The 52,548-nt window shown below is 49.1% G+C and overlaps 3 protein-coding genes across 3 annotated transcripts in view; 1 reads left to right on the forward strand and 2 right to left on the reverse strand.

Annotated features, from left to right (window-relative positions):
* Nucleotides 1–718: 718 nt before the first annotated feature.
* Nucleotides 719–23,119, forward strand: LOC131216016 (uncharacterized). The gene is made up of 6 exons (XM_058210413.1): nt 719–1,061; nt 13,932–14,113; nt 14,199–14,271; nt 15,113–16,321; nt 16,390–16,573; nt 22,902–23,119. Exons 1-5 carry the CDS (start codon nt 980–982, stop codon nt 16,554–16,556), a joined length of 1,713 nt encoding a protein of 570 aa, XP_058066396.1. The 5' UTR covers nt 719–979; the 3' UTR covers nt 16,557–16,573; nt 22,902–23,119.
* A 20,291-nt stretch (nt 23,120–43,410) lies between these two features.
* On the reverse strand, nt 43,411–44,423 carry LOC131216017 (uncharacterized). The gene is made up of 2 exons (XM_058210414.1): nt 44,046–44,423; nt 43,411–43,965 (listed from the first exon to the last, which is right to left on the reverse strand). Exons 1-2 carry the CDS (start codon nt 44,421–44,423, stop codon nt 43,411–43,413), a joined length of 933 nt encoding a protein of 310 aa, XP_058066397.1.
* Nucleotides 44,424–52,100: 7,677 nt separating this feature from the next.
* LOC131216018 (uncharacterized) overlaps nt 52,101–52,548 on the reverse strand; it is a 2,655-nt gene continuing 2,207 nt past the window's right edge. Inside the window, exon 5 of the mRNA XM_058210415.1 lies at nt 52,101–52,105. Coding sequence (XP_058066398.1) covers nt 52,101–52,105 — 5 coding nt within the window. The remainder of the gene's footprint in view (nt 52,106–52,548) is intronic.

Below are 52,548 nucleotides of genomic sequence, written 5' to 3' on the forward strand. Positions count from 1 at the left end.
CGTTCGGTTGGCATTTAATTGTGGAACTGTAAAAGGTTGGTCAATGGACGGGTGACTTAATTAAAAGTCTATCGAAGCGCAGTTCGATAGGACAACCAGGGCGGAAACCGAGTGAGCCTGATGTCCTTTATCGGTGGGTTTTCGGTAACAGGATGAGAAAATATTTACATTCAATTCCACTAGTGAATTGCTGGGTGGTCAACACTGGAATCGTTTTGCATGTCGTGTGTCAAATTTTCATTTTGAAAATGGCTTTTTTTCTCAAACTCTCGAATGTACCGTTCACTCAAAGAAACGAATCAAATTAATTCCAATTGTGTGCCGTCGCCGAGTCTTGCGTATGGCCGAGTCAAGTACAAAATTTTCATATTTCTAACGTTCGTTTTTCCCTTTTCCAGCATCTCGTCCGATGGTTCGGCGGTAACCGGTAGCTCCTGCTCGGTCACGTCGTTTACATCCGGCCCTGCCAGCCTGAAGCCAGCGTGAAGTGCAGTTTTGTGCAGCCGAACGAACGCGCAAAGTGCAGTGAAGTGCAATGTAAAGTAGAGCGCTGCAGAGAGCGAACGACGTGGCCGTCGTCCTGCGTGGCCCCGTGCGCTGTGCCATGCGGCAGTAATGAAGTGCGGCGGCAGTGATGACGAAACGAGCAGTTGACATGCAGCAAGTGCACCGAAGCGCAAGAAGGCGGTTCCAATCGTGTCGCCGGTCGGTTTGAAATTGTCGGAAATTCAATTTCCCTGGCCCCCCGGGACTCGGCTGGTGACAAGTTGGTGGCGTGCGATCGCTCGTGAAAAAAAGAAGCTATTCAAAGAAAGCGGCCGGATAAGCCGCTTCACACCTTCGCGGAACGCCTCACGAGGGGTGTCAAAAATTGGAAACTCTTTCCAGAGAAGGTGTCAGAAACAAATCGTGTCAGATCGGATCGATAAGGCACTGACGGGACCGATCGGGATTTGTGTGTGGAGTTTGTGAATTTAAAATGCATCCAAGAAAATTCATAATGTCTCAGGTGGTGGCGGCCACCGTAACTCTCCTCCTAGCCGTTCGGTCAACGGTTTGTGGTAAGTAGTGTCAGGGCGAAAAAATTAGCAATTAACAGCTGACAGCATTTTCTACGTCCATTTTTACGATGCCATGCCATTTGGTGTTAGCGACAGGCTAACACGCTTTGGTTTTCCTGTTGTTTTCGTAAGTTATATTTTTTAAGGTTGAAAAGTTTTCCGAAATGTTGAATTTTCCTTCGAAAGGGGTAGTGTTTTTAGTCCGACCTTCCGAAAAGGTTCGAGATGATGAAAAACCCTTCTGTTTGATCAGCTAATCAGAACTCACCGGAAAGGGGCCACAATGTCGAGTTGGGCTTAATGTGGCCTCTAGTGCTCGATCGAATGTCAAAAGCTTCGTTACGAAGCACCGGTAAACGAATCTGCCAAACGTCGCTCCGGTGGATCACGTACATACGCGCTTGCTATTTGGACCTTTCGCAACGTCGTCGAGCGGTCTTTGCATGTCAGGTACACGGAAACGAACCACTATCCAGTGCTGTTGGCCATCCCCAAATGCTGTTGCAATTTTATTGCGTTATTCGGTGCAATGGATGTTAGCTACGAGGCATCTGCTCGAGGTCGTAGGGGAGCGACTTCAAATAGCAGCATTCGCTGGAAATCAATGGATCGGAAGTCACATTTGAACTTTCATCTTGGTCCTGACGGGATCTTGTGAGGGCCTGTCTGTGTGTGGATTAAGCTTCAATGATCAAAGTGCATAGAGAGAGGATGGCTCAGCGGAAGATATTTTTACATCATCACCAGCGGCCAAGCGAAGCGCCCTGATGAAGGACAATTATGAAAACAGCTCAGCCCACGTGCCTGTAGACCCATTGCTAATGAGTCCCTTCGCTTCGCCGGCGGCCCCATCGTTCCCCTCGATGTGGCCTTTCACGGCCACAAATCTCGCGTTCGTCTGTGTGCTGCTCGTCGCTGAAGTGAAACGCTTCCCCTAATGAGACCGTCGGCAAGAGCAACGGAAGGAAATGAGCATTTAACTTGTACGTCCCTGTCCTCACCGAAAATTGTGACTGAATACCAGGACGCAAAAGGATAAGCGCAAACGTGGCCTATTATTCCGACGGACTTGCGAAGGAACACCAAGTGACATTAGAAACGGCCATCCACGGGCTTACGCGTTCGATTACGACGAGGACGACGAGTGCACTGGGCTGGACACGGCACGGCTCGGCTGCTGGCACAGCGAAATGAGACGTCCCGCTAATGAGAAGTGAAGTGCAAAAAGGCGGTCTGCTATCGGATGCCATTCGCAGGCGTCGGAATTGTCACATACCCTTCAGCGGGGCCTCGGGACAAAAGTGGGACCCACGCGAAGGACCGCAAAGATTATTTGCAGTTAGGAGGTTTATATTGTGGGCGCGCAATTGTGATGAGCTCTGATGATGATGAAGTTATGTTGGGGAAGTTGGAAAAATAAATAGCTTTATCAGCGCCGTCGGATCAACGGTTCGGTGGCAAAGCGGGTTGGGACTACCCACTGCAATTGTTCTTTTGATCGGGCCAAGTTCTGGTTGAACAATGTTTAAACATTCCATGGTAAAGAAAAATTCACGGCACATTGCTGGTGCATTGACTTGGAAGTGATGGCAAGCCGTAAGACAGAGACAGAGTTTTCCACAAATTACAGCCACCCACTTGCGTTTACTTGCGTTCCACGCTCTTCAAAGAATGCTAATCTTGCAGGATGTCTGCCCCGTGCCGCCACTGGGGACCGAATCCCCAGAATAATGTTGCCCTGCTGTTGCGGATGCTGTTGGTTTGTTTGAAGTTGAAAGCGGCGTCTTGAGCGATCCGCGGCATTAGCGTGCCGATAAATCGATCTGTGCGCTAAGCGCAGCTCAGCCCAAACAGCTCCGTTGGGCATCGGGTCTGGCTGGTCTTTGTCTATTGCTTTTAAAGCAGCCGGACCATGGTTGGCACGACGGTGTAATCGCACCTTCCCGGACCGCAGCACGGTAAGCTGGTGGGAAAAGTTTCAATTTCTAAAACTCACCGGAAGCCCCGCGAGGCGATAAAGCGGGCGATAAAATGGGCCAACTTTTTTGCGGAAAATCTCGATCCATTTTAGAACATGTTTCCAACACTCGGTGGCCCCTCGGGGGTTTCCCGGGCTAGTTTTGATTAACGGCACTTTTATTGCTTCGGGCTGCATCGCCCAGCCCGGGTTTATGTAAAGAGCGCCGATGCTTCACAAACTATTGTTTGTGGCGTGCGCGAACTGAAGCGGTTTTGTTATAGTCGGTGCTGCAAACTTTTCGTATAAATATTACACACAATTGTGCTTTGGCGTACGCGCGGTTTCCCGCAATCGTCCTTTCGCGAAAACACTTAACAACAACGATTAAGGGTGAATTTTAATATAAATCGTTCCACTTCCGGTACCTTAATCGCAATGGAAGCGATCCTCGGTTCAGTTTTAATTGAATAGTTTGCATTGCAACCGTTTCTTTCATTACTTTCAACTTTAAAATGCATCAACAATGGAATTGACTCAGACAGATGGGGCCGTTGCTAAACAAATTCCTGGCAGCACCCCTTTGCTGAAGCCACAATAAATTGATAGATTACGGGAACATGCATAGAAATGCAATTTTGTTGCAAACGACCCCCCCTTGCATCCCGGACAGACACTGGTTGCATCGTCTCAAGGATGGCATGGCATCAAATCATGTTATGCACTCGTAACTCGTCGTACCGAAAGTATGAATACAGGATGAGCCCGACCCGGCATCCGGCGCCGAGGAAAATCGATTGTTTTGCTTCACCAAACATCCCATTTCCTTTCTTGGCGATGCGAGCCATGTTCGGTCCGAGCGGGCCCCCCCCTGGGGTCATATGGAGTTGGAGTTGGCAGGAACTGCAGTGTGTCTATTCCGATAGCGTCATTGTGGGGCAGCAGCGCGGGGGAAATATCTTCAAAGTTCATGCAACGAGCTAGTTGTAACCAGTTGTTATCACTAGTGACACCACTAGTAGTGCCTGTAATGTAATTTTCGATGCCCGAGTCCAATTTCTTGAACCAACCGGGACACCGGCTGCACAATCCCTGCAACCGATTGCCGGAGCAAACGAGATTTTTCCAACCCCCCAAACGGTGCAACGACAGCTTGGGAGAGCAGATATGACAACCAACCTGGGGCACATGGTTCGCTCGGGAAACTCGGGAGACACTCGGGCCCTTACGGTATCAGCACGTGTCACGTGGCCGGGTTCAGCTCGTCACTAGTGGTCAGCCGTCGAGACAATCCGGCATCCGTTGCTAGCATAAAAGCCCCACAATCCTACGAGGCTTGGAATTCCGGACCCATTTTTTTATCGCGAGGCTTTGGAGAGTTTTGTGGAATTGTCGGTTTGGTGTCGAATCGAATTCCGAAAGGTGAAGCGAAATAATCTTTCGATTCACGTGTGTATGTGTGATTCATCCAACCCAATAAGGTGGATGCTCTTTCCTCGTCTGAGACACTGGTCGGCCACAGGCCCTGAGGGTCGGGAGTTGCGGTTTCGGGAGTCGCCCGAAGACTCGGCACAGGAAGGCGGAAATCGAATATCGATCGCTCGGCTCGTACCGTTCCGATTTTGTGCTTCATCGGTGCGTGTCAGGCGACGGATCGGTGTACGGATCGAGAAGTCGGGGGACTGGGCAAAAATCACGGCACGGCACAGACACGGATTGTAGGCTTCCGCTGGCTGGCGTCCAACGGCAGGTGACATAAAACGCGTGTAAGTTGTTGGACCGCTGGCTGGAACCGATGTGTTCTAAGGCACCCACCGCAGGATCGATTAACCTTCAAGCATTAGAAAACTAGCCGAACGTGACCGTTCAATTGGAGTCGGCAACCCCATATTCGAGTCCGAGTGGTTCTACCTTCCAGCCGATTTGGATCGGCTTGGAATTCCTAGAAACTCGCTACGCCTGTTGGAAGTAATTTTCTTCTCTCGCCACGGGGCACGCGAATCTTGTGATCGACGAGAGCAGCCCCTTCTGCTTTTGAGTAAATTGTTTCCGGGAATTCAACAGAATCGAAAAGTCGTGCTCCGCAGGTTGACTAAAGTGTTCAGGTTTATTAAGATTTAGGGGATGTACATAAATGAAGTCATACTTTCAGATTGGTCCACGATTGTGTATCTTTAGCATCTTTCTCTTTCTTATCATCTTGGGTTAGTTTCAGGGTCCCAAAAAGGTTGATCGTCTTCTTTAATTAAAATTATCAACTTTAGCCATCCGTAACAACATAGTAAAACGAAAACCAAGGCGAAGACCCGTTTAATTGGCAAACAAGTCAGTATTTCATGTGCTCCGTGTCAGGTTCTTAGGGGTGGAACGAGTGGGCTTATTTTTTCGTCTTGCTACCGTCTGGCCTATCCGTAAGCGTCCGCTAAACTTCACACGCGCGTAGTAGTCTAACTTTCGTGTTTCGCGTTTGCTTTATTATTTTAATGAGTCTCATTCCGTCCACTGCGGGCTATGGGCCATCGGGCGAAATTTTGGAAAGTTGTGTTGGATTATTCTTCCGTTTTTTTGCTTCCGTTTCCACAATCCAATGATAAAGTTCGCCGAAACCACCCGGAGGAAAGTGTAACGCGCGAGACGAGACTCAAGATTGGAGCAAAGCTGGCCAGAAGCCGATTCGCTTTATTCTCCTTTTGGCCAACGAAACTTTTCGACAGTTCATCTGCGCGGCAAGGGCCCCCGGCGGAGACCGGAGTCCGGATAAGAATGTTTTCTTCACAACCGATCGGAGTTGGCGATACCAGGCGATGGTCAGGCAAGGCAAGACACTGTGAAATGTGAAACAATGGCCGTATTTTTTCTCCTTGGAATTTTCCAGTTCCACACTATCGGAAGTAGACGATCATCGTTGGAGTTGCAGAGAGAAAGAGTCATTCGATCACGCCAGGAAGAGTTTTGCTAGCAAGAAAATTGATATCGTAAAAAAATTATGACCCCCATGAGGGAGAATTATGCAACAAAAAGAAAATAATTTGTTGCCCTAACACTCGAAGAGGCGGAAATATGGGTCGCCCTCGGTAGAAGAAATTGAAACCCGTTTTCATAAATATACAAACTTTCAAGTGCACTTCACTCGACCCAGCTAGGCGCGGTCAACATCTATGATCCTCTTGCTGAGGCGGACAAAAACTATGAAAAAAGCATAGGTCGGACGCCAAAATTTCCCAGTTCGGTTTCCAAGATCGTCACAAAAGTTTAATTGTATGTTACGGTATAGCACCGATGCTCTCATGCTTAGGCTCTGTAGTGCATGAGTTACGAAGCCAATCAAGCGATCAAGCGTACTGCGTACTTTTGAATAGTTTCCATATTTATTGATGACCCATAACGATCGTTTCCTTAGTCGTTTTAAGTCGTTCAAGTCGAAGAGGTTATACTTCCCCTTTTTTATGCTTATGAATGAGATTTTATGAGTATTTGCGATTGACAAAAAACAATCGCTTTCAATCAAGAGCGGCTTGGAACGGGCGTTTCTGCGTCGCGTGGTTCTTTGATCTCTACTTCTGATAATAGTGCATAAAGACTGAAAGTGTATTTACGGAGCATCTGAAGGTGCTTATTGAAACACGCCGTAACCATAGTCTATACTAATTGGTCTGCATAAACAGCAGAAAAGAATGTTCGTGAAGGTGTTCATCTTTTATGTTGACCGCAGGGTGCGCCATCATAACATGACCTATTTAAATGTTTAATAACTCTGCCATTTAGTCAATTTTGACAAATGAACAAAATTTATCTAGGGTAAAGAATGCCGTTTATTGATAATTCACGCAGCATACAATTTCAGGTCAAATGATTTCCTCCGTTAGACACACAAAAAGCGGACCGTTTTTGGGCATTTTACATTGTATTTGACAACATTTCGGATGCAATAGCAGCAATTTCCGCTGTGATGTTATCTTTTAGTTCTTCAATAGTTCTCGGTTTGCTGGCAAACTTAAACGTTCACTAGTCGTTGTTAACAAAGGACGACATTCAGGGGGAGTGGTTTAACGGTGGCCGTTCCTACAACTACTGAATTCATTCTTCAATACATTGCCTTGTCTTTATTTTTATAAGGTATTATTTATTTATTTATTTATTGATATAGTGGCTCGACGGGCAATAAAGCCTAACTGAGCTCCGTAACTAACATAGGACGCCGTATTATAATTTTTTGGTGAAGTTACGGCAAGGTGAAGCCTTGCCGTAGACGTCTTCGTCTAATGTTGGCCCCTTCGATTTTAAAGTATATTATTTCTCCCACGAAAACCGTGATGTTTATACACCATCCGACCACCACCAGCATCCAGACGCTGGTCAGATCATCGAGCACAAAAATCACTTCACGGAATGACTGTGGCTTATTAATTACAGCATCGTAATGGTTTACCAAATCAACGAAAAACTTCCATTTATGTGACCAAATACCGGAATCGTAATAGTAGCTGAATTGTCGATAAACCATGTCGAAAAATGGTGAATGCTTTAGGAATTGAATCGAGACAGCATAAGATACTATTGGTTCTTCTACGATGTACGATGATGTCATTCCTGGAACACCCGATGTTTTCCACCGTAGAGCTTCGCCTTCTGGCCAAACACTACAGTAGTCGAAATAAATCTGTTGACCTATCCTTTCATATTCCTCCAAAGTCTCGTCGTAGGTAAGAACATTATTAGCAAGGACACTGGGTACAGAATAATTTGATTGCTCCGTTGTGATTATCCGATAGTCTGCCGCTACTACTTCAGCAATTGTCTGAGGTTGTTTGTGATATGGCGATAGTGACATTAAAGAGATGATCTTCGTGAGGTAGGCTTCCGAGAGAAAGAACACAAGAACAGTGAGCGTCAGCATAACAGCACGGAAGGCAAAGGGCTGCTGGTATTCGGTGCCTCCACCACCGAAGAAAGTGATCGAAATCAGATCATAACGATAGATCTTCGGAAACAGGTATTGAATTATCTTACAGAATACAAAAATTGCACCTAATATACCCCAAATCCCGGATGAGAATGGTTTGAGCAGGTGACCTAAAACGTCACGATCGGGGCGTATCGGACATAGAAGAACGATACCCGCAATTTCACGTAAATAGAAAGTGTGCATAAAATTTTTCCGGAAAACACCCTGGTCCAACCAGCAATCTTCTCCCACTTTGTCACTATAAGTGTAATAAACCGTACCGTTCATGCGTTCTTTAAACAAGATTTCAATGAATGCGATAAGAGCGCTGAAATTGCCGGGTGGAACAAAGAAGGGAAAGGATGATTTCCCAGTCATACGAAATACGTAACCGTTGAGGTCTTGGAATTTGTTGGGAAAGAAGCGACTCACGGGACGATCATCTGAGCGGAAGAAGTACTCCTGGTGTGTGAACCGATTCTCTGTGTATACCACGAATGTACCATTCGCCGGAATCGTCCTGGCTATTGGAACGAGAACATAGTTCAGGATCCCATAGTGTTTGAGGAACCTCAGAATTGTTTTTCTTCGCTCAAAAATAGTCCTGCTCAGGAGGATGATGAATTTGGCCGGTTTTTTGTAGCACGGATGGTGGGCCAGATGTCTTTTGACGTACTGTCGAGGAAACTGTGAAGGGATCAATCTTCTTTAGCTCGGTTGACTCAATTGCAAATTCATTTCAGATTAATCATACCTCTTCTGGAGAGCCTGTTAGGTCCATTAGTACCACACTAGCGACCTTGGATGTGTTGACGTCGATGGAAAGATCCTTATGCACGAATGTTGTTGGGTACTTGGACATTACCGTAGACAGCAGAAATGGAGCCGTTTCCTCTAGAGTCGAGTTCTCTGTTGTGAAAACACATATCTCGGTGCCACCTACTTGAGTGCTGTTATCGAAACTGGCGATATCGTCCACCATCTCCACTAAATTGCAACAAGTTTGTTGAAAAATAGTTTGCAACAGTGAAATAAGGATCCATCTTGTCGATGACTTCATTTTCGAATCGACTCGAATGGCGCCTTCCACGTCCGACGATGTATTGCAGACTGAACATTGGAAGAAATAATAATTTGTACAAATGTGTGTTTCGTGCGATGCCGATCGCTTGCAAACGCTTTACAGAAAATGGCTTTGTTTTCATTCATTATTCCAGTGATGGCAGAGGAGTAATAATTGAATTAAATTAATGTTTAATGAATTTTAACATAGCCGTCGACATGGCTTGCAACACGCTAGCATTTGAAGGTCGTACATTAAATCGATCATCATTTATTAAATCATATGGCTGATGAAACTCGAAATTCGATAAAAAAAATATAAGTTCTTTAGTCGTTGTTAACAAAAGACCACATTATCGGGGAGTGGTTTAACGGTGGTCGTTCTTTCTTTCGAATTTCCGATATTAACTAAATCGATGTTTTATGCAACTATTAATAATTCTTCAATACCTTGCTTTGCCTTTACTTTTTATTGGGCATTATAATAATTTTTTGTTGAAGTAAATGCCACACGATACAAGGTTTTCGCCTAATTTTGGCCCCCTCGATTTTAAAATATATTGTTTCTCCCGCGAAAACCGCGATGCTTATACAACATCCGATCACCACCAGCAACCAGACGCTGGTCAGATCATCGAGCACAAAGATCACTTCACGGAACGGCTGTGACTTATTAATTACGGTATCGTAATAGTTGACCAAATCATCGAAACACTTCCATTTGTGGGACCAAATGCCGGAATCGTAATAGTAGCGGAATTGTCGATAAACCATTTCGAAAAAAGGTGAATGTTTGTGGCATTGAATCGATACAGAATAAGGTATTAGTGGTTCTTCTACGATGTACATGTCCATGGAATGCATGGTTTTCAAGTATCGAGCATCGCCTTCCGTCCAACTACTACAGTAAACGTGATAAATCCGTTGACCTATCCTTTCATATTCCTCCACAGTCTCGTTATAGGTAAGAATGTTTTTAGCAAGAACACGTGGTATAGGAAAATTTACTTTACGCATGGCGAGTATGCGATAGTCTGACGCTGCTACTTCAGCGATCGTGTGAGGTGGTTTGCGATGTGGTGATAGTGACATTAGAGAGATGATCTTCGTGAGGTAGGCTTCCGAGAGAAAGAACACAAGAACAGTGAGCGTCAGCATAACAGCACGGAAGGCGAAGGGCTGCTGGTATTCGGTACCTCCACCACCGAAGAAAGTGAGCGAGATCAGATCGAAACGATAGGTATTCGGAAACAGAAATTGAATTATCTTACAGAATACAAAAATTGCACCTAAAATACCCCAGATACCAGCTGCGAATGGTTTGAGCAGGTGACCCAAAACATCACGTTCGAGATTCACCGGACATAAAAGAAAGAAACCCGATATTTCACGTAAATAGAAAGTGTGCATGAAATGTTTCCGAAACTCGTTTTGGCGCAAATAGCAATCTGCTTTCAGTTTTTTCTGATACGTGTAATAAATGGTACCGTTCATGCGTTCTTTGAACATGATTTCAATGAATGCAACAAGAGCGCTGGAATTACCGGGTGGGTCAAAGTAAGGATGTGTTGTTGGTCCACCCATGCGAAATATGTAACCGTTGAGGTCTAGAAATTTGTTGGGAAAGAAGCGACCCACGGGACGATCATCTGAGCGGAAGAAGTACTCCTGGTGTGTGAACCGATTCTCTGTGTATACCACGAATGTACCATTCGCCGGAATCGTCCTGGCTATTGGAACGAGAACATAGTTCAGGATCCCATAGTGTTTGAGGAACCTCAGAATTGTTTTTCTTCGTTCGAAACTAGTCCTGCTCAGGAGGATAATGAATTTGGCCGGTTTTTTGTAGCACGGATGGTGGGCCAGATGTCTTTTGACGTACTGTCGAGGAAACTGTGAAGGGATCAATCGCCTTTAACTCGGTTGATTCAATGGCAAATTCAATGCAGTTTTTTCGTACCTCGTCTGGAAAGCCTGTTAGGTCCATTAGTACCACACTAGCGACCTTGGATGTGTTGACGTCGATGGAAAGATCCTTATTCACGAATGTTGTTGGATACTTGGACATTACCGTGGACAGCAGAAATGGCGCCATTTCCTCTAGAGTCGAGTTCTCTGTTGTGAAAACACATATCTCGGTTCCACCTACTTGAGTGCTGTTATCGAAACTGGCGATATCGTCCACCATCTCCACTAAATTGCAACGGTTCGGGTGGATTTTCGTGAGCAAAACAATTGCTAATATCCATCTTATAAATGGATGAATGTATATTTGAACTATCATTACGTCTGCAGTCTTCGACCGTTGGTTAAAGACTGAACTTCGACCGCATCCATCAGATCGTGACGAATCGTCCGTTATGCCTTTACAATTATGGCTTTTCATCATCCATCGCTTATACTCCTTACACGGCACGTTTGAATAATAGAATGTTCGGACAGATGCATTCAACAGAGGGCCTAATGTAATTTATTCCTTTGGTAATGTATTTTGTTCTTATCAGTCTGAGAAAATAATGGATTAAAAGTTCGTATGGTGGTACTTTCACTATTAATGTTTATATAGCAACAATAAGCAGCAACATTAAAAAATACACGTCATGGAGAACGGTGTGAAAATCAAATTTATTGATGTTTACAAATATGACTGTTTGACATTCAAATAGGTCCTGTCATGATAGCGCACCCTGCACTTAATGCATCAACAGCCGAATCAATTGTGACCGGTCCTTGAGAGAGCGAGTGAGAGAACAGATAGATGGTAGATTATCACCTCGGACGTGTTTACCGAAGTTTCCTAACTTTGTAGCCTCTCCTGAGGTGGCCCCGCTGAAAGTACCCCACGGCCCGGGGAGGACTCTGGAAACCTTTTAGACTGGAGCGCGAAAATGGAAACCTTCGCCAAGAGGAAATAGAAAGCGCAAGAACACAGAAGAAATTGCATTTGCCGGTACGTTGAAGACGAATCCGTTAGCTCCCCGTTTTCGTTCGTTTGTTGGGATGCAACTTCTGATCGCTGGCGGTGAATTCAATAGTTGGTGCAGATTTTAAAACACTTTTCAAGTGGTTTGCCAGTGGACCGGAGTGGAGTTGGATTGAAACGTTTCGATTGAAAGGATGGCGAGCTTGAACTTGAGCAATAAAAATTCGTAGAGACCGAAGCTCCATGCTACCATTCTAATTTATAATCCACTCTATTCCTGGGGAGCTTCGACCGCGATGCACATCAATGTTTACACAAAAAACGCGCACGAATCGCACTATTTTATGCATGTGCCAACGCCCGGGACGACCGGAAACTTTCCAATCTATCAGTTCCGGTGATCGAGAAAAACACACACAGCTGTGCCGTTGTGGCCGAGTGTGTCTCTCGAAGAACGGACATAAGAAACGGGAGAGATTGAGGCGGCGAGAGTTCTGTTTAAACTTTTCCCACGTCTTGGGCGACTTGGCCTAGCTTTTCCGGCGGCCGTATCTTATTCTGGTGCTAAATTTACTCTCATCCATTTCGGGGACCCAACCCCCTACCGAGGGACCAGCCCGTCCCGAAACGATCGACCAAAGCGGGGAAGTTTTTATCGCCCCATGTGCAAACAGTGTCCTATTATTCTTGGCCACCCGGGCTAAGGAGGGTTCCGTTTGGGTTTCTTCATCCTCCGGCCAGCCACCTTGGGAATAGGGCGTGAAGGTTTGGTCTCGAGCACCAGAAGAAATGTGTGTTTATGATATTAAAAGAAGAATGAAGACATTGCCGGGTTGCCGTCGCTGGTCCGGTCGTATGTGTGGTCCATTTGCGTAGGGAGCTTTTTGCCGAACCGAGCTACACAGTTGTACCGGAACACGGGAAATGCTTGTCGTTCTTGTTTCCGGGTCGTTTTCTTGAGACACACACGCGCATAGGGAAATCGTGCGCTTCAAGACACTCATTCTCCATCAGGGGACAAAAAGAAGCATGCCATAGAGAACTGCCCGTTCCCGTTCTTCATCGCCATCCTCATCGTGTTGTTGTGGTTGTGAGTTCATAAGTCCGGGGGGGTGGACCGCCTGAAGTGCAAGTTGGAGACACTTTTACGCTCTGTCGCTTTTTCGATGCACCGTCGTCGTTTTTCTTCGACGCCCAGAGTAAAGCTTGTAAGCAAACGGAGATGGTTCGTTTCCTTTGCGCTTGAATCCGTTCCTTCGAACCGGTGTGAAAGTTGAAAGCTTTGCCACCAGGAACAACCGTAGCCATAACACCGAAACGACCGAACGATGCGATCTATGGGAAAAGGGGGCCACCGACAGCAGTTATGAGTTTCAGGGATGGGCGTTTCCGCTCCCCTTCCCGGTGTCTGGTTCCAGGTTTTTCCCCGGGAGGTTTCATCTGCAAACAGGGGTCCATACATCTTCGGGAAATTGTTGTTTGAACCGAGCGTTTTTGTGTGCACCGAAAGTGAACGGAAAACTGCGCTGCGCGGTCGGTGCATTTTCTTTTGTAATGCCAAATTTCCTCACTTCGGTTGGGTGTGTTGGTTTTCTTTGTTGTTATCATATTTTGTTCCGTTTGTGGTTGACATACTTCCGGCCGGGTTTTCTCGGGTAGCAATAAGGATCGTCGAAAGACACTCGGAATAAATGGGCAGTTTATGGCCTTTTCCCACTTTTAATGTGATCCTTCTGTTCTGTCTATTTCAATGGAGTATTTTTTTTTCAACTTTGTTTTATTGCAATACGGGCACATCTACCGAGTGCGCTGGAAATGGAATGCAAATGGCGCCGTAAATTAGGGCGTAGTTGCAGCCAGCGAATGGCCAGTGCCAGTAATAAAATATGAATAACAATAAACCCCTCGGCGAGCTCTCGGCTCGGTGCTGACACTAAAGCAATGTTTTGCATTAATTCTGAGCCTTTATTTCGGTGCCAACAGTGCCAACGCACTCGATGGAGATGGAGCGCTTCCGGAACAGCATCGATTTGGACGCGGAGCAAACCGAGGCCCGGTACGATCAGGAGATGCTGTCCGACATAATGAAGGATAACGATCGTGGCGAGCTGCAGAAGGCGGAATCGTGCCTGGTGGACGACTACAAGTACGACCACGGCCAGAAGGTGAGCTAGCACTGCGGACCTGGGCGGAGTGGAGCACTGGGAGTGGGCTTTATGCATATGCGTTCGCTTTTCCCGCTTGTTCCAGATTCAAAGGCTCGATCCGTGCGAGATCTGCCTCTGCATCGACGGTGAGATATTCTGCTGGTGGAAACAGTGCGGTGAGTACTGCATAATACTCCTAGAAAGTAAGTGAAAAGCTTTTAATGACCGACAGCGGCAGCATCATTAAAAGTCATATCATTAAAACATGAAAATGGTTCATTCGCGCAACGTAACACATATCACGGACAGTAAAAACGGGACAGCACAGGACAGTGTTATACGACGGAACTGGCCCCGTTTCTAGAGATAGCTGCTGTGTCTGGTATCAGTGCAATTGACAATCGCGTATCTGTTCGGATAAATCAGTGCTGCAGCCGGCCAAAATCTGAAAATAAAACCACTGGCCGGAGCCCCCGTTGGGGGTTGGCTGTGTCTAATCAGTTGAACATTATTCATCCGGATGCCGGCCAATCCCTAGCTCGGGTGCTGACCCTGGCCATAACTGGATAGGTGCCGTCTTTCCGAGCCGAGTTCTCTCTCTGGGTGGGTGGCTCCGTAATTTATCGATCTGAAAAATTTCCCTTCCTAAATACGTAATGCAATTTACGGACGTTCCGAGTACGGATATCCGAAGCCTATCGGGAAAGCCGGCCCAGAGTGTCACTTAGGGTAATGCAATCTATCGACCTTCGTTAGGCCTTCGGAGGTGCCATCCGGGGCCGGCATGCTTTTTGGCACAGAGCCCACACCGGAACAGCGTCACATGGGCGGCTTTGTAAATTGATTGTCCATCGGATTGAAAAATGGCTTGCTGCTGGTTGCTACGTTGCACGTCGCAGGTTGCTAAGGGTGTTGCGAGTAGTAATAGGACTTTTTAGGCATTCTTTAACCGGTTGGCGTGTTGGTTGAAGTTCTTGTTTCAGATTTATAAATCAAATTTATCTCGGCTCTGTTTAGATGCTCAAACGAAAACCGGCCATGATGCCGACCAGGACGTGCCGGCTGATGGTCAACCCGTTGAGTCGTCGACAACGGCACCGTTCGTGTACAGGTCGAAAGGTTTCTCCAATACTTCACCGTCACCGGCGACGTTCGGCGAAGGAACCATGGACGGTACGACACGGGTAATTGCAACGGACACTCTAAGTAACGGCGTTACGACGGCCATCGGCAGTACCGTGGCCATATCGACTCCGGTACCAAATAGTGAAGATGGTGCCCTTCCGCTGGATACGTCAACCCGTCACGGTGAGGTGGTCGATGGAATTCCGAAAAGTATGCTCACCTTCCCTCAAACGCCTCCCATCATGATGTACCGTCCCGGCACCATCGGTTCAGCGAAGGAGGGAAAGGCCACCGAAGCGGGACGAAAGTTTAAGCCAGGCGCCCGTAAACCGAAAGGCAGAAAGCTGAAGGATCAAACCAAAGTACAGAAACTGTTCGCCGTGAACCGCAAACCGACGGTAGCCATTGCTAGTGATGCTCTGGCTCGGGGTTCGGACAGCGGAACTCTGCGAACTTCTTCGGACCGTTTCCGGGAGCGATCGGAATCGAGCTCTAAGGAGAACGATCCATCGGTAGTCAAACAGCCGGACAGTCCGATGGGTGCTTCCGAACTGCCCGAAGAATTCGGCGGGTACGGGTACGGGATGATACGGGAAACGGATCCACCTCGCGGGCACCCGGAAGTTGGCCACGGTCACGATCGAGATGTGCCGCAACACTACATCATAACGTCGTCGGGGCACGTGGAAATGTTCGACGATAGTGGCACGATCGGTGGGCCGGAAGTTGGAACCGAGCTACAGGAACCGGCCGGTCACGACCGGGATGTGCTCAGTTTCGATGGTCGCGTTTCGTCCGTGGTGCCGAAGGATGCTAGCGACGAGGACGAGGAAGATAGTGGGGCAGAGGACGGGGTGGTGGCACCGGCCATCATGCTGACGACCAACGTCACCCAGGGTGGTGGTTCAAGGAGCCCATCATCGACCGCCGCTCCGTCTTCCGTGATCGACATCATCAACTCGACGACGCTCGAGACGGACTATGGCGAGGGAACGAACCATTCGGAGCTAATCTATCCGGAAGTTTCCGGGGTCTACGTTCGAACGGTGGACTTCGGTAGCACCACGAGATCACCAACGGTCGAACATTGCGTAGTGATGGGTAAGTGATGGGAACTAGCGGACAAAAATCGGAGTAAGTCGGAGTAACGAAATGTGCTTCGATCGCAGGTGTGACGTATCCGGTCGGAGCGGTACTCAAGCAGGAAACGGGCAACTGCTTGCAGTGTGTGTGCGTGGCCGGACCCGAAAACGACCCCTCGCCGAGGGTGACTTGTACGCCGCTCAACTGTCCACCGTTGATACTGCCAGACATACTGGACGGAGCAGGTTTCTAGACGCCTCGTAGAATGGGGTAAGTACGGAAAAACTCTCTCTTTTGTAGTTGAATTTAAGCACAAGTTACTTTACGGGAAACAAAAGTCTTCATTCCGTTCCGTGGCTTTATTATTTTATGTTTTTAGTTGTTTCACTCCGTTCGAGACTTTATGATTTAGAGTTAAGAGTACTATATCGCTGTTTTCATTTAACAACGAGTGGTGTCTTGGCTGTCAATCCACACCACTTTGACGAACTTGACAATCCCCCTTAAATCGGTTCGATAAACTGAAATTAATTGCAACGATTGCATTTCTGTTCGCTGAGGTCGATTTCGTTGTCGAATGAACACCGTCAGCTAACGAACGAAGTACAGTTTCGAGGATTGCGACTCTTGGAATGTTGGAAAATTGGGAAAACTTTTCTCGCGTGTAATCCGCAGTAATTGGAGGCCGAGTTCGCTATCGTCCGATGAGTGGTACAAAAATTCGTCGAACCGCACGCCCCAAAACACACACCGCCATCGGGCGGGCGAATTTTTTACGACGGATTTCCAACACAAGTGCTTGTTTTATGTGCGTTTCGCTTCCGGGAGGCGAGGTGAGGCTTGTCAAATGATCAAAATGTAAATTTTCGCTGCCACTGCGCGGAACGTTTCGGACGAAATTGATCGCAATTTAGCACACACACATACCCACAGGAACCGACGAGGACGAGACAGCGACGGCAGGAAGCAGATTCGCGCCCAGGAGCGGGAGGAGACGCTGAGAAGATGGCAGCAGCAGTGGGACGACCACGCGGAGAGGCCCAACGCGAGTCGCTTTGCGCGATGGGCTCATCGTGTTGTACCAAAGGTGGAACCCTGGGTGGCTCGGAAGCATGGGGACGTGGGCTTTTACTTGGCGCAGGTTCTTTCTGGACACGGATTTTTCCGTGAGTACTTGTACGCCAAGAAGTTCGCGCTTTCCCCCGAGTGCACCTTCTGTGGCAGGGTTGAAACGCCGGAGCACGCCATCTTCGAATGCCCGCGGCATGACGACGTGCGCGTGAGGCTGCTGGCGCATGGCGGCGCTCACCCCATCACCGCGGACAATCTGCAGGAGCGGCTCCTCTCCAGCGACGAAGCGTGGACGGCGATCAGCGAGATGTGTGCAGACATCATTGGCACGCTGGAGCGCGAGTGGCGCGACGAGCGGGAGGCGGCGGCCACGAGTGCAACCGAGGAGGCGAGACTGGCGGGCATCCCATCTCCACCAGCAAGCACCGATGCAACAGCCGCAGCAGCTGCAGCGGCGCTAGCAGCAACAACAGCGGCGGCAGCAGAGTAGCGACAGTGCCGGAATCGGGCATACAAATAGTATACTGAGGGTCAACTGTGGTTGATCAAGGACCCGCCGTTCCCGAGGGCACTTCTCGCGAAACAATACCCGGGAACGGCAATTAGGGGTGGGTGGGGTGAGTAATTGTTTCCATCTAGTCAAATTTTTATGGAAATAAATGAACACCATTTGGAAAAAAAAAACCGACGAGGACGACGAAAGGCAATTACGAAGTGTGCCCAGCATGTGACATCCGGCCGCGAAATGCCACGAGGCGACATCGCGCAGGCCTCCTGTTGCCGATGATCACTCAAGGACGAAGCTTTCGTTTACTTTCTGCGACCCTTCACGACGATGGTGGTGGTGGTGGTGTCGTCTTCGTCGGCTCCCCCGGGGGCGGCGGCGGCTTGGTTTTGACAACTAAATCAATAAAATTTCAATTTTCTTTCGCCCGCACGCACGGAAAGTGGCACTTGTGGTAGGGTGCTGACCAGAAACAGATGTCACTGTCAGACCCGAGCCGAGGGTTCTGGAGAGGGTTTCTGTTTTGTGGGATTTCGGAGGCCCGTGACGCATTATTATCTGCCACCTGCCGAGAATGGTCAAAGGGACACCGAAGTCAAGTAGTCTTTCCTCGAAGCATAATCGGTTACCGCGGGTCGATTCTTTCGCCGATTTCGGTCTAGAAAAATGCCGTTCATGGGACTCGCCCCATAGTTCAGTAACGGATGTTACCGATTGAGCGCCATGTGTAAACTCGGCGAGTTTATTTGCATTGGTTTTATGTGCATTATGCGCGCGTGACTGATTTCAATAACGTGTACCATTTGCATAAACATAATTGCGTGGTGCGATTCGGATGCAGCTCCGTAGTGGCCGCCCCCCGGCGTATCTAAACTTCGCATAAATCGCCCATTCCGCCCGTCCATAATAGAAATTGCTGTTTTAACGCCAACAGAACTCGTTGAACCACGGCTGGCGTATGCATAATTCGTGTCGGGCGCGATCCGCTTTCATTGGCGGTGACGAGAATTAACACAGAAAAATGTAATTCCGCTCGAGCGGAAGAGACGCAACCCGGATGGCTGGAATGGCTCGCAAAGTTTCATCGCTTCCACCACACTCGGGTGTCCCGGCGGCGGCACTTGGGAAGCAACAATTGAATGATGGAATTATCCTCAAACGCGCCCGGAACGCGCACCGCTGGCACGGCAAATGGACGCTGTTCCGGTGCTGTCGGGAATGGCAATTGGATAATTGATGCAGAAACCCATTTAGCTGGCGCCTGTCGTCCATCTAATTGCATTGTCCATTTCATCTCGTGGTAGGTACCCATGGACCATGGACCCGCGTTGACGGAATGGCCCCCGGTTCGGAGGCCGAAACGGAAAGCGACACTCAAGATACGAGATTTATTGTGGAGAGAGAACTTCGGTAAACATTTTGGGAAAATAATTTAAAGTGCCGATCGTGCTGTCGGTTGACCACCGAAAATACCATCGCCGGAAACGATTTTCCCGACGCGACCCAACCCGTGCGTAATTACAGACCTGACGGGACAAATTATAAACCCGTGGTACGACAACGACACTTAATTCGATGAACGCGATTAACGGCACGACCCGCGGTAGCGGTTTAGTCGGCGCATGTTCCACGGAACGACGGTTTGACATCCGTCGATCGGGTCGACCATCGACCGACCATCGAGATGCAATTCTTTCCCAGCAAGGGAGGGGGCCCAGCATATTTGTGTATGGTAATTTCATTAAATCACGCCAGGATAATCCGGATCTACGAGCCCGGTTCCTGGGCGCGAGGACTTTGCGGTGCAGTTGACACGGCCAAAGGTGCGGTTCGTGCTACCCAAAGTTTCGTGTCAATTAAAATGTCGGCCGATGGGTGGCGTTTTTTTGTGTGTGGTGGCCATAGAAATCCGAACGTGGCAATGTCCTGGCCTAGAGGGAACTGCATCTGTCAGGTGTCCTTTTTGTGTCTCTCAATTAATCTCTCAATTACCATGTAAAACCACCGAACGACGATCGAAGAGCCGGCTCCGAATTGTGGTCCGAATCCGTGCAGCGTACGAAAAGGGTCCTCCCAGTACCGCGTGATTGATAATTAATGTCCTTCCTGATTTGGGGGATGTAACAGTACACGAATCGTGCCCACGGTTCCAGAGCTTATTGTTTAAAATAATTAAGCCGTCCGAAACGCGTTGATTAAAACTCGATACCACACCGGGTGCCGCCGGAACTGGTTGGAAAATGCTTGAAAATGGAAATCCATCCATGTCCCCGGCCCCGGGACGAACGATTTGGAGGCTCCGTTTTGTGCAATTTACGGACCATTTTGGCACCCGTAACCTTTCCAGCGAACGCCAGGGCTTGGAGAGTTTTTAAGAGCTATTAATTATCCATTTGAACCTCCGCTGAACCCGGACGCTGGCCTGCCATTCGCCCCGCCGGAAGTTCCGGATGGGAGGTTCATAAAATCGTTCAACAACCTTGATTGATAATTGTTGGCTTTTTGAACCCCCTGCCCTGGACGGGAGCGACCTCCACTTTGCGGTCATTCCCTGACCGACACTATCCGTTACTCTGGGCCACGGCGACGGGAATGTGTAAATTAAATTATTCTCTAACTATAAATAAGTTCATTAGCAAAACCGCACGGAGCGTTGGGCCCCGGCCGGAGCCGGAGGGGTTGGGATTTGCGAAATGGCCGAGCCGACCAGAGTGTTAACTATGTTTTGATTACAATGAGCAAACTATTGTTGCAGTATTTCGCGTAACTCGAAATGATTTAATTTAGAGAACGGGTTTGAAAACAAAGGCAAACGAAACGAAATAAAAGGAGAGCATATATTTATTGGAACTGCAATTTCTGTACACTTTATTCGCGTTCGGATATCCGTTTTTTTGCCTGTGGATATTGGACAGAGTTGTGAATGCGCTTTCCACATTTTTCATGCCCAAAGCGGAGCTAAAATAAGAGCTGCATTGTTGAGTGGATGCGGGTTCGAATGGCGGGCGGTCGAAAAACGAATTTAATTTTCATTTTCATACAAAAATGGAGACCCCCGAATCATAACAACGGAATTAATGCCCGTAATTGCTTCAACAGACGCCCGGCAGTGAGTTCTTCCTGGCTTTGCACAGGAAATAAATAAAAATGAATAATTACTACCAGCCATCGAACAATCATTTATACAATTCTCAATTCCAAGCGTTTTAAGTCTAATTTATGCGAAATGAAGAGATTGAAGCACAAAGTTCGGAGTCTGTTTGTCGTGCACCGTGCCACTTCACATGCGTTACGGTTTCGATACGTTGAGCCGCCTGTTGAATTGCGCCACGCAATCGAACAGCATGAACGAACCAGCATAAACTTGTGGATGCTTTCGGGCAGCGATGCCTAACTGGCATCGCGCGTCATTTTACGGGACCATCCGAAATCCGGGGGCCTATACGCACACGTGTGTGTTCGCGAGATTTGCGGTCCATCGGAACGGATCCCCAGCAGCTGCGGATCGCAATCTCCCCATCGCATTACATCAATTTCTGTCAAAACCAATAGCCGGAGCCGACGGATGCCGACCGAACGACGCCGACCGACCTGCATTCCGACAGCCGCAAAGAGTCCTTAGGAATTTTGGGGCTTTTCTCTCTCGCGCCCGATAATCTTCCGCATCAGCCGGCAGGTTGGATTGGAAATTGCGACGGATTGGCATCCGGAGAAAAACGCGAACCGGTCTCCTTATTCCCCCGGGGGGCCGCCGTCGTCGTCGTTGCCGGCGACGTTGCCGGCGAAGATACTGTGTAAATTGGAAAACCAAATTGTTTCGGAACATTCTGCTCAGCCTGTTTTCGAGGCACCTGGAGGGCCAGAAAATACCCGTGCTACTTTCTGCTTCTTCCGGCGGGTTTTCACCAGTTTTTGTCGCTCGAAAGGAATGCACAGAGTGGTGCCCGTTTTTCATGGGCCACCCCAAATGAGAAGGGTTTCTTGGGTGGCTCCGCAAGCAGAGAGCATGATAAATCCAACTGGCCCAATGCCTCACGGCGCCAGTAGGGTAATGGTCGGATAACGTCGAATATCGCGCCAGCGGAGCCGATGCTTCGAGGAGTACGTGGGTACTGATAAGATGGGTGCCGTCATTAGTGGATGTAAAATATCAGCACAATGAGTATCAGTTTCATCGGAATCGGGGTACTGGCGTATATTTTGCCCGAATTCGGCACACGATTCGCGATTTGATCTTTAAGACGCTTCGAGGAATATTGTTCCGGAGCGTTACTGGAAATGGCATTATGGAAATTTTCAGCCGCAGTATCGCTACGGGTAAAAAATTCCATAATGAACGAAAATACCACGGGTAAATGCGGTTCACTGCGATCGGTTTTGCTTTAAACTTTTTCGTCGTTTGATAGCTGATAATAATTACCAACAAGAAGTTAAGATAAGCAATGGCTGAAACCATTGCTCCCGTCCCGTCCACAGCATCCTAAGTTTATCTCGTTAAATTAAATCGGCCCTTTTGCCGTCGGTTTCAGTCGCGCCCGATCAGAGACGGTGATGTTGTTAAAAGTTTTACGCTTACCGCACTTTCGAGCCCTTTTGCACAATAATAACGAGGTGCAGTTTGGCCTGCCGTTCGAGCGCATCGTTTAATGGAGCTACAGGATAAATTACACACCGAAAAAGAAAGGAACGCAAGTTTGCTCGCGATACAGTTGCTAAGGCAACTTACTGGGGTGTCCTTAGTAACCGCAGTTACTACCATTACCGCTGGACTGAGCGAGTTTCCGATGATCAACTTTCCACATCATCGACAATCAACGGTTCGTGTCAATTAAGTAGAAAAGTAAAAATAAAATGAACAACCTCGGCATTCAGTTATGCTGCCACTCACCGGATTTTATCTTCATTTATTTTGCTACTTGCTTATCGTATTTCATTTGTATGATTTAACATTTCGATTTACATGACATAATAATTTACATAACGTACATTGCATCACCTCTACAAAGTTTATACATTTCCTAGGGTCAGCTGGCACATTGCGGCACAGATCCTTGACGCTATCCTTGGCGCACCTATACAGAAGCGCCGGTCTGGACGGCAGGAAGACAGCACACTCTCGAAACGAGCAAACCAAACCACTCACCAAAACTACTAGAAAATGTAAACAGGGGTAAATGATAAATAGTGGATCAACATATTTAGCGTAAAATGGCGAGATGGAACGAGTGAAACAATAAGCAGTAGCCCGACTAAATCGATACAAGAAGATCGATTAAAATTCAAACAGCAACAGAAATAATTGATTGATTCCGAGAATGAGCCGATTTAAAATCCCCGTAGCGTAGCTTATCTTAGACGAAGTATTACCTACAGTAGCAGTGTGATGTTATGTATAGGAGAATTTTTCCTCATTTCTGGGTGTGCTCAAATGGTCGATCTGCGACCAACAGTAGTAGAAGGTGACGCCCGCTCGTCAGCATAGCAAATAAGGACATGGATTACAGTAAGGTCCCTAACGCTCTCTTCTCATAGTTCTGAAACCTTTCCGGAGGGAGCCGGAAGCGATGAAGTGAACAATTTATGACACGGCCACAAGGGAAACCATCGCCATTGCGAATAGTTCACGCAGCTGCCGATTGTAAAACAATCAGAAAGGTTACTAGTTGTGCTCAACGATATGATATTGTTTCGGTGGCTCTTGAGACGAAAATGAACGAAGTTCAACTTGCGGACAGATTGTTGGCCCCTATCGTGCGCGAGTTTCAAAAGTAAGATTATCATTTTCCATTTTTGAATGAGAAGCTTTTTTCCACTGTTTAAACTACTTTACGACGTACGATGTATCTCATTGGTAGCGTACATCACAATTCCCACATAAAGAACACATTAGAACCCCAAACCATAGGCTCCGCCAATGACCAGCCCACGGAATTCTCGCCAAGCTAACCTCTGGTTTCCCAGACATCCACACATATCTGCACTTCGTATCAACAACAACGACACATGTTTAGCAACAAGGCACTGCCTAGAGCCCTTCTGCTTGCCGTTTACAAGTGAAGCGCTGGGTACTTTCTTGCTTTCGATTCTTCGGCGAGAACACCTCGGGAGGGCCCATCATATCAACACACCTGTACATGACCAGAAGACTTAAACACCTCTTGTAAATCGATCAGAAGACTAGAACTGCGAAGACCAACAGTGGAAAGAGAGTTTCGTTGTGGTTCATCTGTAGTTCGTCAGTTTTACTCTGCCCAGACACTGCTGAAGCTAATGTGAATTGCCTTGTGTTTCTGTAATTTATGTAACAAGACTCGCCGTTTCACGCCGTTCGCATATATACTAGGAACAGAGTATCACTGCAAAGTAACGTGCTGGTTTGGGGGCAACCCCGGGTCTGTATAACCTAACGCATACGCACAACCATATTACATACACCGACGACAATTGTTGGAAGGCCAAATGCTACATAATCGTCCTTCCACGACAACAGTGAAAACAGATCCGCAACACCGCATTCCTCCACAAGACAAATTCGATGTAACCTACTTATGTGTTTAAAACGATACCTTTTGTTCGAAAGCAGGTTAAATTGATCCATACCGAGATTCTAGCGAGACAACGGTATCAGATTGGCAAAAGATGCGATCGAATGCTGGATCGAACAGACGTTCAACATCGTTTGTTACTTGAGTCTCTTTTCTTGTAGGTCAGTTGTACTAAAGATGTGTGACGTTGTGGCAAGGCTCGCATAATCCTTGCCGGGTGTAGTTAGAAGGTAGGTCAGATGGAAACGAAAGCGCGCGGAGAAACCGAGAGATGTAGGCGGAAAGATAATGGCGAAAATATTTATCCAAATGTACCGGAAATGTAAACTCCATATAAACCGATGGTTACGATACACACATAGTGAAGCAACAAAACTGAAACAAATCAAATACAGTCTAGATGGTAGCGCTGATATCGATTGGTCCACCGCTCCGCCAGCATTCCGACGGTTAAGCAGGGAACGGCAACTGGACACATCGTGGAAGTGGACAAATGTTATGTTATTTACGAGAAATAAATCGAAGATTTCTGAGAAAAGTAAAGGTTATTTGGGTGCGCCTGTGTCTCTAGTTTTGTAGTTGTTCGGTAAGTAGAACGGTGCTACTTAATCCATTTTTTATCACATTTTATCGCCGCGGAACCAAACTGCATATCAGATTTCTGATCTATTGCCCCCATTTCCGTAATCATACGGCAATAAACTATTGGCGTCTAGATTTAGGTGCTGCTGGGATGCCGTTCGCGTCACGCAGCATAATTTATTTTGCACGTCCTGACTGGTAACGGCGACTCCGGAACTGAGCACGAAGTGCATACGGCTCGGTCGACTACCATTCCACCCGGCATTGCTCTAAGCGGTCCGTGCATAGTGGTTTGCATAAATTTTGCACTGACCAAGCATGGCGGCACTCTGGCCTCTGTCATTTGCATTAGCAAAGAACGCACAGCTTTAAATCGTTAGAAACGCCCATATCACTGGGTCAGGCTGGGTGTGCCGTTGTGGTTTCTTCATCCGCTGTTTGTGATGCAAATCACTTTCGGACATCGAAACCTAAATGTTAGTCATTACCGTTGTTGATAGAGAACCAGAGAGAGAGAGAGAGAGCCAGAAAAAGCTTTTTAAATATTTGATGAAGCCGTGTGCGCGAACCACATTCCAAAGCAATCCGGGGTGGCCGGACACTGAGAAATGTTTCTATCAGGTGAGGCTGATCGGCTACCGCCCGGTGCTCACCCTTAGATGATAACCCGAGGGGTTGTCACAGTGATCTGTAATTTCCCACCCCCGGGGCCGAGGGAATAGATTTTAATCGGAAAAATCTTAGCCCACAGCCACAGGGACCTGTAAAAATGATCGTAAGTAACAGAGAGTACATTTATGGAACATCGCACTGTTGAAATTCAGCCAACGTGCTACGCTGGCGTCGAAATCGGTCCTCCACTGTATCGGTTAGGGTAGGTATCATGAAATCATTAACCGCAGGTCCACGGCCCAAGGAAGTGACGGTGACTGGGCGAATGGACGAATGAATGAAAGATCACCGATTAGCCCCGTGGCTTTACGGTGGGCGATACGGAGGAAAGAAGGAATGACGATAGACGCGCGTGTGGAACAGAAAAGTGGGAAAAAGCGAACGTATAAACACGGACGGGCCAGAGAAGAATCCGTGCCAGCGAGACGGCCCCGTAAGGGCAGAAGGGACAGAAAGAGAGGCAGAAATTCGTAACATAAAACCTATCGTCTTGCAGGCTTTTAACATAAAACCAACCGGGAGCATCCGAAATGCGTTGGAATTAAGAGTGCAATCTCCCTAGCGCTCAGCTGAGGAGGTCATTGGTTGGATTACACAATTTTCAATTTTTTATAACTGATTTAATAGTTTTTTGTAGCAATTCGGGGATTGTTGTGAATTACTCAATGTTTGAAGAATATTGTTCACTCTGCCACCGATTGCTGCCATGGAAACACCCTGTGCCAGCGATGGTAGGTTAGTTTCGGTAAACGAAGGGAAAACCATCGATGCAAAACGGTGTGAAGCAGGACCAAAAGAGGGAGAGAGAGAGAGACCCCTCGAGTCGAGGGAGCAGAAGGCCGTCTTAAAGAATTCGAGCCATACGAAGCCGGGAGCAGGGAAAAGCGGTAAAACGGGGGGGCCCCCATGAGAACCGGAACGTGGGTTGAAGGTGTGTTGGTTGTGTTGCAAAAAGAAGCAGTAACCTGCGCGCCATTAAACGTACACAGAGGCACCGAGGATGCTGGTGAAAACTCGACCCTCACTTGAGCCTTCCGCCCGGATGTGTCACATGTGCGGTCGGTGATTAATAGAGGCTTTTCCATCCGGCTGGCAGTGTATTGGTGTGCGGAAAGCTTGTCCAGCACAGCTGTGCCACGACGCGGCGAGCGTTTGCGCCAGTGGTTGTGTTTGGTGAAGCGCTACCCAAAACCGGCCCGGCCCGGCAACGCTGCGCCCCGTGGCTCGATCGGGCGCGTTCGGCCGTCCGGACGATCAGTTGAATTCGGGAGTTCGGGAGCAACGGTTCGGGAGTGCTGCGGGTTCGGGGTGTCGAAAGAGTTAAGAAACTGTGCGCGCGCTACTTTGTGAGAATTGAAATGCATGGTGGAGTTGATAAGCGTTGAGCCGGTGAATTCTGTGATCACACGCGCGTGGATTTGCGTGTCCCGAGAGAACAGCTCGAGATCCCGATTGTGGTTTGTGCGGCCAAAGGGCAATGCCGCAGGCAACGTGATATCGTGATTCCATTGTGCTGTAAGTTTCATAGCCGCATGTGTCTATCTCGTCTAGTAGACTGTGCCTCTGTGCCAGACGTAGCCATTTTGGATTCGATTTTGGAATCGCAGCACGATTAATTGCGGGCTGCAAATTAATTAGAAACATGACGAGCAGAGAGATCAGCGTTCTGGGAAGAGTGAGTGCGAGAGTGATACGATGCGTGTGAGGTGAGAAGCGAGACCGAGAACGCAGCGCGCCCGTGAGTCTACCTGCCGGTCGCATTCACGCGCTTCATTTGGGTTCATTAGCAGCGCTGTCCGATTCATTCGCTCTAACCCTTTTGAAAGGGCCATCGTTCCCCTGTGTTTCTGTGAGTGTGGGTGTGAGTGTGTGTTTGTCGGTGGGTGGATTAATCCAATTAGTCCTCGAACCCGACACCCGCCTGGTCCGGGACACCCCCAGTGCACCAGCCTAGACTTCTCGTCGGCCCAGAAGCGGCACCCTTCTAGTGTTCGTGTCATATTTTTCCAATCCGGTGCTCCGTCTGGTCCGAAGGTCAGGCGGTGGCCGGCGTTTTCGTCTGACACATTTAAGCTCATTTGCGTTGGCCGAAAACAAATCCCAGCCGTGGCGAGCGAGAGCGAGAGAGAAACGGAAAATGACGAGCAGCATTGTTCGCTGAGCTGGAAGTCGTTGGGAAGATGTTCTAGTTCAGCTGCCGGACTTTGGATCCCAGAAAAGTATTTTAATTAGTCGTTTGCCGTCAACTTTGGTTCTTTTTAGATCGAACGCGGTCGCTGTTTAGCATGGAGGAACACTCCAAGAAAGCCGCTGGCTGTGTTTTTGACTAAAACAGGTACCCAAAGAGGACGGTCTTATAAATGTTGTGCGGTCCCCAAGAGAGATACGGACGAAACCCAAGGAATGCGGTCGGACGAAAGCGAGCCAGTCGGGCCCCCTCATAATTTCTCCCGGCTCGTGGCTAAAGCATGCACATATTTTTGCAATTCTAACCTTAATGTAATTCTGCTGCTGCTGTCGGGGAGCGCCTGATTGTGCGTCCCTTTTTTTGTGGTGCATATCGGACAAGATCACACGGCTTCTTCGTCGCCGCGCCGCGAGTATGGGGTCTATTTTTTCGACTCGACTCTAGCAAAATAGTCCTACCTACGCAATGCTGTTCTCCGGATCCCGACCGGGCCGAGTAGGGTTTCTGGAAAGGGAACGAAAATATGGACCCCATTAAAGCAGAGCCGAGAGATGGCCCTTCGGCGACATCTGCCAGAGTGTCAGCATCAAAGCAGGGACTTGTGTGCTGTTTCAACGGCTGCGCGAAGATCGTGGCGAAGAGTCACCGGTAATTTGATCGCTGTGATGATCTTGTGCAAACCGAATAACAGATCTACAGTGAGTCTCACCTCACCAATTGTGTCCATTACTCTTGACCGATTGGCGACGATTATTTGATGACAACGGTTTAGTCGTTATTGGATTAAAGTCGCTCCCCCGGGGGAGGGGCACAGCGCCCTGGGGCTTTTGGTTCGATGGCCATCGGATCGGCTCGGTCGGATCTCGCATTTCAGTAGACCCGTCCCGGCCAAATCCGGCCCTCACTGTGCGATCGGCGCGAAATAAATAAAGAGAAAAACGGCGTGGCATTAAAAGGAAAAACATACTTCCCATTCCGTGCGCAACGACGGCTTCACGACGACGGCGGCGGCACCCCAAAACCGGTATCGGAAGCGGCCGCAGTACATAAATAACCTTCCGCTCGACAACCCACCACGGGGGAGACCCCCGGCTGCGCTGAGCTGAGCCGCGCGCGCACAGGAATTGCGTGCGACAAATATTCCGCAACGGCATTCGTTGTGAGCAGCGGAGCCCCGGCCCCACAGTTCCGGAGGCCCGGAGGGGGCGACCAACGAAATCCTCGCCAACGTCTTTCTCTCGTTCCATCTCGTTCTCGCCGCAGTGGTTCGCGAATCGCCATCGGAGTATCGCCGTTCAATCGGCGCGCGCAAAGTTTCCCATGGGGGTTTAGGACGGCTCCCCAGCGTCCCGGCATGGGTTTAATCGGCGCTGCTTGAGAACTGCAGGCCACAGAGCTCCAGTGTTTAGTGCGCCGGTCCGGTTCTGCGTGTATTTGTAGTTCCCCGGCACAGGCCCAATGCCAAGTGGTGCCAAGAATGATGCTCGCGAAGCAAGTGGTCTAACGACGAGAGTGGGCTGCTGCCGGGTCCGGCGGTCGTTGGCCTGTCACTCACAAACACACACATACAAACACAGGAGGTGCTGTCTCTCTGCGATCGTGAAGCTGTGCGTAACACTTTTTTATTGTTTCACTCGATGCACAATTGCTCCGACTCGCCAAGGTTACCGGAAGTGCAACGGATTTTGGTTTCGCCGGAAGAGTGCAACGCAGAAGCCTCCAGCTGAGCTAAGGTGGAAAAGGTACGTACGGCCACAGTTGTTAAATCAATTTTCTTATCCTTTCTACGTCTATCGATCGATATCTTGTGCCTAGCCCCGTGTACCATGCTAATCGAAAATCGAATCGACGATTATAATTTGCGCTGTTCATGCCGTGCTCGTCGGGTAATTGGGGTCTAAAAATATTTCCACAACGCGGCGCGCACGGCACGGCACGGCACGGCGGTTGGACGCGCGTGCACGGGCCAAATCGATTATGTCACGTTAAAGATTCCCTAAAAGGGGTTGGTGGCCATGTTAGCGGTTGGTGTTTTGCCAGCTGGGCTTGCTGCCGTTCGAATGCAATTATCGTTGGCAAAATTATATTCACGATCGGTTGCTCCCTCCCGGGTTGCTCCAGTTGTTGCCAGGCAACCGCTTTGTCGTAACGCGGGAAGCCTTCTCAAGTCGCAGGTCGCGAGTCGCGAGTGCCGAGTGGTCGTCTCTCTGGTTTTTGCCGCTGCTTGTGATAGGATTTATTTCTTTCGATCCCACCACGGCGCGGCCAGCGAGGGAAACTAATTACACAACCGCGCATCGGCTCGACTTGGGACAGTAATCAGTGTTGCTGCCATTTTTTCTTCTCTTCTGTTCTCTTAAATATGACATTCACGATTTTCTCGAAGGCTTAGCTCTCGCCGGGCGCCGATCCCTTTGCTCGACCACACGGGGCTGGGGGCACCCCGGCAGCGGCATGGGTGCATAAGGCACGACGACGGCGGCGGTGTGGTACGGCCTCTGCAGCGGCGGCCTACACGCGCCCGCTCGGGTGCATTAGCCGAGCTTTTAGCTGCGAGAGCAGACACAGCATATGGGGTCGAGTGCATCTTTGAGGCACCCCGGCGGGACCTGATGAAGAAAAATGGGCTCGCTAAATGCTATTAGCTATGTGCCGGGCTCGGCCGCCGTCGAGTGGAGGCTTAAAGCGCGGCACCGCAGACAGCCGCCCAGGGGGATTTTATTTTTATTCGTTGGCTGAAAATTGATCGAGCTTTAGCGAATGTTGGGTCCCCGTCGGCGTCTGTCTGGTCCGGGCGTGTTGGCCAAGGCCGAATGAGTAGGTCCACTTTTTAGTATGAAAATTTAATTCCTTTTTTTAGCCGTGGAAAGGTTTTCAAATAAGGCCGTACCGCATCTGGCACTGTCTCGCTCACGAGTTCGTCCTCACTGTGGCTGTTTTACTTTTAACCGTTTTTGCGCATGAAGCTTCGACTCCTGAACCATTCATAAATCGTATTAATGCGCTTGAGACGTATACGTACGATGACCAGCGGACAGACCGAGAGCTTCGGATCGGATCGGATCGGCGGTAGCTCCCTTTTATGTTTTCCCGGTGGTGAAGTGGTTGTTAAAAGATTTACTTCATTTTTCTTCATCATCCGCCGTCAGCTTACGGTCGGCAGCAGCAGAAGCACCCCCCGAGTGCCTGAAGTGGCCGAGAGGACGGACGAAACTCGCTGGTTGCACCTCCTCCAGGAATGGAATTAAGAAGCTGAACGAGAAACGGCCAGAAGAGTGTACATGGCATCCACCTTCCCGGTGTGTTTGTTTGATTGTAGATCGATCGGTCGGCTGGTGCAGTTGCTCCCGATGGCTGTCCTATAGTTTGATAATATTTCACTTAACAAATGTCGATCGTAGAGCAGTTTTGCACTGCTTCTTAAATCAATTGTTTCCAATAAATATGCATTTGGTCGGCCATTCTCACACTGATGTGTTGAATCGATAACTCGAATCGGGTTTCACTCGAAAACGGAATCGCCCGTAACTTTCTTAACCCCAAGCCAAAGGTACGACTTGCCGATCGAGAAGTGGTGAAGAATCAATTTTATAACCCCCCCGAAGGCTACGGAGCCAGTAGCTATTAAGTCGAAGCCGGCGGAAGCATATCGAAATAGCATATCACCACACGAAGCGCACGATCCGGGATCGATCGATCGATCCGCGGGAACAAGAAGCGAAGCGTCATCGTCGCGTCGGAAAGCATTGGCCCCGGGGAAATTATTTCACCCCGATCGTCGCCGATCCTTTTCAGCATCTCCGTCGAGTCAGCCTTATGTCGTTCTGTAAGAAGTGGGCCGGCAAAGAAGAAACCAACGAACCAACCAACGAAGGCAGGTGTGTACTTCCGTTCAGCGGTGGAGCACGAAAGTAGCCACGGATGTTGCAGATAATAACCGAAAGCCGACGACGCCCTACTTTATCACGCCGCGCTACGGGTTAGCCTGGGGGCAGCTTGGTTTCTCGCTGCAAATCGCTCGGGTTTCGGGCCCTTTTTCTCACTTATCTCGTTCGTGGTTCCGTGTTTCTTTTTTTGTTAGATGAATTAATATACTTAAAAAGAAATACTTGAGGGGAGACAAGCTTTTTGCAGTACTTATGAACACGAAACTCTTTCTCCTGTGCGGTTTGTTTTGCATTCGTTCAAAAACCCGTTTTGCGAGCGAGGCAATTCTTTCTGGCCGTTCGGACCACCGAAGACGAGACGGGGTTGCTATAAAACTTTCGTTTTTATGGATTGTTTACTTTAATCGACGCGTGTAATTATCTTCCTCTGACGACTGACCTCAGAACATCTCGGGCTATCGACGGTTGCGGTTGCTCGGAACCCCTCGCATATGGTGCAGCCAACAATACCACAAGCATGGCTGCACCGGGCCGATTAATGGCCAAAGGGGATCCGTCATAAAACCGCACGGCTCGGAATGATCGAGATGATGGAATTCAATCTTCCATCCGTGGGCCACCACGGTCGTCTGATCCACGCAAACCTGTGGTCAGCTGAATGCCGAGTCGATGTGGATGAGCACCTGAATCAAGTCATCTCGAGAAAAGAGGTGGTTTTGAACGTTTAATGTTGATGTGCAACATCGCCAACACTCGTCACTGATAGAGCGTGCTCTAAGAAAAAAGTCTGTTAAGCGTCTCGAAACGGTAAACTTCATCAGCATCTAGGTTAATCAACAATCTAGGTTGATGTTGAGCACGATAATATGGAATTATAGCACGAAAAAGGGAACACAATTCAATCGAAGCTACACCGTAGCTCGCGCTACATAAATGCCAGCTTCCCTGGGAACGGCAAGGTTTTTAATTCCGAATCGCAAACAGTTTTTAATGAGTCGTCGAAAAGTGAACGCACAAAACTTTGCTCTTTATTTGTCCCATTTTGTCTCTACCGTTGTTTGCCGAACTGTGCCAATGGGCGCTCTCATCGAATCGCGATCAGTGGGGCTATTGCTTCGAAATTGGTTTTCAAAACCTCATAAAGCTTCGGTAAATATTGAACATCGCGTCGAACTTTAGCTATTTAATGACAGCTTCTTCAGTAACTTTGTCGGCATGGAATGAACTTCTTTCGATCGGAATTCTAAGAAGACACCGGCGCTGCCCGAATGATGTTGGTTGTGGACAAACACACGTCGGAAGTTATTTTTTATTAAATTTAATTGTTTTAATTTCCTAGAGATTTTTACAAAAAAACTACAAACGGAATGCAGCCCTTCGGTTGGTGGCATCCTTCGCGAACGTTTCAAGAAAGGCAGCATCATTCGAATGATCGGTAAACTCGATTATCTTGCCGTCCTCTCGCTGGTTCTTCGCCATTTGATTCGCTCGCTTCTTCGGACGTTCGGGTCGGTCGAATCCTTTCGGCGATCGATTCTAATTTTCTTTATTTACCATCACCACCTGTCGGCTCGAATCCGTCCCGTGCGTCCCGTCTCGCGAACCCGCCGGTAAAATCGAACTAAAGTTTGGAATGAGTTTCCCGTTTGGCGAGCCGTGGCTCGGGCTCATCCATACGGGCGGCACCCCCTGCAAGGCTCTGCGGTCGAGGCTACAGTAATTACTGTTTGTCGTACGAAATGATGCATAAACTGTTGGAAAGCGAAATATTTACTTGTCCGCAGCAGCACGAGCGAAAGACAGAGAGAGAGAGAGAGAGAGAGCGGCAGAGAGAGACCGAGTGCGGTGGGCTCCAGGAGAACCGGTTGTGGCTCGGGCTAGGAACGAATGTTGCCACCATCATCACCATCCGGCGATGTCGTTGCCGGTTGTTGGTGGTGGCTCATTTTGCTCGAACTCTCGCTCGCTGCCGTGTCGTGTCCCGCGTGCGATCATCGTGGCGAACCTGTTCCGAACAGGGTGGTCCTCCAGAGTGTAGTCCTCCGCGCTCTCTCTGTGCGGTTGGCGGATGCAATTTCGGTTACAACTGTTTCGCCCACGGTGCACGGATTCGGGACGGCTGCATTGTGACAGAGAGATGATCATGGCGCAAAAGGTGGCCTTCCTTCGCTCGGGGAGATTAATTAGCCACAGCAACATATTGTCTTCTCCGTGTGCCTGTGTTTGTATGGCTCTGCATCGATCTGTCCTGTGGGTGGATTTTGGGGAAACAAAAACATCCTGACAAAGCTGGTGCCACTTTCACCCGCAAGAAGACCGCAGGCGCTACGAGAAAATGAAAATCTTTTGCTTAAAACCAAGAGCTTTCTGACGGGGAAGATTATTTGCAATGCTGCTCTGTGAATGCTGGGCCAAGGGCGGAACTTCGCCTTCGCCTTCGCCGCCCACACGATCCTGTTTGTTCGGTATTGTTTCCGATGATGAGGATTTGCAATCACTGCTGGAAATTACCCCCCTCGGGGGAGGCTAATATTTACTGGCCGTTCCGTTGCACTACCTCGCCCGTGGTCTTGATGATGATGATGCAATAGCTCGCGGTACTGTTTATGAAGCGCTTTGTTTGGAGGAACCGTACCTCGGTTCATTCGCAGTAACATTTATGCACACGGCCCAGTAATGGCTGGGACTATCGGTGATTACAAACACCGACAGCGACTGAGAGTTTGATTTACAATATTCGAATGGTGTGTGCAATAAAAGGAGCGTGTCAATAAATGTCGGCGACAGCGACTGTCTTTTTTTAACGGCATCATTAAATGCGTGCTTCGTGAAACTGCATTCCTTTGAGTTTAAAATTCATCACTTTCTGCCGGGGGGGTCCGAACCGGCACTCGCTGACATCACCGCTGACATCACGCCGGTGAGCTCTCTGCAGAAAGTGATTCATAATCTGTGATCAAGATTTTGGTGTTATTTATTATCCGATCCCCGATGGCAATGCTGCGGATCCTCCGTCGAGAGATTTCTAATTAATTAGCATTTCCAGCAGTCGCTAGGCCCCCTCAATCTGAGTCGATCAAAGACAAACACATCCGAGCTTCGCAAGACGAATGCCGTGATAATGCGCAGATTAACATTCATTCAACCTAACTGGCTTAATCATTCAACATGTGGGGCTGGCCGTATTCATTTGCACAATTAGCTGTCTAATGTGTACAAGGAGTAAGAACTGGACTCGTTTTGCAACTCATTATTACAGCAAAACTCGTCCGATTTATTATGCCAGCAGCCTTTTCAAATTCATCACATTTCGTTCGGGCGCTGCTCGGAAATAATGTTCCAACTTTGCTTTTGCTGACTGATTGAATTCATCCGTTTCGCCGGCCGGCAAACTTGCTGTGGGTTTGTGGAAAAGAATCGTGAAACACATTCACGGAACACTTTCCCGGATGCTTTCAGGACGATGCCAGTGGCTCGCCTTGCGTGAATGGGTGCTTCCTTTCCGGGAGAGTTTTGTTAAACTTTGTGGCGAGTGTTTCTGTTGGCGAAAGTTGTGCTGTAAACTGTGTTTGAGGTTTGAGGTGTGCGTACACACCACACACTGTATGACTGTTTTTTTCACAACAGTGTTCCGGTGACGGAATGAAGAGTGTTCCGTGTGTCGAGCCGATGTTGAATCCATGGTTTCGCTCGAACGGATCCCGTTGGGAAGAGGTTTGCGATCGGCTGGAAAGAACGATTATCTGCCGCTAACCTTGCCACCGACACTTGAATATGAATGAGAGTAAATGGGGCCTTTTGAATTGTGAATTTGTTGATGGCAAACCACCATCATTATGCACGTTTTAGTCGCGGAGCACGAACCGCTCGATATGCCTCTGCCGTGCGTTTATCCGTTTCCGGTGAGCCGCGAGCTGGAGTGGACCTTTGGGATTTTGGAACCATTTTCCGACTTTAAGCTTCACAAAGTGCTCCATCAAAAGTGTGTTTGGTGTGTTATGTTGGGCTTGGAACCGACACCACCCTGAGGACGTAATCGAGGACGGTGCTGTTTGAGATCGGTGGGTATCAAGAACTCTGGGGTCGCTGAGATATGTTGTTCTTGGTAAGTGTGTGACAAAATATTCCAACATCCGGTCAACAAAGGTGCAGAGGAATAAAAAAGACGTGCCATTGATGGAATTTATTCCACGGCACGTGAGAAAGACCCCGTACGATACGACGTCGAGTTGGTTTTCTTTCGTCACCCGTCTGTCGCCGCTTCTCACCCATCGGTCACGAACAGGGCGACGGAATGACGGTGGACGGGACGCTGTGTCATCGGGAGTCTCGTAAATGGTTCGGCTCATGGTTGGAACATTAAGCATAGCTCAACATTTCATCGATCGCGCGGTGCGGGAATCTCCCTTCGTAAGGTGCGCGAGAAAAGAAACAGGAAGAGACAACTTGACCGTAGTGTGTTGAAGGGGGTTAAGATGTTTCCTAAAAGGCAACATCTTCATCCGCTTGCGCTTGCGTGGGCACAATGGGGAAGAAGAAAGTCCGACTACCGTGCTTGGTGCTTCATTTTGAGCATCATTAGTCCTTTGATTGACACCAATGTGAGACTGTGGAATTTAATTTACGTCTGCAGCCAAATTAGACAACAAATTGCTCCCATAATTGAGTTTGCAAATAACTCAAGTTCCGGTTCCCGCATTTTCGGATGATGAACAACCGCGTGTTTTCAGGCCTACACTTGTGGTACCTACCGAAAGCCGGCACATAAACTCACGGGGAGTAAACGGAACGATGAACGGGACTTTTATTTCCCTCCTGTAGTCTCCTGTAAATTGTTGTGTAAAAATAATACCTCGCGATGGGCTAACGGGTTGCGTCGAGTAACTTCGCGACAACGAATGTCACACATGAATGTTGACTCACTTCCGGAAGTCTCCGACTACCGTGGGGAAGCAAATTTAATTAATATTCGTCAAAGAGACGTTTTCAATTCAATTTAGAGCTAGACCGCGGATATAGCAGCAACAGCGAAGTGCTACAAATCGTTGATTAATAATCAACTTCCGACATTGGTTGTTTATGAAATGTGTGCAAAAATTAGCTAATAATCTAATTTTAGGGCTCACGGCTAGAAGATTGCCTTCCTTTTCAGTCCATCGCAAGGAAAGGCTTTACGAGATTGTTGAACGTAATTGGCATTTTACAGCGGGGTTTCACTTTTGCGCCCGCAATTTGGCTGAACCCGTGACCCTGAACTCGTACACAGCCGGATCCTAATGGCGTACGGAAAGTGTGCTAAAGTCCCTTTGGCTGCGGGGTACGAAATTTTTGTCATAACATACCGCGAACCGGTGGCGGAAACCTCTTGACGTTGCATGACGGCACTACGTAGAAGAACTTCGCACGCTCACTGGCTGGTGGCCCTAAGTGTGTGCATCTGTTTAGCGAGCGTCGGCCCCAATAGTTGCCGGTCCCAGGATACCTGTTCCAGTAAGGCCAACAAAATAATAACCCGTCACCTAGTGGTGGTGCGGGATCGAAGAAAGTAAGAGCAAAAGTGTGTTTTCCCTACTTCTTGCATTTTGCTTGCTCGCCCAAAGAAACCAGAAGTGGCATCCTTGGCGCTTCTTGTTCCAGGAACTCATTCTATTCTCAGCCTGACGGGCCTTCGAAGCTGAGCCTTTGAAGTGTAGGAATGTGTGTGATGGGTCCCCTAAGGCCCACATTTGTATATTTGAATTCACACTTTGTGTTTGTTTGCATTCTTTGTTCCCAATTCATATTTTAATCCCATACCATGCTATAATTCGTTTTATGAGCTATCATCACGATCTAAAATATTGTCAAATAGTTCGCCGAGGTTGTGCGCGCCCCTGTCTGATGTGGTCAATTAAATGTTTTCCCGCGAAGCGTGACGGAGCAATTCCATTAACGCCATTCCGCGGAATTTAATTCAATTTAGGAGCAACCCATCTCCGATAGCACAATAGGCTGTCTACCAGGACCTTCGAAGGCGCCCACATGGAATTGAATTCTTCCCGCTGTAATATGGGAACCTTCGAGAATATGTTGAACAGTGTGTCTGTTGTGCTTGGATTCCATTTTTTATCTTAAAAAAGTTTGAAACTTGGCGATAAAAATTGCGTGCATTTCATCTCCCATGTTGCCGCTTTTAGGGTGACCAAGAATTAGTTAAACGTTCATCTATAAATCAATGCGACTATGGGCGAGGTCAGTGCCGTGTGCTGCTGGCACCGCTCTCTGCGAACGGTCCGTCTCCACTGACCCATCTTCGAACGATCCGCCACCAGACTCCACTCTGGTCCACCGCGCACCGTATTGCCACCCTGTTCGAGAAGCGATAGTTGGCATGTTCTGGCTCGCAATAAATCTTGCCACAACAAGAGAACTCCAAAATGGCGCAACCATACAAAATCGAGGCCGCCCCGAAACCCTCAACACCATATATCACTTTTCCCAATGCTTCCCAGCATGCATTTCACTGCACTTGGAGCTGTAATTGCCGACGGCTAAGGGGCTGCAGATGCACCGGGCACTCACCGAGGGGCCGAAGCTCTAGAAACGATTCCTGCAACCTGTCGTGTGGGGCGGGTGCATGTGCATAATGTACTTCTGCTTCTTATTAATGCACTATTTCGCTCTCTCGCTCTCTCTTTCTCTCTCGTCGGGAGCCTTTCCCGAGTGATGCTCATCGTGATGCTAATGACAAGCGGACCGTTTCGCTAACATTAGTTTAGTCCGCATGCTGCATTCAGCGGTCGGTTCGATGTAACAGTAAGCTGCATCCTTGCCGGTTCGAGTGGTGCGTTTGGTGCGCTTTGAGGTCAGCGTGTTCCTTCTCCTCGCACAGGGACGGGAGGGCAGGTTAATGAGTCAGTGCAAAAGTGAGGATCACCGATTCGCCGAGTGTGTGTCAATGATGAATTTCCATCGGCGGCGCTGTTGGTGTGTCTGGAGTCCGGATCGTGTGCCTATTAGAGATAATCAGTTGAACTCCTGGACTGTGTCGGGATTGGTTTGGCGATCTTTCCGGTTCCAGCCGGCCGGTGCTGGTAGGCTAGTGATTGAGTTATGGTCCGAAAACGGTACAAACTGGTTTTGACAGCGCAGCCCGGGAAGCAGTGCGCCGTGGCCGCGCGGGGCCTTTGATTGGAGCTAATAGAAAGCATTAATTCTGGCGCAACGATTTTGAATTTGAAATATCTGGCCAGATTTATGATATCTCTCGCAGCGTCGAGCAAACATGATCTGTGGGCCGCGATGTTTATCGGATCCTGCGATACCGGGTCCCATTCCGAGTTCCACTTTTGAATGCTACTGTGGAACTGGGTCATCATGGCTGCGCAGCGATTTGCTACCTAATGGACTAACAACGCTGGACACGGTTGCACTCTCCGTAGTGCATGTGATCCGACTGATGACTGATATATTGTTAGGTTAATTTAAAAAAAAAAACTAAAACTTTGGAGGTTAGCTTGCGTCGCAAATCGTGGACGCGTGTCACGCACATTTCACTCACTTCGAGTGCGTTTTGACTTGCCCCGTACGAACGAACGGCACGAATTCGTGTTACCCAAACGGGGGGCCCGCGAAAGGACGATAACGATGACACGCCGAAACCGGGCGGCGCCGGTTCCGTGATTGACACTTGATTTACTTACTTTTTGCATTTCCCGCCAACTTCGCGGGCCACCATTATTACATCTGTCTGGCGTGCGCGAAGACGGGGCTTAGTGAAAGTATCTTCGTCACGCGATCGGTATTTTTTTCGGGTTACGTCCTATCTTCCGGTTCATGGGTATCCCGCTACTAACGGAAATTTAAAGCGCGACGCGGGAGGTAGACAGACTCCGTTGAAGCCCGCACAGAACACTCGATTCCCACGCGAACATTGCGTCAAAAAGGGCCGTGTCAACGGGAACCCGGCCAGTACCGGCAGCCATTTAATTGAATTTGTTTAGCATTTTTTTTTCGAAACGCGTCCTTGTTCTGCGGCCGGATCAGGCTTGTTTTTGGGGACATTATGTTCGCATCCATCCAGTCATGCTTGACAGCTTTTTATTGCGGAGAAAATGTTTTCATTCTTATCTGCTGGTTGGTGAAATTGTTTGTTTTTTGGTGGTTAAAAATATTCTTCTTTATTTTACGCCAAACCTTTGTCGTGACTAAATGGGTTTATTACGTACCGAAGATTTTGCACGAAACACTACTTGCCAGTCCGGGAACAATTGGCGCTGAACGACCACCATTTGCATGCCGATTCCCCTCCGTTCGCCTGCGGATTGCCTTTGATGTCGCCAGCACCTTTACATTGTTGAGCCCCGGCTTGTGTATGTCGGAGGAGGCCATTACATCAAAGGCGACCAAACCACCATGGAACGAAATGGCATCGAAGGAGGCCGCCCGCAGTTACTATCGCCACCGAATCACATGCTTCAGTGGTGCAACTGCAGCAGTCGCAGCAAGCTGCGGAAGATATCCTTCCGTACGTGTTCCAGTTTCTCGAAAGTCCCGTTCCAGAGTTCCGGATGGAGTGATGGAGACCGGAGGAGTGGATTTTACCCCGTCGACACCGGGTCCTTTTCGATTAACACGATGACATTTGAAGTTATGAGAGGTTAAGCTAAACATTTGCTTTCGCCTTTCCAGGTCTACTCTGAGTGTTCGGTGCGGGCCCCGTGCTGAGGCATAAGCGACACGCCGGTTTTCCAGGTAAGTCTTTTGTGGTTGTTTCGTAGTTCTTTGAGGCTATTTGGCACATTGTAGTCTAGCTGTGTAGGATTGAACTCATACCAACAGTGCTTTGCGGGACGCTTTGGGAAGGAAATTAACCATAGCTTGAGTGGTGCAAACGACAGAGTCGAGTGCAGAGTGCCACAAAACATCCCATAATGCAGTAATAACCTCTATCGCACAATGCATGCAGCACTTTCATAATCCTCTGGGGGGACCCTGGCAAAATAATGATGGATTCGCGAAAAACTGCGTGCGCATTACTAAGGGCCATTATTCACACTCCCGTCAATCTCGGTGTCCTCCTGTGGCTGGGCGATCGGGACACCGGGCGATCCTGTGTCCGGCCCACAAACGAGCGACCATTTCTCAAAATGACACTCGCAGCCCCCGGCCGACCTACAGGGATTTGCAATGGGAGAAAGGTTTCGGTTTTTTTTGTGGAATAAAATAAAGAAACCATCCCGCCGCTGGCCGGCAAACGGAAACGACACAAATTAGAGGTTTCTCCCTTTAAAAAAACGGGTCCTTCGGCAGGGCACGGGGCGTACCGTTAACTCCGACGGCGGCCGGCCCTTCGCTCCGGGGCCAAAAAAGGAGGTTAAAATCCGTTGCCCCCCCGCCGTCACTCGGTGCCGTCTGCCGGAAAATAATGTGATTAAGGACTGAGCGGGCGATGGGCTGGAAGAAAAACGATCACCGCCGTGCTCATCGTGTCATAACGGTGTTTCCGGGGAGGGCGGTGGCGGCTACCTACCTACATGTAGCCGGCAGCCGCCGAAACCCATCATCATAATTATCGCACACGGCGGTGGCCCCAAAGCACGTGCAAATGTGGCCGGTACATGTGTCAAAGTTTTCTTCCACCCCGAAAAGGAGCGTTGCCCGCGCCGCAGAGCTGTTAAAAAAGATGTTCTCCGCCCCGGACCGTCCGCGGTGGCAGCGCGAGAGCTGACAAAACAAAGTCCTTCGGGGCTGGGACCGGGGCCGAATGTGGGACAGCGAAAAATTAATGTATGTACATAAATAACCCCGCGGAGGATAAACATGCTGTGATGGTGGTGGCCGGGTGGTCGGGCTGCGCCCATGGCGGGGGTCTTCGGATTGAAATGGGAGTAAAATTGGGACGAACCGTTGCGCAAAAATGCGCCCTTCTTGGAGCAAAAGTCGTGCGCAAGCAGCACAGGGGTTTTGTTTTCCTTCGGTGCTCGGCTTAATGCTCCCGCTCGCTCCCGGACCGCGTGTTGCGCCAAAGACAATGCAGCGAGCATAAAAGGAGGTACACAGCAACCGAACCAGACCGCAACGAACCAACCAGTTGCGGCCAACCAGGAACAGGAATCGACGGCTTTGGACGCGGGGTAATCCGGCCACCGAGATGTGCTGTGTGTACCGTTAGCGAGAAGGATGCTAAGCGGAAAATAAAAGCATATTATGAATTCATTCATATGTATCTCCATGAATTGCGAAAGCATTCCTTCCCGGGGGCGGGGCTGGGGAGCGGGGAGGTTGAGGCCGGCGGCACACAATGCACACGGATGCACCCCGAAAACCGGGCGAAAGGCGAACGATGCAACAACACGCTATTACGGCCCAGGGAAGCACAGCGAAAAGAAAAATGACTGCGAAACATATGTTTTTATGTTGCGCCTTGCAGAACGGCGCATAACGGACGGTTGACGAACCGGGGCCGGGCCCAGGCCGGGCCGCGAGATTAATTCGAAATGTATGCCAAAACTGCTGGCTCGGCCTTGCACGGCGTCGGGCTTTTCCCCCTTTTTCGTGGCAGATTCGCCATTTATTGCCATTTTCATTATACGCGATGCTCGGTGTGTGCCCTCGCCACACTGAAGTGGGGACGCCGTGGGCCGCGACGTGTGTAATTTGCTTTTGGGCGTGGAATTCGTTCGGCCGGGTGAAAGGATTTGGCCAGGATGCTAATGCTTTTAGTGCGTTTATGCTGTCCACGATCCGTCCGGACCGTACAGGCTTGTTGTTCCGTTCGCGCTGCGCGTAGGCTGATGGTGGAATTTTAATGGGATGTAACTCCGTATTTGGACCGACGGCGGGCATTCAAAAGGATCGATGTTTCGCATTCTTCGCAACGCGATGGCGACGCGTCACGGTCGTCGCCTAAATGAATAAATGAGCAAATAAATGATCAAGTATCTTTCCGTGGCAGCTGATTAATTACTTCAGTTTTAACACATTTTTCATGCATTTTGGAAAAAGTTTCCCTGTGATCGACTCAAGTGGTTAAGATGCTGCAAAAATGGCACACCCATTGTGGGGTGCGTCGACGCGCAGGAAAGGGGCATGATTTATGTTGCCACATAAATGTTCCGTTTGAATGCACATTTGCTAATGTCATCATCAGCCGACGGAACGCGGCAGCAAGCCGCCGCTTCCCGGGGTTCGGCGCCAGCGAGCGGTTCGGATGAAGATGATTAATTTGCCCTTCAAATGCGCGGCAGTGTTTGATATAATCGACGTGAGATTGCATATTGCATGTTGTAAATCGAAAGAAGTCTGCGGCCCTGCGCGGCCGCGCTCCTTGCACGTCGGCTGGGCTGCCCGTTACAAATTAACGGCTTGAGAAGGGAATATTAATGCAAATGATTCCGCGGCATTCCGAATTGAAATGCAATTGACACGCCCTAATCGGTGAAATGCAGATAGATTGCCTCGTGCAGATTGGTGATAATCGCCATTAGTGCTGTCCGAAGTTTTATCCGCGAATCGGCAAGACGCGGGGCCCTTGAAGCCACTTTCGGTATGCCGCATAAAGACGCGCCACAAATGGATGCACTCTGCCAACGATCCGTTACGCCATTCTATTTCGTTGCGATGCCGTTCAGTAATAAAACGAAACGGTGCAGCTTACTTTCGGAGTCCCGGGCGCACTAGAAGGACGCTCTTCCCGGTCCGAACTCACGGGAACAGCGCGTGAATTGGCGTTCGCAAAGCTTGCTCTGCGCCCGGAACTCGTCCGATGTGGGCAGGTTGCGGTAGATACCTTTCAGCATCTCCGGGCCATCGGGGGGTTGGTCGGCCTGGGGGTCGCTGGCGGTTTCGTCGCCGTCCTCCGCCCCGGTTGGCGGCGGTTGGGTGATCTGGTCCCGCACGACGTGCTGCATCTTCCGGACGAATGGCTTAATCTTGCACATCAGCAACCGAATGCAGTCGGTGTCCTCCGGCGGGTACTGGTCCAGGTGGTCCAGCTCGCGCTCGAGGTACTCGGTAAGGTCACTGTTTTCGACTTGATCCAGCAGCACCCGGAACCGCTTGGACGGATTGCGCAGCATCCACTCGAGAGGGTTGCCACTGGAGTTCGACTCCGGCACGGCATCCGGGCTGGCCTCGGGTGGATGACGCGCATGCGGTGGGTCTCGCAGAAACGTGGACATTCCCGGGTCCAGCGGGGTCGGTTTTCGGAACGCGCCCAAATTGGTGCCAATCTGCGAAGGGCAAAAGCGTCACGTCGTCACGTGGAACCGTCCCGGCAACCCGACACCGGCGCGCGCGCTCTGATACTTACGACATGGGCCAGAAATATGATACCGTTGACGAGCATCGCTCCCAACTGGCCACCGTCCAGCCCGAACAGTCGCATCATGACCATCATCATGGACGGTGTCTGGGTGGACAGGATGCCGCCGGTCCCTCCTTCGTCGGTGGTCGGCGCTGGGGCCGCCTGCGCCTCCGACGTCGTCCCCCGGCGTGTCGCGAATCCCTTGGCCACGAGGTCAGCCACATCGGCGATGGTGTTGATACCGAACAGCTTGCCCGTCGTCTGCAGGCCCTGCTGAATGTCGCCCATCAGGTCGGCTGCAACCCGATCGGGGTGGACCAGCACGACGAGCAGTCCGAACCCGAAAGCTGTGGCCAGTGCCGCCCCGTACCTCCGGCGGTCCATTTCGCACTCCGGCACCGGAACGGAACCAACGTAAAACTTTAACTAGTTCCCTCGTTTTTCTGCGGCCAGCGGCCACTTGCGACGCTAACTCTGTGTGCCCTCGGGAGGGATTCTCCTGTGTCCGCGTGCCTGTGGCCCACGACGCCTCATGCACAACTGATGAAACCGAACACTCGGGGTGGATTGGCGCTGTTCGCTTCGAACTCCGGGCCACTTGAAGCGAAGACACCGGAAAACTATCGTCAGCGTGTGTCGTCTTCTGCGCGCCATTGTTTGTCAAGCGCGCGCAGTCAGGGTGACTGGTTGCCGGAGCGTATCGCATGACGCTCCAGAAGGGCCTTCGCTCCTGCCGATGCCGAAACTCAGCCACCTGCGGTTGGATTGTTGTAAACTCACCGGCCTGACGACGAGGGGCTCTGGATGGGTAGTCAAGCTGAGCAGAGAGGCTTCGCGGCCGTGCAGTCGAGGCCCTTTGGCGGCATCTTAATCTGCGTGAAAAATGACGGCCGGAAACAATCGGGTCGCCCGTCAGACTCTGGCCGATCGACGCCACGGAAGGGAAAACTAATTTGCAAAATTGCACACGATTACGGGCCGCGATTATTAATTACGCCACACAGAGAGGAGTTTAAAAATCGCATTGTTCACTCGTAAGTACTCCGACAGGGGATGAACAATTCTTTAGTTACCTTCCGAACATGCTCCGCTCAAGTTGAAATCCTAAAATCAGGGTAAAGTCTTCATATACTGCTCTCTACGGGGTTGGGCACTCTTTTCGGGCTCCCAATGGAAAGCACGTTGGTTCGCTGTAGAGCCCTAGAATCGTTTCTCCAACTAAGCTACGAGTCTACGAACCCCGGGCCTGGGCCACTGTTTGCCGTTCATTAGTGTTCCCCGGTGCCCACCAAAGCAAACTAATCCCGAACGCGTCTCGGTTCTCGCCTCGGTGTGCCTTTGCGTCCGGTCGACCTCTTAGTTACGCGCGTTACACGCGGCTCCGCAATCGGGAATGATTGGAAGTGGCCGTGCCGCGTGCAGAGGCTTCTACTTCACGCTTGATTAGGCTGAGGACGGCTGCTGCTGCTGCTGCTGATGATGATGAGGTGAAAAGAGGGTGTATTACTGGTCGGTTGAATCAAGTGTAATCCGGCCACACTTACATCCTGTTTATGATTGGACACTCCACTGTTCGATCGTAAACCCCGGATCTCGACGCTGGCGGATCCGATCAACGGTGCGCTCTTTCGCACGGTTCGACTCCATTCCCGGGGAGGAGGGATGATTTAAAGTCGGTGAGCCCCTCACCGAAATGATCAAGTCTAGACCAAAACAAGCCGTCCGATGAAGAGAGCTCGCCACCCGTTTAAACCACCATACCTTTGGGCAATCGATTTGCACCGGTTCTTGACCGACCGGAATGAAGTCTTCAGCAGAACAAAACAAAAAGTAGGCAGAATTGCGCCATGTCGGGGAAAAGCAAAGAGGGCGAAAAATTAAACGAGGGGAGTCTTAAGTGACAGTAAAAGAGGGAAATCATTCCTGCCGCTTCCTGACTGCAGCAGCATCACTTGAAACGCACGGCCGCGGGCCGCCCTGTGAGTACTTACTACTCAATTTGGGGGCTTTTACGTCCATTAATCATACACGGCAAGGAGGCAGAAAGTGAGCGAAACCGACAACCCAAGCGGGGAGCGGGGGGGAACACGGAGTGGCCAGCCAGTCGGCTGTGTCTTGTTGGGATCACCGAAGTATGCTCGCTCCGAGGGCCGATTTTTAAATTGTTGAGAGACATAAATTATCTCCTGGCGACGGCGGCCACCCAAAGCCGACCGGCTCCGGGGACACTCCGTCCGGTAATTGGGCAAAGGGTGCGCGGTGCGTGGTTCGGACATTTAGATTGAATTTACCTTCTTCGTGTGCCGGTCGGCGCTCCGTTTCAGCCTTTTAATTACCTTCAGAACCGGACCGCAGGCTGGCCAGCGGTGGCCGTTGGAATAAAGACGAACCACACCACGCATCGTCGTCATCATCATCACGACTTCATGACAGCCGTGCACCGTTAATGAGCACCAGTCATGTCGAATGATGACGATGATGATGATGTTGGAGGTGAACATTGCGGGAAATGAAGCGTGCTCTGTGTTCTTAGGGCTCGAGAATTTTACTTACTGAACCGATTGAACCGGAATGGTGGCGAACAATTTTTGAGCGCATTGCCAATCCTTTCGCGGAATTTAGTAACTTTCTTTCAATCTTTCGTGAAACTTGAGACGAACCATTCGAATGTGTGTGCATCAAAACAAACAAGTTCGGTTGTGTCGGGTAGTCACGCACGGGAAGGATGCATCGAAGCAGCCATCTTTCGTCCGCATCGTGTCGTCATGACGGCGAGAATGCAGACCGTACTGTTCCATCGTAGCAGTCGCCATAGCAGCCGATGGCTCGTGATCGGTGTCGCCGTGTGTGAAATGTGTCATCTTATAAAACATGAACCGATAATTGGAAGGTGGTGCCGGTCCACAATCATGTCCGGGCCGGCATTAAAGTCATAGGCCACTGTAGAAAGGCCGAGGAAGCGGTACAGGGACACGCTTTAAACAACTGTCTTCTGCTGCTTCTGCCAGCGGGCTCTAATCCCGATGTCCCGTTGGCTGACTTCCAAAGCCTTTCTGGTGGAGTGCAGAGTCGGCTGTCATTCTCAACGTGCCCGGTTGGTGTGAAGGAGCAGCTGCGATGGTTCAGCCGCGGGAGCCCGTTTAACCGGCGACGTATTGCTGAAGGGCCCGTCGGCGTGATGGATCGTGGTGATACGCACGGACACACCCGGACCGTGTCTACCAGAATCGCTGGCATGACCGTCGAGAAGGGACGACAACCCAAACCGGGCCTCCGAAGGCCCATCGTAGGGGTTGTCTGACAAAATGAACTTTATTCACACCACGCGATAAGGACTCCATTGTGCTGGGGAGCTTGGGAGTGCGAAGATCGCTGCGTCGGTCCTCATTGGACGGAGGAGTGAACTTTACAAATTGCGGAACGCGGGGCCGGATTTTTCGTACATTGCGCGAAATAATTAATAACCCATCAACGGTGAAAAGGGGGAAAAATTATGCTCGTTAAAAGTGAATTAATCTTCGCCCCTTCGGCGGCCCTATCCGTCGACACCTTTGGCGTGCTGGGTGGCGGCCGCTTGGGGGGCGTGCTTCTTCCTTCCGAAAGCGAACAATGTAAATGATTCAGGTGGACGGTTGATGAATTTTAGATTTAGAGACATTGTTCGAGAGAAGCTGGAGAAGGTGACAATACGGAGTAAGCGTTAGAATTTTTTCAATGACTTTCAATGGTAAATAAGAAAAAAGTTATTGGTAAAGCTCTCTAGGGTGTGTTGCTTGGACTCGGTGGGATTCCGGTACATCCTGCCCCTCGGAACCGTAAGGAACCGCTTTCGTTTGAAGGCTACAAAAGGTTACAGTTGTTAACGTTGACTGTCGCAGTATTGTTTAACGTACAAAACGTTGAAACAAACAGAATCTGCCAACGGCATCGCCAGCCTTCAGCATGTTTGAGCAATTAGGGGGGCCAACTTGTCCTCATTGTCCCACGTACGGCGGAGATCACGTCGAGAGCTGCTGTTCCGCAAACACTCTGACCCAGTTATCCAATTACCATGATGCAATAAAACGTCTAATAGCCGCAAAGACTGTTTTCTTGCTCGAAAGCTCACATACCAGGACGGAGACCTCCGTTTGACGCTGCTAACGATGTCAGCATAAAAGTGTATGTCTGACCACCGGCCTGGCCAAAGATTGATGAGCGATTTCGTCCGGCTCGTGACGACACGACAGAGCAACGACGGCTCGCTGCTGTGTGGTGCACCTTATGGAACAAGTTGTACTTTCACCGATGCCTGTCCCCAGGATCGTAAGGCCAAGGATCCCGGTCCAAGAATCGGAACGCCGGATCGAAGCCATTGCCACCGGAGCGGCTGCTGCTCACTCACTCTCTCCGGTTCGGGGACAAATTGTGATTTATGATGTTTGATGTTTGCCACATAAGAAAGATGTCTTCGTCGGAGGAGATCTACGTACGCTGGAGCTATCCGTTACACGTTTCCCGTGCCTTGATCGTGGCCGTTGTCTTTTCCGCGCACTGTCCTCGCATGTGAGGATGATTAATAACTACGGGCGAGTGAAAACGTGTATTAATTTTCATTTCCACGCCCGGTCGCCATTTAGCGAACCACCACCGTCACGGGCCCGGGGCGGCTCACCTTCCCGGAATTGTGGTCATTTTGCACGCTCAATCACCAGTGCGGTACGTTGGCGCAAAAGTGTCCGCTGCCCAGTCCTCACTGGGTTTTGGCTTGGGAATCGATTGATTGATGGATGTAAAATGGCTCAAACGCTTCGTGTAGGCATTTTTATGACCTCGATACGTGATCGAAACGGTCGACGTCGTTGATGAGTGGAAAATAGAACCCATTTCCATTAGTAGCCCATTCGCCGATCAGCCAATGAAAAGTCTTCCTGTTCGATGTATGGTTTGTTCAGCATTTTATTCGTTTTTTGCTCATACGATCAAACATGGTGAAGGTGAAACGAAAATGTTGCCGATTTGAAGCTTCAAGTTGCGCTTATCTATTTGCTGTCAGATTTAAGTGCCTCCAAATGCCATACTGAGCCTCTGCCGCCACTGTCCAGCATTGAAATATATCAGTTCTCCTATGAGAAACGCGATGCTTATACACCAGCCTACCACTGCCATTGCCCAGACCCAGACCAGATCATCAAAGTTGAAAACTACCTCTTGGAACTGACTCTGCGCTTGAAGTTTGGTTTCTTGTTCGCCCAGCAGCTCGGCAAGGCGTCTTATCAGATACGACCACGTGCCGGAGTCGTAAAAGTAGCTGAAACTTCGCTGAAACATTTCGAAAAACGGCGAGTTTCGGTGAAACTGGACCGTGATGTGATGACGTACCATCGGCTCTTCGATGATGTACAGGCCTGTGTCAACTCCTTTCAGTCCAAGTGTGCTAAAGAGTCGAGCAGAACTTTCATCAAAGATACTGCAGTACAGTTCGTGCACCCGATTGCCAAGTCGACGCTCTTCTCTCGCGGTCTCGCGCGCGGTGAGAAAGTTGTTGGCCAGAACATTGAACGCCGACTTGTAATCTATTTTGGGCACGGTCATAATGCGATATTCCGTTGCTGCCACACCGGCTACAGTTTGGGGCTGCTGGTAGAACTTCGAGAAGGACATCAGGGAAATCATCTTGGTCGTGTAGGCCTCTGAGAGGAAAAACACTAGCACGGCGAGCGTCAGCATGACGGCACGGAAGGAAAATGGCTGCAGATACTCGGTGCCTCCGCCACCAAAGAAAGTAAGCGAGATCAGATCATAGCGATAGATCTCCGGGAAGAAGCGCTGCACTAACTTGCAAAACACAAATATCCCAACGAGCACGATCCAAATACCGAGCGAGAATGGTTTCAACAAATGTCCCACAAAGTCACGATCTTTGCGTATTGGACACAACAGATAATATCCCGTCGTTTCTCGAAAGTAAATGGTGTGCATGAAGCTTTTACGCAATTCCTCGTAGTTCATCCAGGCATCTTGTATAGGCCGATACTTGATCTCATCCGTGAAGGATGTGGTGCCATTTAAGCGTTTTTTGATTACGAGGTCAACAAAAAGTTTAAGAACCCCTTGGGGAACTCCCAAATCCATTACTAAGTAGGGAAAATGGGTGTATCCTTGCAGGCGGAACGTATACCCATTGAGGTCGAGGAATTTGTTGGGAAAGAAGCGGGTCACGGGACGATCATCCGAGCGAAAGAAGTACTCCTGGTGTGTGAACCGATTCGCTGTGTATACTTCGAATGTATCATTCGTCAAGCTTCCAGTAGCTATCGAAATGGCGACGTAATTTAGGATTCCATAACGATTGAGGAACCGCAACATATCATCTTTTCGTTGAAAATCAAACTCGCTCAATAGAATGATGAATTTGGCCGGTTTCTTGTAGCACGGATGGTGAGAGATATGTTGTTGAACGTAGGGCCTGGGAAACTGAGAGAACAAACAATTCTCATTAAGTTAATAAGGATTTTCATAACTGGTGTACATACCTCTCTGGGAAATCCTGTAAGGTCCAGCAAAACGACACTAGCGAGTTTGGATGTCCTTATGTCGATGAATAATTTTTTATTTACGAATGTTGTTGGATACTTGGACATTACCGTGGACAGCAGAAATGGCGCCGTTTCATCTAGAGTCGAGTTCTCTGTTGTGAAAACACACATCTCGGTGCCACCTACTTCAGTGCTGTTATCGAAACTGGCGATATCGTCTACCATCTCCACTAAATTGCAACAAGTTTGTTGAACAAATGTTTGCAATAGTGCAATAAGGATCAATCTTGTCGATGACCTCATTTTCGAATCGACTCGACTGGCGCCTTCCGCGTCCGACGACGTATTGCAGACTGAACATTGGGAGAAATAATAATTTGTACAAATATGTGTTTCGTGCGATGCCGATCATTTCAAACGTTGATGGCAGTGGTTATTTCTCTTTGAAATGCATTAATGTTTAATGAATTTTAACATAGCCGTCGACATGGCTTTCAATACGCTTAGCATTTCAAGGTCCTACATTAAGTCGAGAGTACGTCGATCATCATTTATTAAACCAAATGGCTGCAGAAACTTAATATATATAAAACTCATAAGCTCACTACTCTTTGTTAACAAAGGACCACATTAGCAGGGAATTCTATTAGTTCAACGCCGTTCTTTCTTTCGAATTTCCGATATTAACTAAATCGTTGTTTCAAACAACTTTTAAATTCACTCTTCAATACATTGCTTTGCTTTTATTTGTATCAGGCATTACAATAATATTTCAATATTGTAATGTTATGCTATAGAGGGTCTTCGCTTTTTTATGGTTTCCTCAATTTTAAAGTATACAATTTCTCCCACGAGAAACGCGATACTTATACACCATCCGACCCCCGCCAGCATCCAGACGCTGGCCAGATCATCGAGCACAAAGATCACTTCACGGAACGGCGGTGGATTTTTAATTACATTCTCGAAACGGTTCATGCCATCAACAACACCCTTCCATTTGTGGGACCAAATACCGGAATCGTAATAGTAGCTGAAATGTCGATAAACCATTTCGAAAAAAGGTGAATGTTTTTGGAATTGAATCGACAAATGATAAGGTATTAATGGTTCTTCTACGATGTGGAGCAAGTTGCGAATTTTTGGCATACCATGGGTTCTCATGTATAAAGCATCGCCTTCCGACCAAGCACTACAGTGAACTTCATAAATCCGTACATTTATCCTTTCAAATTCCTGCTCCATCTCGGTTTCATTGAAAATATGTGAAAAAATGACACGGGGTATGGACACATTTGCTTGAAAATTAAACAAAAATTTGCTTTCAAAACCTCCGAGTACGCGATAGTCTGACGCTGCTACTTCAGCAATCGTGTGAGGTGGTTTGCGATATGGTGCTAGTGACATTAGCGAGATGATCTTCGTGAGGTAGGCTTCCGAGAGAAAGAACACAAGAACAGTGAGTGTCAGCATAACAGCACGGAAGGCGAAGGGCTGCTGGTATTCGGTGCCTCCACCACCGAAGAAAGTGATCGAGATCAGATCATACTGATAGATTTTCGGAAACAGGAATTGAATTATCTTACAGAATACAAAAATTGCACCTAAAATACCCCAGATACCGACTGTGAATGGTTTGAGCAGATGACCCAAAATGTCACGTTCGGGGGGCACTGGACATAAAAGGAAGAGACCCGACATTCCACGCAAATAGATAGTGTGCATAAAGTTTTTCCGAATCTGATGTTGGCCCAACATACAATCTGCTTTTCCCAGTACCGGGAAATTAGTGGTACCGTTCATGTGTTTTTTAAAAATGATGTCAGTGAATGCAGTAAGAGCGCTGTAATTGCGGGGTGGAACAAAAAAGGGAAAAGTTGTTGGTCCACCCATGCGAAATACATATCCGTTGAGGTCTTGGAATTTGTTGGGAAAGAAGCGACTCACGGGACGATCATCTGAGCGGAAGAAGTACTCCTGGTGTGTGAACC

Source organism: Anopheles bellator, chromosome 1 (assembly GCF_943735745.2).
Source record: "Anopheles bellator chromosome 1, idAnoBellAS_SP24_06.2, whole genome shotgun sequence".
NCBI classification, from domain to species: Eukaryota; Metazoa; Arthropoda; class Insecta; order Diptera; family Culicidae; genus Anopheles; species Anopheles bellator.

Bases quoted from the DNA above. Each gene is read 5' to 3' on its own strand.
- LOC131216016 (XM_058210413.1), top strand. From the start codon at position 980: ATGCATCCAAGAAAATTCATAATGTCTCAGGTGGTGGCGGCCACCGTA. The intron at 1,062-13,931 runs GTAAGTAGTGTC...CGGTGCCAACAG, and splicing joins CGTTCGGTCAACGGTTTGTG to TGCCAACGCACTCGATGGAG. The intron at 14,114-14,198 runs GTGAGCTAGCAC...CGCTTGTTCCAG, and splicing joins AGTACGACCACGGCCAGAAG to ATTCAAAGGCTCGATCCGTG.
- LOC131216017 (XM_058210414.1), bottom strand. From the start codon at position 44,423: ATGGACCGCCGGAGGTACGGGGCGGCACTGGCCACAGCTTTCGGGTTC. The intron at 43,966-44,045 runs GTAAGTATCAGA...TGCCCTTCGCAG, and splicing joins TCATATTTCTGGCCCATGTC to ATTGGCACCAATTTGGGCGC.